The 67464-nt window shown below is 45.1% G+C and overlaps 1 protein-coding gene across 2 annotated transcripts; it reads left to right on the top strand.

Annotated features, from left to right (window-relative positions):
* The first annotated feature begins 35921 nt into the window (after window positions 1-35921).
* Window positions 35922-65429, top strand: LOC143997913 (pentraxin fusion protein-like). 2 transcript variants are annotated; one of them, XM_077493735.1, is made up of 4 exons: window positions 35922-36014; window positions 45466-45536; window positions 54146-54431; window positions 62479-65429. In XM_077493735.1, the coding sequence occupies exons 2-4, from the start codon at window positions 45467-45469 to the stop codon at window positions 62636-62638; spliced, it is 516 nt and encodes a 171-aa protein (XP_077349861.1). In that variant the 5' UTR covers window positions 35922-36014; window position 45466; the 3' UTR covers window positions 62639-65429. The 2 variants fall into 2 exon arrangements, with proteins under 2 accessions (XP_077349861.1, XP_077349860.1); XM_077493734.1 differs by having other exon boundaries at window positions 45427-45536.
* Window positions 65430-67464: the final 2035 nt, after the last annotated feature.

The following is a 67464-nucleotide window of genomic DNA, read 5'->3' as shown; positions in this document are numbered from 1 at the left end:
GCGAGTTGCGTCCGAAGGTTGTCTACCTGCTGTGAAGCCTGATTGGTCAGGAATAATCAACGAGGGGAGAATGTCTAGAAGTCTAAGGGCTAGTATTTTAGCATATAATTTGATATCCGTATTCAAAAGGGATATTGGGTGAAAATTTGGGGGAGTATCTGGAGTTTTACCGGGCTTTGGGATGGTAACAACGTACGCTTTAAGTATTTCCGGAGGGAAGGAGGAGGTCAGAATTGCTTTGGAAAAAACGTCTCGTAGTGTAGGGGATAGAACTGTTTTAAATGTCTTTTAATAGTCATTTGGAAGACCGTCAGGACCAGGAGATTTGCCCAAAGGTAGTGTGTGAATGGCTGTTTGAATTTCTTTTTCTGATATAGGAGCATTAAGGGTCATCAATTGTGAGAGGGAAAGAGTCGGGAGTTTTAAATTTTGTAAAAAGGCCTGAATATCCTCATCTATTGGTTGGTATGTAGCTGGGTCATTTTCAATATTATAAAGGGAGGAGTAATATGTGGCAAAGGTATCGGCTATACCCCTGGGATCTAATATTTTAGTACCATCTGATGTATTTTTAATGAAGGGGATTCTAGCACGGGCTCTGTATTCTTTCAATTTATTAGCTAGTATTTTGCCGGCTCTATTGCCGGAGGCATAGTGGTTTAGTCTTAAAGCTTTTACATATTTATCATGACCATCCAGGAGCAGTCCCCTGAGTTCGTATCGGAGATTTGTCAACTTGTCCACCAGAGCAGCCCCAGGAGTAACCTTATTTTGAGCTTCAATTGTTTTAATCTCTTGAAGCAGAGAATCCAATTTAGCAGTCCTTTGCTTTTTTAGTTTTGAGCTGAGTTGTAGCAGTATACCTCTTATATAAGCCTTGTGGGCACACCACAAGGTCATAGGGTTTGAGACGGAGTTAATATTAAGACTAAAGAATTCCTGTAATGTGTTTGTCAGGGAGGTCACATAACTGGGTACTCGGAACAGACTAGAGTTGGCTCTCCAAACAAAGTCCCCAGAAGGGGTATCCTTCTCCGCCACCACAACTGAGACCGGTGCATGGTCTGACAATGAGATATTGTGGATGGCGGAGGAGGATGTTGCTCTTAACAGACTTCTATCAACTATGATCATGTCTATATGAGAATATGAGTTATGTCTAGCCGAATGGAATGAAAAGTCCCTTTCTCCTGGATGCTGGCATCTCCAAACGTCATAGAGTTCTTCAGAGTGGAGAATAGATTGGAGTGTGGGTAAAGGTCTCTTGGATTTGGTAGTGGTATCAATGGAGTAGTCCGCAGTGAGGTTGAAATCTCCACATAGTAATAGGGCACCTTGTTTAATTTCAGCAACTTTCTTCAGCAGCCTTTTTAAAAACCTTAACTGATGAGAGTTGGGGGCATAAAGACTGACTATCGTATAAGGTTTGTTGTTGATTTCTCCTATTACAATGACATATCGCCCAACTGGATCTACTGTAGAAGTTTTAAGTGAAAAGGTCACCGAGTCACTGATTGCGATAGCAACGCCCTTATGTTTATGAGCGACAGAGGCTTGAAAGACATGTGGGTACTTCTTATGTTTGAGTCTATGTTGGTCTTGCAGGGTAAGATAGGATTCCTGTATACACAAAACATCGGCCTTTAGTTTACTGGCTTCTCTCCAGAGAGCGGCTCTTTTGGCCGGATGGTTGAGCCCATGGGCGTTAAAGGAAACTATATTTACCATTTGTGTGAATCATAGGTGACAGATAGGAGTTGACATACCTAAAGTCAGTAGTGCATGCAGGCTTCATCCAATGTCCACTGGTAGAAGTGATCCTAGATGGTAGCGTAGGAACTGTGGGCAGTTCAACAAGGTCCATCCTGGGAATGAGAGGGGGAGGGAACAAGGCAAAAAAAAGAAGAAGAAAGGGGGAACAAAACCAATGTAAACGTAGAAAGAAAAAAGAGAAGAGTTCAGAACCATAACTTGTTTAGTAAAAAAAAAGAGGGTTCCTCACGGGATCCCGTGGCAGATATACTGCGCAGTATGCAACGGGGTGTGTAATCACTCAGTGGCTTATGTGCTTAGAGAGTCGGGTGTACATGTCTCTAGTAGATTTGTATAGGGGAGTATTCAAGTATTTCTTTTGGAGGAGGCAGCTTTATGTTTTCTAGACACAACCTGCCAGGTGTTATGGGCATCCAGTTTAGGTGTTGGAGATGTATGGGCCACAGACTGATCCGGCAGGATGTCCCAAGTGCGGAGTAGTGCTAAACCCTCTTCCAATGAGTTCACTACAGTTACGTGCTCATCTTTAGTTATATTCAGTTTAGCTGGATATCCCCAGCGATAAAAAATGGCGTGGTTACGCAGAGCCTTGGTGATGGGTAGCAAGGCCCTGCGTTTTTGCATAGTGTACTGGGACAAGTCCGCAAAAAGTTGAATGTTTGCATAGCGTTCAGGCGGTTGTTTATTTTTGCGGTGACAGACATGAAATTTTCCTTGAAATGATAGAAGTGTACCCACATGAGAATATCCCTGGGGATGTTGTCGGGTAAATGAGAAGGTTTTGGGATACGGTGTATCCGATCGATCACCAAGTCAGTCTCAGCTAAATCCGGTAGAAAGGATTTCATCATGTCCTGGGCATATTGTAGTAGTTGCCCCGCAGTAATTGCCTCAGGGACCCCTCTAAGTTTGAGGTTGTTACGGCGTGACCTATCTTTCAAGTCCATGACCTTTGACCTAAGCCAGGTCACCTCATCGGCCTGCTCGTTATGGGCATCTACTAGGGAGTTGTATGAGGTTGCAAATTCCCCCATTTTGTCCTCCACGTGGGTCACTCTCTCACCTAGTTCCCCCATGTCAGATCTGAAACTCCTCATACAGTCCATCAAGTCTGCGTGGTGGGAGCTGCGAAGGGACACGAGCATGTCCTTCAGCGTGGTGTCGGACACCGGCTGATTGGTAGTAGGGAAGGATTGGAGCGTTTCAGCCAGCTCCCTGGTATCATCTAGCCCGTCATGGTCTCCGCTCACTTTATCGCAATCTGTCGTCAGCCGTGGTTTTGATTTCGCCGGGCTGCGGGATAGTGGAGTGGAGACCTCCGGAGGTTCTTTGTGTGAGGCCTTCCGGGAGCTCGGGCTGGGCGTTGATGCTCCAGATCCGCTGGATGTGGCTGGCGAGACGTCGCCGGCACCATCTTTAAGTAGGCCGCGATCTTTCTGCGGAAAGAAATGTTGAAGTTTCTGCAATTGAGAGGCTCCTTTCCTCTTCTTAGCCATGGCGAAGGAGTGAGGGGTGTCTCCTGAAGGGATGGCGAGAGGCTGAGCTGGGATGATCCCCTTAAAACGCTGTTTTCCCCGACTCTAGCACGGAGCTAGTTGCCTACACGTCCATGCAGTAGGTCGGTAGCCACGCCCCCCCGCAATAAGCAATTATTGATTGGTTTGGTTTGTTTACAACGGCATCTTCTAGTTCCGCTAACTGGGTATGCCCGCGGCGATCGAGTCTGCGGGACCCCCGACCGGACTCACGGGGGTCCGACCGGCAGGGCGTCATTTAAAACTGGACGTACCTGTACGGCAATATGCCTGCCCGTGCCATTTTGCAGACGAAAATCGGCGTGCGCTGGTCGGGAAGTGGTTAATGAAGGTTAAAGTGAAAAAAAGTGAAATATTCCTTTAAATATCGTACCAGGGGTGTCTATAGTATGCCTGTGAAGTGGCACGTGTTTCACGTGTTTAGAACAGTCCCTGCACAAATTTACATTTAACAGAAAAAAAGTCATTTAAAACTGCTTGCGGTTTAAAAAGTAATATCTGGTTCTAGCAATATGGATGAAAATCATTGAGGAAAATGATATGGGTAGCCCCCCCTGCCCATTACCAGCCCCTTTGGGTCTTGTACAGATATTAAGGGGAACCCCGTACCCATATTAAAAAAAGGAAAGGCGTGGGGCTCCCAGGCCCTATATATTCAGAACAGCAGTATACAGGCGGTGCAAACAAGACAGAAACTGTGTAGGTTTGTTGTGTTAAATATAATCTGTTTGTAATTTTGAACTGGTATATTTTTAAAGTGTAGCTCCAGTCAAGAAAACTATTTTTAAGATTTTTGGAAAACATAGGGAAGGGTTATCACCTCTGTATAATTTTGTTTGCCATCCGTCTTTTTTCATCTCACTTCCTGTTGTCTCCTTCCATTTGCAAGTAGGAGACGTTTGTAAGTTGGATGTTTGAAAGTAGGGGCCTGCCCTATATGCTCTGCAGAAATTGGGGCCTAAGATGTTGGTGTTGCCACAACACTATAAGCCCTCAAAGTGACTCTTGGTGGGCGCTGGAGCGCCCTGCTGTGAACGATTATATCAAGAATTTGAATTACATACCATTGTTGAACAGTGGTAGAAAAATTGGGCCTTTGGTGGTTGTGGTGGTGGTGGTGCTGGTTCTGGTGCCACAACACTATAAGTCCTCACGGCTACTCTTGGTGGGCGCAGGAACGGGCCCTGCTGTGAAATATTATATCAAGAATTGTAATTACATGCCCCTGTTTAACAGGGGCTGAAAAATTGGGCCTTAGGCACTGCTTGCTGGTGCCACGACACTGCAACCTCTCCCAGATACTCTAGTTGGAGTGCAGGAATGAGCCCTGCTGCTAAGCATTGCATCAAAAATTGTAATTTCACGCCCCTGTTAAACAGGGGCTGAAAAATTGGGCCTTAGGCACTGGTGCTGGTGCCACGACACTGCAACCTCTCCCATATACTCTAGTTGGAGTGCAGGAATGAGCCCTGCTGCAAAGCATTGCATTAAAAATTGTAATTACATGCCCCTGTTAAACAGGGGCTGAAAAATTAAGCCTTAGGCACTGGTGCTGGTGCCACGACACTACAACCTCTACCATATACTCTAGTTGGAGTGCAGGAATGAGCCCTGCTGCAATGCATTGCATCAAAAATTGTAATTACCCACCCCTGTTAAACAGGGGCTGAAAAATTGGGCCTTAGGCACTGGTGCTGGTGCCCCGACACTGCAACCTCTCCCATATACTCTATTTGGAGTGCAGGAATGAGCCCTGCTGCAAAGCATTGCATAAAAATTTGTAATTAATAACTGTTAAACAGGGGCTGAAAAATTGGGCTGGTGGCATCACCCAGAACCAAAAATGTTCTTCCAAGATATAATTGAGGAGGAAGAGGATAGTCAGTCAACATAACAGGACAGTCACTCAGCATCAGCATAGGCAGTCTTGAAGGGATAAGACATTTCCAAAAAATTATTCGGTTACATCAGCTTCAGGTGCTTGGTAGCTGGTGGTGATCCAAGACTGATTCATCTTTATGAAGGTCAGTCGATCAACTGAGTGGGTGGACAGGCGCACCCTGTGATGGTTACAAAGCCACCAGCAGCACTGAAGGTGCATTCTGAAAAAATGCTGGATGCAGGACAGGACAGTAGCTCAATTGCATACTGTGCAAGCTCTGGCCAGTGATCCATCCTCAAGAACCAGTAAGCCAGAGGACTTTCGGTGGGAAAGGTGGCCAAGTCTGACCTTGCCCCTAGGTATTCCTGCGCCATGTAAATCAGACACTGGTGATGGTTGCTGGAACCGATCATACCTTGGGCTGCGGACTAAAAAATTGTCTGAATGCATCGGTCAGATGTCCACCTTCTACACCGCTCCTTCTGTGACTGACCAAAGCCTCAGCAACACGTTGTCCAGGACCAGGAGTTTGTAACCTCCCAGTCTCTGGGAACGCATTGCATAGACCTTTCTGCAAGGCCTCCCAGAGATGTCTCATCCTCTGCTGCCTCTGCGACAGCAAGATAAGGTCCGCAACCTTACCCTTGTACCGTGGATCAAGGAGAGTGGCCAGCCAGTAATGGTCCCTCTCCTTGATCTGAAGAATACAAGGATCTTTCCTCAGGCTTTGCAGGATCAGGGAGGCCATGCAGTGTAGGTTAGCTGAGGCATTCAGTCTGGAGTCCTCTGGGTCACTAAGGACAACATGATCCATAGTCACCTCCTCCCAGCCATGTACAAGTCCACGGGTTTCTTGGGACTGTAAATCATCCCTAAAAGCACTGGGGGGGTAAAAACACTGGGGGGGAGAGCACGGCAGGTAAAAGCACTGGGGGGTAAGAGCACTGGGGGATAAAAGCACTGGGGGGTAAAAGCACTGGGGGGTAAGAGCACTGGGGGGAGAGCACTGGGGGGTAAGAGCATTGGGGGAAGAGCACTGAGGGGAGAACACTGGGGGGTAAGAGCACTGGGGGAGAGCACTGGGGAGAGAGGGGGGGAAGAGCACTGAGGGGAGAGCACTGGGGGGGTAAGAGCACTGGGGGGTAAGAGCACTGGGGGAAAAGCACTGAGGGGAGAGCACTGAGGGGAGAGCACTGGGGGATAAGATAGGAGGATCGAGGGGGGCTGCATATAGAGGAAATTATCTTTCTATATTCTTCCATGCAGCCGCTGAATGCTTGATTCTCCTCCTCTCTCACATCTGCAAGAGTTCAGTGGCTGCATGGAGGAATATAGAAAGATCATTTCCTCTATATGCAGCCCCCCCGGCGATCCTCCTATCCAGGCACACAGAGCGGGCTGTACAGGCGGCATCTCCTCTTATATGGATCACACAGTGCGGGCTGGCTGTGTGTTCGGCCACCACGATGTAACACAGTGCCACCCCCCCCCCCGACCTGCTCGTGTGATAGTAGATAGAACCAACGCTCTGCCTATCACACAAGCAGGTCGGGGGGGCGGGACTGTGTTACATCGCGGCGGCCGAACACACAGCCAGCCCGCACTGTGTGATCCATATAGGAGGAGAGTGGGGAGCAATGCAGCCAAAACCAAAAGCGGCCCCAGGAAATCTCCCGGTATCCTGGTAGGCCAGGGTGGTTGTAGTGAGTCTGGTTAGATCAGACCAGACTGGGCTTCTCAGGTCAACCTGTGCCCATTATAGACACAGGGTAACTTACACATAAGAGGGGCCAGGGGAGCTGAACCACGAGTTTCCTGACCCGTCTAAATTAAGCTGGGATCCACGGACCCCCCGTCCAAAGTGACTTCCGTCACACAGTCAATTTCTTTTTTTTGGTAAACAATGGATGTCAGTCCTATATCATAGAGTGACACATATGTGAAAGTCTGGGCTGCACACCCCAATTAAAGTCTTTGAAAAAAAGTGAAACATTCCCCACTGGGCTTTTTAGCAGCAAATAGGAGTCAAAGATATTTTATTTCAAAAAATGGTTAGACACAGAACATATATAAAAAATGTGTTAAATAAAATATGAGCTCTGGTATATACAAGGCGAGACAAAGTAGGCTAGGAAAGGTTATATATCCAGGGTGATACATTGTTACACTTGGAATTACACCATCCGATGTATGGAAATGCCCCAATGCATTTTGACCTCAAAGGTTATGGTCTTCTTCAGGGGAGTCTCACTTTTCTATAAATACATCAAGAGGACAGTTTTCAATATTCTAATTGTCATATAATTTGATATCCAATACAGTCTCATTTATTACATATACATTGTTTCGTGTTGGATTTATGTAATCACAGTATATGTACCCTTTCCCCGAGGAAGACTCACTTAACCAGAGACTTCTTTAAAACCAGATAATCCCCTCAGGTGTGATCCCGGACCCACCGAGAGCCTGTCCATGCCCTCAACCCAAGGGGGCGACCCTGATCTGTGAGGCTTACAAGTGGCCACTTGTTTAATTGGCCCCCAAACGGCGAATCAAATGGGCAGGAGCACCTGAAAATTATAATATTACATAATCAGCATACCAAAGAGGGGGGGAGAATCTTAATGAAAGGAGTCCCCCTCCATGGATTGACGAGGTTGTTTCAATGTTAACTTAGTATATAATCTAAGTTTTTTTCTCCATAGAGGGGTTGGGAAGTTTATAATCAATCCCTATATAAGAGAAACCATGTCACCATGTCACTCACAATCATCTTAGTATTTGGCATACAACAGATGATCTGGGTATGTTATAAACAACGGATGTTAGCGGACATGAAAACTGATATAAAACGTTACATTTAAAAAAAAAATAAAGTGACCGAAACTGCACAAAAAAACGGAATGCCCGTGTGAATGAACCCTAACATGTTTGTTATTTAAAAAAACAAAAAAACGAACAAACATACAATGGGTATTAGTGATGGACGAACTTCCGACGGGACGTTTCGCGAACGCGGACCACAAACGCGGACGATAGTTCGCGAACCGGAACGTTCGCGGCGGGCCCCATTGACTTCAATGGGAGGCGAACTTCACAAACCTACAGGTCAAATTTGCAGCCACAAAATCATTAATAGCTGTGCAAACATAGTCCCACCACATGGCCAATGACATAACACATGTATGAGGTGAATCTGGGATCGACAACTACAAGCATTCTTTTTTTATATGGGAAATTGTTGTGACAATTCAGGACTGTGGAGCGCATGAAGGCAATGGAGGAGAGGGAAGGTCAGGGTAGGCAAAGAGGGTGCAGGAGATGATCACAAGCAGCGTGACATACAGCAATGACACCTGCACCGTGATAGAGTCATCTGACACCAGCACCGTGATAGAGAGCACTGACATCAGCAGCGCGACATACAGCAATGACACCTGCACCGTGATAGAGTCATCTGACAACAGCACCGTGATAGAGAGCACTGACATCAGCAGCGTGACATAAAGCACTAACACCAGCACTGTGATATACAGCACTGACAGCAGCACCGTGATAGAGAGCACTGACATCAGCAGCATGACATAAAGTACTAACACCAGCACCGTGATATACAGCACTGACAGCAGCACCGTGATAGAGATCACTGACATCAGCAGCGTGACATAAAGCACTAACACCAGCACCGTGATATACAGCACTGACAGCAGCACCGTGATAGAGAGTACTGACATCAGCACCATGATATACAGCACTGACACCTGCACCGTAAGCAGCCCCAGGAGGAAGTCAGCATAGCACTGGGATGGTGGGAGCCCCTCATAATGAGCATAGCACAGGGAGGGTGGGAGCCCCTCATAATGAGCATAGCACAGGGATGGTGGGAGCCCCTCATAATGAGCATAGCACAGGGATGGTGGGAGCCCCTCATAATGAGCATAGCACAGGGATGGTGGGAGCCCCTCATAATGAGCATAGCACAGGGATGGTGGGAGCCCCTCATAATAAGCAGCCCCAAGGGGGTTGTCAGCATAGCACAGGGATGGTGGGAGCCCCTCATAATAAGCAGCCCCAGGAGGAAGTCAGCACAGCACAGGGATGGTGGGAACCCCTCATAATAAGCAGCCCCAGGAGGAAGTCAGCACAGCACAGGGATGGTGGGAGCCCCTCATAATGAGCATAGCACAGGGATGGTGGGAGGACCTCAAAATATGCACAGCAGAGGTACAGCCCCAGGAGGAAGTCAGCACAGCACAGGGATGGTGGGAGCCCCTCATAATGAGCATAGCACAGGGATGGTGGGAGCCCCTCATAATAAGCAGCCCCAAGGGGGTTGTCAGCATAGCACAGGGATGGTGGGAGCCCCTCATAATAAGCAGCCCCAGGAGGAAGTCAGCACAGCACAGGGATGGTGGGAGCCCCTCATAATAAGCAGCCCCAGGAGGAAGTCAGCACAGCACAGGGATGGTGGGAGCCCCTCATAATGAGCATAGCACAGGGATGGTGGGAGGACCTCAAAATATGCACAGCAGAGGTACAGCCCCAGGAGGAAGTCAGCACAGGGATGGTGGGAGCCCCTCATAATATGCACAGCAGAGGTACAGCCCCAGGAGGATGTCAGCACAGCACAGGGATGGTGGGAGCCCCTCATAATAAGCAGCCCCAGTAGAAATATGACACCGCTCAACCTCTTCAAAGAGGAGGGTACGGGCATATAGTACGGTGTGCTTTTTTTGGACAAGGAAGTGAGCCAAATGAAGAAAGAAGGTCTCTGTGCTCGATTAAAAAAATAGTTTATAGACATATACATGGTCTACTGGTCACATGTGCTGAATTCCTCCGAGATCCATGCCTCATTCATTTTTAGAAATGTGAGGTAGTTAACACTGTCGTGAGCTAGGCGAGTACGCTTATCGGTCACGATCCCCCCTGCTGCGCTGAACGTCCTCTCGGAGAGGTCACTGGATGAGGGGCAAGCCAACAGTTTGATTGCAAATTGGGCAAGCTCTGGCCAGAGGTCAAGCCTGCCCACCCAGTAGTCCAGGAGTTCATCACTCCTCAGAGCATCCACATCGGCCGTTAACCTGATGTAGTCGGACACCTGGCGGTCTAGGCGTTCCCTGATGCTGGACCCGGATGACACCTGTCGATGGGTTGGCTGAAAGAATGACCTCATATCCGAAGTCACCAACACATCTTCAAACCAGCCTCTTCTTGCAGGTGCTGTTGGATTGGTACCCGCAACTCCTTCTCTGGGAGTGGGAATTGCTCCTCTGCCAGCGTACGCAAAGGCAGAATGCAGCATTTCTCGAAGCAAGGCCTGGAAGTGCTCCATTCTGCCAGCCCTCTGTGACGGCGGTAACATTTCCGCCATTTTGTGTTTGTACCGGGGGTCTAAGTACGTTGCCACCCAGTACTGGCCCTTGACCCTTATGCTTTTTATACGGGGGTCCCTATTAAAACACTGGAGCATGAAGGCCCCCATTTGCACTAAACTGGAAGCGGTGTGGTGGCCTGGCTCCTGCTCATTATCCAGGATAATGTCGTCCTCTTCATTCTCCTCTCCCCATCCACGCACAACAGGGATCCCAGAAAGGTTTAAAGCATGCTCTTCTTGCTCCTCCTCATCCGCCCCAGCACCATCCTCCTCTGACTCCTCTTCAGACTCCTGTTGTTGACTTGTCTCAGATAGAGTAGCCCCCCCTGGGAATTCATCCAGCATTGCGACTTCCTCATCTTCCCGCTCCTGCTCCTCCACAGCTTGATCAATGACACAACGCAATGCACGCTCCATACCGAAGGCATAAGGTCCCATGTCACTGATGGCGCCATGGCTGCGACTGACCAGTTTGGTGATCTCCTCAAATGGGTGCAGAAGTCTGCATGCATCGCGCATGAGCAGCTACTGGCTCGGTGAAAAAAAAAACAGCTCCCCAGAACCTGTTCTGCCGCAGAGTTCATACAGGTAGACGTTAACTGCACGTTTCTGCTGGAGCAGCCTATCAAGCATATAGAAGGTTGAGTTCCATCGTGTCAGGCAATCGCAAATAAGACGTCTGACCGGCAGATTGTGTCGCCGCTGAATGTCAGCAAGGCGAGCCATGGCCATGTAAGATCTTCTGAAATGGGCCGAGATTTTCCTTGCCTGCCTCAAGATGTCCTGGACCCCAGGGTATTTGACAAGGAATCGCTGCACGACGAAGTTTAAGACGTGTGCCATGCATGGCACGTGCGTGATTTTGCCCTGTTTCAATGCGCTAAGCAGATTGGCACCGTTGTCACACACCACTTTACCAACTGTCAAATTGAGCGGTGTTAGCCACTGATCTGCCTGTGAACGCAAAGCTGAAAGGAGTGCCGGGCCAGTGTGACTCTTGGCTTCCAGGCACAACAGACGCAGCACGGCATGGCAACGTCTCACCTGGCATGTCGAATAGGTTCTGGGGAGCTTGGGCGGTGCAGCGGAAGAGACGCTAGCAGCGGAAAAGGAGGAGTCAGCTGAGGAGGAGAGGGAGGAGTAGGAGGAGGAGAAGAAGAGTCAGGCCTGCATGCAATCTGTGTCGGTAAAACCAAATCTACACGGGTGCCACGGGTTACATGCTTGACGGCCGTCAGAAGGTTCACCCAGTGGGCAGTAAAAGTGATATACCTTCTCTGCCCGTGTTTGCTAGACCACGTGTCTGTGGTCAGATGTATCTTGGCACCGACACTGTGTGCCAGAGATACATTCACTTGCCGCTGAACATGGCCATATAGCTCTGGGATGCCCTTCTCTGAGAAATACTTCCTTCCTGGGACCTTCCATTGTGGTGTTCCAATGGCCACAAATTTGCGAAAGGCCTCCGAGTCCACCAGTTTATATGGCAGTAGTTGGCGGGCTATGAGATCTGACAAGCCAGCCGTCAACCGTTGGGTAAGAGGGTTATCCGGCATCATCATTTTTTTACGCTCGAACATTAGGCCCACGGAAGCCTGCCTTTTTGCAGAAAAACGTGAGCTTGGCGTGATGGAAGGTGGAGTGGAGGACAATTGTGAGGAGAGAGGAGAAGGAGAAGTAGAAGACGAGGCTGGACAGCGAGAGCCTGCAGTGTGGCTTTGTGTGTTCCGTTGCTCCCACTCAGCTCGGTGATGGCTGCCCATGTGCCTTCTTAAGGCGGTCGTCCCTAGGTGAGTGTTGGGCTTACCGCGACTAATGCGTTGACTGCAAAGATTGCAGATGGCAACGCTATTGTCAGCAGCGGACACGTTAAAAAAAGCCCACACTGCGGAGCCATGTGCCGGTATCGTGGGAGCGCGAGATGTGACCGTACATGGTCGATGACTCGCTCCTGATACATTTGCATCCTGCTTTGTCCCTCCTGTGCAATGTAAGTTATTCCTGCTTCTCCTCCCTATCTGCTGGTCCATATCTCCCTCTGAACTCCCCTCCTCTTCCTCTCTTGTGGGCACCCACATGACATCACTAGACACGTCATCATCAACGTCACCTTCCCCACCGCTATAAGTAGAGATCTCGGAGTAGGCAGCAACACCGGGGACCAACCTCCTCCTTGGGCTGATCTGGGTACTGTCGTCAGACTGCTGAGTAGCGGATGTTGCTACCTCCTCTTCCTGATCCAATACCAAGAGTGGCTGCGCATCAGAAATGTCCTCTTGATATGGATCGGAAAATAATTCCTATGGCTCAAGCGGAAGGTATGTGGTGGTGGTGGTGGTGGTGTTGTTGGTGGTAGTGTCTTTGGGGGTGCACATAGCAGAGAGTGAAGAAGAGGGTGCAGATCGAGAGGATGAGGAGGGTGCAGAAAAGTAAGGCTGAGCGAGCCATTCAACCAAGTCTGGTGCGTCCTTTAAAGTAATTGAACGCACCTTCTGCAACTTCCCACTTTGGCTCAAGCCTGTTGCTCCTGCCCTACCCCTACCACCCGTGCGGAAGGGCCTGCCTCTTCCACTGCCTGTCATTTTTTAAATGACCCTGTGACAAAACTCTCAGTCCCTATACCGATGGACTGCTGCAGTATAGGGCAGCGGTCAGCAGTAGTGCACCTCAACCCTATGTATTGTGGACCAATACCAGTCCTTATAGAATAGCAGACTGTACCTCACTCAACCCTATGTACTGTAGCACCCTACACCTTACCAGTCCTTATAAGGAGCTTTGTGGACCAAGTAGGTTGTGTGTGAGTGATTAGCAGACTGTACATCAGTCCCTATACCGATAAAGGACTGCTGCAGTATAGGGCAGCGGTCAGCAGTAGTGCACCTCAACCCTATGTATTGTGGACCGATACCAGTCCTTATAGAATAGCAGACTGTACCTCACTCATCCCTATGTACTGTAGCACCCTAGACAGACCAAGTTACCAGTCCTTATAAGGAGCTTTGTGGACCAAGTAGGTTGTGTGTGAGTGATTAGCAGACTGTACGTCAGTCCCTATACCAATGAAGGATTGCTGCAGTATAGGGCAGCAGTCAGCAGTAGTGCACCTCAACTCTATGTATTGTGGACCGATACCAGTCCTTATAGAATAGCAGACTGTACCTCACTTAACCCTATGTACTGTAGCACCCTATACCTTACCAGTCCTTATAAGGACTTTTGTGGACCAAGTAGGTTGTGTGTGAGTGATTAGCAGACTGTACGTCAGTCCCTATACCGATGAAGGACTGCTGCAGTATAGGGCAGCGGTCAGCAGTAGTGCACCTCAACCCTATGTATTGTGGACCGATACCAGTCCTTATAGAATAGCAGACTGTACCTCACTCAACCCTATGTACTGTAGCACCCTAGACAGACCAAGTTACCAGTCCTGATAAAGAGCTTTGTGGAACAAGTGAGTTGTGAATGATTAGCAGACTGCATGAATGAATGAATGAAATACTTGTATAGCGCACAATGCGAACCGAATCGCCTCTAGGCGCAGAAGGGCAGCAGTCAAGTATAATATTCTTTCTATATTTGGAAGAAAGAATATTATACGTGTACAAGCCTATTACCATACCACTGATACCAGTCCTGAAAAGAACCTTTGTGGAACTAATAGTAACAGCTACTGATTAAACTGACCCTCACTGCCTCACACACTGCTTCCTGCCTGTCCCTATATAAACTGACAAAACAGAGGCTACTGGAACAATAACTGGAATAGCACTTTTGTGGACCTGATAGTAAAAGCTAATGATGATGACTAAACTGACTGTCCCTACAGCAGACACAGCGTCCTGTCCCTTTCTCTAAACTGACAAAAGACACTCAGGCTGCTGCAACAATCACTAGCACAGCAAACCTATATACACCTAACACCTATACCAGTCCTGAAAAGAACTTTTGTGTACGAAATAGCTAGCGATTTGGGTCACTGTAATCTCTCCCTGCTCCACACAGCAACCTCTCCCTATAGTGACAGAAGAAAGAATGTAAAATGGCCGCCGGATCGGTGTATTTATAAGTTAGGGGGAATGTCCAAGTGTCCATGTGCTGTAATGTCTCAATTGGCTGTCCTGTACCCCATGATGAATGTGTCATCATAGGTCAAAGTTCTTTTACACAGTAAACGCGAAAGTCCGCCGGGCGAACGGCGCCAATAGTCCGCCGAATGGGCGGACCGCGAACAGCCGAAATTCGCCGCGAAACGACCGCCGGGCGAACCGTCCGCCAATCACTACGCACTATCCTATGTATCCATGTTATATGTGAACAGGCACATACCTGTACAGGCGTTGTTTGACTTACTTTTTAATTAAAGTGGTCAAGCAAATCTGGTAAGCAGATTTTATTTGCATCTCACGATTGAGTGTCGGTGTCCTTTTGGTGGAGGTATATGCAAGTTCTTTGGATCGATCACAGTTTGCAAGATTTTGCACAGAGTTTTGAGATTATCTATCAGAAAAGTTGGAGTAGCACATTTAAGAGACTTTTTTGATTGAATTAATTTATGAAGAATTAATTTCCATCTGTATTGGATCACGAGTGGGAATATAATAATATTTGTTATGTATTACTGATCAATTATTGTGGCAGTGGTGTTACACGTATTGGTTATTAACTGTTGCTAAGTTAGTGTTTTTCTCATTAATTAATTAAGGCAATTAAGAGCGCCCCTAAATCTGTTACTTTTCCACTATTGAGGAGGTTCCTTTTCCCACCTCTTATATATAGGGTGCAGCTTTCTATTTTATTTTTTATATTTTTCTAACAAATTTCTTTATAGATTTGATATATTTTTTTAATATATTTTTTTGTACATGGCACGGAGTTTTCACAATTAAGTTTTAATTGTTTTTCACATTATCAAAAGATAAATGATTCAACTTTATATAACCCATCAAAACCACACCATATCAAAGTACAATTTAAGAGAAAACCACCTTGATTAATTATTTATTATTTCTCAATTAGTGCATATTTAATCTAGGTAAAGTAAGCAAGCAGAATAAACTATTGTGTTGATTTAGAAAGGGGCTTGTTGTATATTTAGACGGTCCAACTGATATGTTCTCTGCTTGTGACATATTTATCATGCTAGCTTGCAATAAATAATTTCATTAAAACTAAAAGTTTCTAGGCCTTATGAAAGTGATTGAGCCTTACTAAAATAATGTCAAGCATATACCTATGATTAACTGCTTAACCACTTTAGGACCGCCGCATGTAACTATACGTCGGCAGAATTGCACGGACGGGCACAAGCACGTACCCGTACCTGCCTGCCTTCCAGCGGGTGGGGGGTCCTATCGGACCCCCTCCCGCTGGCTTCAGGAGCGATCCGGGATGAGGGGATGGCCGTTGGTTTCTGGCCATCCCCTCTCGATCGCTCCTGGTGAATGAGAAGCTTCCCCTGCCTGTGTAGTGTAAACACAGGCAGGAGGAAGTGATGCCACTCTCCTCGGGGCGGTCTTTTTGACTGGAATGCGAGGAGACATAGTAAGTGTGCACCAACACTACACTGACATGTAGGTACACATAGGCACACTGTCACCCCCCCATCCCGCCCCCCGATCACCCCCCTCTTCCAGTCACAGTGTCACTGATTGCAGTGATCATTTATTTACTGATCACTGCATTTAGTGTCAGTTGTAACTGTAAAAACTGTCAGGGCAGTTAGTGTTAGGTCCAGGGTAGCCCCCTACCCCCCCTAATAAAGGTTTAACCCCCTGATTGCCCCTAGAGTTAACCCTTTCACCCCCTTTTGCCAGTGTCACTAAGCGATCATTTTTCTGATCGCTGCATTAGTGCCACTGGTGCCGCTAGGTAGCTAGTTATTTTTTAGGTTCACCGCCAGGTTTTTATAGCGTTAAGTACCCCCATATACTATCTAATAAAGGTTTTAACCCCCTGATTGCCCCTAGAGTTAACCCTTTCACCAGCGATCACCATATAAGTGTCACTGGTGACGCTGGTTAGCCAGTTAGTTATTTAGGTTCCCCGTCAGGTTTTTATATAGTGTCAGGGACCCCCATATACTACCTAATAAAGGTTTTAACCCCCTGATTGCCCCTAGTTAACCCTTTCACCAGTGATCAGCCTATAAGTGTTACGGGTGACTCTGGTTAGTTAGTTTGCTTTTTATAGCAACAGGGCACCCACCATTTATTACCCAATAAAGGTTTAACCCCCTAATCACCCCACGGGTGATATCAATTAGGTTTTAGGGTCAGATAGGGTCTGCCCCAGGCAGCGCTAGGTTAGTGCCAGTACCACTAACACCCACGCGCAAAGCATACACCTCCTGTAGTGATATAGAATCTGAACAGATCAATATCTGATCTGATCAGATCTATACTAGCGTCCCCAGCAGTTTAGGGTTCCAAAAAAAAGCATTGTTAGCGGGATCAGCCCAGATACCTGCTAGCACCTGCGTTTTGTCCCTCCACCCAGCCCACCCAAGTGCAGTATAGATCGATCACTGTCACTTACAAAACACTAAACACATAACTGCAGCATTCGCAGAGTCAGGCCTGATCCCTGCGATCGCTAATGCCCCGTACACACGAGCGGACTTTTCGACATCCAAAGTCCGACGGACTGAGTCCGTCAGACTATTCGATCGTGTGTGGGCTGCAACGGACTTTAGCTTCGCTAAAGTCTGACGGACTTTAGAAATGAAGCATGCTTCAAATTTTCCCGACGGAACTCCGCCGGACCCGGTCCCCTTCGAAAAATTCGCTCGTGTGTGTGCTACTCCGACGGACTAAAACTGACGCTAGGGCAGCTATTGGCTACTGTCTATGAACTTCCTACGTCGAATCCAGTCGTACGTCATCACGTTCGACTCCGTCGGAGTTTGGTGTGATGGTGTGTGGTCAAGTCCGTTCGGTCGAAAAGTCCGCCAGAACTCCGTCGGAACTCCGTCGGAACTCCGGTGGAACTCCTTTGGAGGTCTGTCAGACTTAATCCCTCTCGTGTGTACGGGGCATAACAGTTTTTTTTGGTAGCGTTTTATATTTAAATCCTGAAGGCAGTGCTTGGTTTTCAGGGTCCCGTACGTGGCTAGGCTCCCAAAAAATGTCACTTATGCCCATAGCATGTGTGAGCAATATATCATTTAGTGACAACTTTGTGCAAAAAAAAAAAAGTTTGTAATATTCCCGCAACCTGTGGCAAAATATAAAATATTCCATGGACTCAACATGCCTCTCAGTAAATAGCTTGGGGTGTCTACTTTATTTTTTTTTTTAATTTTCAGTGTTTTTCCTTTTATATTGTAAAAAATAAAAATCACAGAGGCAATTAAATACCATAAAAAGAAAGCTCTATTTGTGGGAAGAAAAGAATGCAAATTTCATTTGGGTACAACATTTCATGACCGAGTAATTACCAGTTAAAGCAGTGCAGTGCGAAATTGTAAAAAGACCTCTGGTCCTTAGGCTGACAATTGGTCCGGGGCTTAAGTGGTTAAAGACCGGGCCTATTTTCCAGACTTGGTGTTTACAGGTTAAAATAATTTTTTTTGGCTAAAAAATTACTTAGAACCCTCAAACATTATGTATTTTTTTCCAGACACCATAGAGAATAAAATTGCAATACTTTATGTCACACTGTATTTGCGCAGCGGTCTTACCAGTGCAATTGTTTGGGAAAAAATACACTTTTTTTGAATAAAAAAAATAAGACAATAGTAAAATTAGCCCAATTTTTTCATGGGAAAACAAAGAAGATACCAAATAGGTATCAACAGGTCAGACTTTTAAGGCATGGAAGCAAATAGGAAAGTATAAAAAAATATTTATTTTATTGAAAAATACAATATCATAACAGTGTTCAAAACAATATAAAAATCATATGAAATTATATAATTTGTACATTGAGCCCTGGTGTGTCAGGTCTACGCGTTTTGCCGTAAAGGCTTCCTCGGGACACGGAAAAAGGTTCAAAGATTTAGCAAGAAAGAGAAACAATAAATCTCACTATCTGAAATGAGATACTGTATATCAGAGCTAAAATTCAAACAACGCATATATACAGTACATAGACTTTGCATTGTATGTCACATTTAAAAAGCATGTGCTCATCAATACAGAATGCAGGGAGGCAAGCATAATCAAAAACGATGAACAAAAAGAGAGAAGATGTAAAAATACCTTTAAATGGGCTGCACCTCAAGTACAAATGTCATAGCAACCAAGACAGATCCACTGTATGTTTATCTATTTTTCAAGTGTTCATGTATGTTTTTATTTGGCTAGCGTGTGCTCTCTATTCATAGCGATTGTAGGGTTTGGATGCTTTTCAGTCTTGATGTGAGACTGTTTCTTTTTCCTCTGTGTAATTATATATGTGCGGGCAGTGTGGTGTTTATGGTTTCTTTGTGAACGAACAAGTCTGCGAATATCTATTCGCCTGTGGGGCGCATGCGCCACTAATCATCTGGCTACTGCGATATTCGCAGCAATCGTGGCCCCCTTTGGGCTTTATGTGGCGCCGTTATGTGTCAGCATTGTATTGTGCTGCCATGCGCAGAGGGTGCCTTGTCTGTTATAGGCATCTCATGCCTCTGCGCATGCATAAGTTAGATCCACAATGCCCAGAATGCAGCTTGGATAGTATGATGTGGCGATGGGTGCACGTTTGATGGCTTAGCGAATTCCTTTGGGGGTTTTTTATTGATTAGTGAGCATCATATGATACAGCTGTGCTCATACTATAAATTACCCACACATTCAGGCCCAAGGTGTGCACAGCTTTGGACTGTCTCCCAGGGTATGTCTTCATTGTCTCCACAAAAATGTAAGTACTTTTATTTGCACATTAGACCTACTTTATTTGGGCAGTTTACATGGTGGTTATTATTACTTTTGTCTCTCTCTCACCATTGCAGACGTTTACCTTTAGTTTCTATATGCTGTTTGGCCATACTATGTGTCACCAGCATCTACTAAGTTACAAGTGGATAGGATTATGTCCTTTATTGGCTGTCCCCATTGATGGTAATTAGGGATGAGCTTGGTGTTTGAGTTGAACGCATGTTTGACTCGAACATCGGCTGTTCGCCCATTTGGCGAAGCCAGAACTCTGTGGGGCGTTTGCGCCAAATTCGTGTGGCGCTCACGGCCCACAATGCACTGCACAGTGCATTGCTGGCTCACGATTGGCCAAGCATGCACTGTCACCCCGCATGCTTGACAATCACAGCACCGGCAGAGCCATAATAGGCAGGATGCCTGTGGCAATTATAGCTCAGGCTGTTTAGTACACACCCCACACTATATAAGGCCGTCAGCATGGCGGCCTTGCGTAGTGTTCTGGCATCTGCAGGAGTTAGTGGGTGTTGTGTGCCTTCAGCGCAGTATACACCTTTATCTACCCTTTATTGCTGTTCTCTAATAGAGCCATCTGCCGGAGTTAGTGGGTGTTGTGTTCTTCCAGCGCAGTATACACCTGTATCTACCTTTATTGCTGTTCTCTAATTGAGCCATCTGCAGGAGTTAGTGGGTGTTGTGTGCTTTTAGCGCAGTATACAGCTGTATCTACCCTTTATTGCTGTTCTCTAATAGAGCCATCTGCAGGAGTTAGTTGGTGCTGTGTGCCTCCAGCGCAGTATACACCTGTATCTACCTTTATTGCTGATGTTCTATAGTAAAGGCATCTGCAGAAGTTAGTGGGTGTTGCGTGCTTCCAGCACAGCACAATATACACCTGTATCTACCCTTTATTGCTGGTGTTCTCTAATACAGCCATCTGCAGGAGTTAGTTGGTGTTGTGTGTCTTGAAATGGATATTTTATAGATAGGCAACTCCTAGCCTCATATTGATTGGTGGTTCCAAATTAATAATAACTACTGCAGTAGGGAACAGACACAAAAGGTACGCTCTGCATCTTTACAAATAACTGTTCTCCTTTTATTATGACGCATTTGAAGCTTTTTATACACATGATTACGTAGGTATCACATTAATATTACAATTGGACGTTTATGGTAACAAGGGGCGTTACATAGGCAGGTCAATTCTAATCAGGACTCGAAAGAATGCAAAACATGTATTGAAAACATTATTAGTGCCGTGTGCACAGTGAGGGCAGTGTGCAATACATACAAAATAGAATACAATTATATACATAACTTACAAATTTACATTACAGTCTCCTCTCTTTTGATCAATATTTTGATCACTAACCATACCTGCTATCACCTTTAACCTGGAACCTCCACATGCTTAGGTGGAAGTAGTCCTGGCCAAAGAGGCAAAAACTCCATTGTGGAGAAAATAATAGCTGAGCAGCTTTTTTTCATTACAAAATGACTTTCCATTGTGAAAAACAAATGATTGATAAGACATATTTACAGAGTACTGGCTGTACACTCCTGTGCTCAGAATGGCCTTCTAGCTTAATTGTTGGCATGCTGACTTATCAGCATATGTAAACACAGACAATTCTACATAAAATGGAAAAGGTACAATTGAAAAATATGACTTCAACATGGCTAAACTTTCAAATATATATATATCCCTTACAATTAAAGTAATTGAATCAAAAAGTACCCTAGACTGTGATCGCAAGAGGGAAACAAATCAAACACAGAGATTTCTTTAATTTAGTCATTTTTTGCAGTGTCTGGTGTGGATCCAGGTGACTTTTCCTTCAAGTTTTGCAAAACTGTACATGAAATAGATGCTGTATTGAGGCTCCAAACATTTCCTTATATATAAATGTCTCTTAACAATCCACAAGTCACCTGGCTTTAGTTTTAGATCCTTCCAAACTGTTAGGATCTGGAATTGGGGAGAAAACACTCAAATGAGTTTGTCAAAAACTTTAAAAGATCAGCAACATTCTCTGTGAGATCCAAATGGAGGACTTCAGCTGCTGAGACAAAATATAAGCAAGTGAGTAACACACTCCCAAACCAAATCCCATAGGGAGAGAGTCCAACATCCCCTTAGGGGCTTGATAAAATATAATAAAACATTCAGGCAAAAGTTTTTGAGTTTCTTACTCTACTTTGTCCGCTACGTTGTAGACAGCAGGGGGTGTAAAAATAAAACCTCAAAACTTCTAGTAAGAACTTTCCTATAAAAATGATTTCCTCTGTTACTCTCTGTAGATTCTGCACTCTGTACTTACAAACTACCTCTGACAACACTTTTTTACTGTGGCCTTTGCAGTAGCATTTGCCACTGGACATCCAGAAAACATGTCCATACAAACAAAATACATACTCATAAGATCCTGACTTGGGCATCTGGATATATCTTTTTGTTATCTCTGGAAGGGATGTTCAGCTTTTGGTAACACCTTTTGGTAACAGGTAAAACAAGAAGTGGTATGTTATAAAAAAACAACTGTGGTGAACCCTGGCTCTATCCCACGCGCATTTACTAAGGCAGCCATAACTGCTTGTGACTGATGACACGGTCCATGTGTCAAGCTGGAGAGAAAAGAGTGTCTGGCAGACATAAATTATCACCTTTTCCAAAGTCTTGTTTCGTAAGAAGTTGCCCTCTGTGGACCACTTGTGCTTCTCGTTCTGGGGTCCTTAAAGTTGAATTATTAATCCCAGCTATACTTTTTATACTTTTCAAAAAGACAACTTTTTCCTGGCACTATTATAATAAATGATAACAATACCCTGCAGTCATGCAGTATTTCCATAAATCTGAAATATTCTTCTGTTTATACCCACGGCACTTACAAGGAAAAGGGGCACATCATTTCACAATCCACACATTCTGCTTTGGACTTCAAAAATAAAAATACATATAAACAAAGGGACCAACAATATGTATGATGACCAGAAAGCACTCGGCCATCAAAAACTATAAAACAACTGGCAGCAAGTGGCATCTATCCTAACAGTGTGTGTGGACTTGATGTGATGGGTCTGTTATATTTAAATTTTATTTATTATTACTCTTACATCATGGACCGCACATCAAGTTATTATCAGACCTCCATCCATCTTGGCTTTGTTAAACATTATGGCAGCTGTATTCAAATTAACCACCTCATCTTAATCTTTTTTTTTCTTTCCACTCAATAAATGTGAAATTTCAAAATTGTCATCTTAATCTAAACTAATCCCATTTTTACCAATTTCCCAATTAACCTGGATTTCATTTCCAACCAAAGGTTGTCTAAAACAGTTTCAATATATCTATATTTATTAATAAAATTGTTAAACTCATATTAGAAATTAATACTCATATGTTAGTTTCAATATCACACACTAATATATATGCACAGATGAATGTCCTTAAAAGGGGACATAATACTTAATTTTACTCAATTTCCCTTTTTTAAATGCACTAGTTTCCACTATCAAAGGATATTCAATTTGTGTAAGACACTGTTGAATGTACCCTTCATTTTACTTCATTGTTTGGAAAACAGTTTAAAAAATAATTGTGATCACATTGTTTATCATTAGATTCGTTAACATTTTGTTATAAATGTTTTGTCTAAAAAACTGAAATTGGCATTGTGTCCTTCCAGCTTATCACCAACCTCTCATCCCAGCTACATTCTTTCATGAGAGCACAAAGGAGGGGGTCACATCTGTGTACATGACACACACAAGCGATAGAACTAAAGGTTCCAGCATTCACAAACATACACCAATATCTCTCTAAAATTGCTTACATTTTTCCCATTTATACACAACATGCATATCATTCTCTCACTTTCTTTTAACTTTTTTTTAATACTTCCTTGCTTAAACTTCTGCTTTCCTTATTTTGTTCTGATATCCTTTGCATTCAATGTATTGTAATACCATACTTCACATACTGTACCTTCTATGATCAAATGGGCAGCCATAGTGCTCGTCCCATTTTCCCTCTCTGAAAACATATAAAGTATTCGGTTTTAACTCTCATTACTGTTTCTTGACTTTACTAGTTGTAGTGCCTGACCCCAAATGCATCCCACAACTTAACATCAAAATGTCCCTTTCTTTCTCGTGTTAACTGTCACCCTTGATCCATCTTGCTCACATAGATAGCTGTTTCTCTATCTGTTCCTTAGTCCCTGTGGACTCTGGTGGTAACCCAGTTTCCCATTGTGGATCCCTGTCCACTTTAACCATTAATCTAGGGGCTCAGTATAGGCGGAACCGCACCTTCAGTTCATATATAGCGCTCTTCTTGAGCTGGGCATTTTTGAGGGTCTCTTACCCTTCATTCCCTTACTTAAATTAATGCCTATAATGACTGGACAGTCTTCTCTACATGTGCATATACCCTCTTGCCTCTAAACTACTTTATCTAGCAGATGTACTACATATACCTGTGAACAGCACTATTCTTCCCTTCCTTATCTCTAACACTCTGGTGGACAGTAGATAGTGACAACATAACATATAACCCCCAATCAATACAGTTAGATTAAGGGGAGTAAAATAGGTACCCTTTGTCCCAAAAATGCCTTACCGATCAAGGAAGTCTGATAACTCAAATGTAAACAAAAGGCTTACCTCAGCAGCCTGATTATCAGAAACTTCCAGATCATCTCAAGCTCCTCGTTTCGGATACTCAGGGTCAACTGGAAACCCCTCCTCGGCAAAGCTCACCACCTGAAATGGATATTTTATAGATAGGCAACTCCTATCCTCATATTGATTAGTGGTTCCAAATTAATAATAACTACTGCAGTAGGGAACAGACACAAAAGATACGCTCAGTATCTTTACAAAAAATTGTTCTCCTTTATTATGACGCATTTGAAGGTTTTTATACACATGATTACGTAGGCATCACATTAATATTACAATTGTAGGTTTATGGTAACAAGGGGCGTTACATAGGCAGGCTAATTCTAATCAGGACTCGAAAGAATGCAAAACATATATTGAAAACATTATTAGTACCGTGTGCACAGTGAGGGCATTGTGCAATACATACAAAATAGAATACAATTATCTACAGAACTTACAAATTTCCATTACAGCCTCCAGCGCAGTATACACCTGTATCTACACTTTATTGCTGTTCTCTAATAGAGCCATCTGCAGGAGTTAGTGGGTGTTGTGTGCCTCCAGCACAGCACAGTATACACCTGTATCTACCCTTTATTGCTGGTTTTCTATAATAAAGGCATCTGCAGGAGTTAGTGGGTGTTTTGTGCCCGCAGCACAGCACAGTATACACCTGTATCTAACCTTTAATTTCTGGTGTTATATAATAAAGGCATCTGCAGGAGTTAGTGGGTGTTGTGTCCCTCCAGCACAGCACAATATACACCTGTATCTACCTTTATTGCTGTTCTCTAATAGAGCCATCTGCAGGAGTTAGTGGGTGTTGTGTGCCTCCAGCGCAGTATACACCTGTATCTACCTTTATTGCTGTTCTCAAATAGAGCCATCTGCAGGAGTTAGTGGGTGTTGTGTACCTCCAGCACAGCACAGTATACACCTGTATCTACCCTTTCTTTCTGGTGTTCTCTCATACAGGTATCTGCAGTAGTTAGTGGGTGTTGTGTACCTCCAGCACAGTATACACCTGTATCTACCCTTTATTGCTGGTGTTCTATCATACAGGCATCTTCAGGAGATAGTGGGTGTTTTTTTGCGCCTCCAGCACAATATACACTACCCAATTGCTGGTTTTCCCATCTCCCTGCAGGTCATTACCATGTCTGGAAGGCCGACAAGGAGAGGCAGACAGGCACAAGCCAATAAAAGAGGGCAAGCAGGCTCTGTGTCTACAGACAACAGTGCTGGTCATGGATGCGGTACATCATCATCAGCACGTGGCCATGGGACACGCTTGTCCTTATTTTCGGCAGCTGGACGTGTTGAGCTGCATCATGCCGAAGACTTGGTAGAGTGGATGACCAAGCCCTCTTCATCCTCCTCATCCTCTCTCACCCAGGCTCAGGGTACTAGCAAAGCAGCTGCCAACGCATCCTCTTCCCTTGTCTCAATGTCATCATCAGTCACTCCTTCCCTAGACCCACCATGTCCTCCTGAGGAGTCCCCTGAACTGTTTGAGCACAGTGTTGGGTACATGCTCCAGGATGCCCAGTGTTTTGAAGGCTCTGATGATGATACTTAGCTAGAGGAAGGCAGTAGCATGAGCACAGAGAGAGGGGATGCTCAAGAAGGACAGCAATCTGGCAGTCATGTTCCACAAGCTGCAGCATATTGCCAGGTTTGCTCCAGTGATGAAGAGGGAGGGGATTATGAGGTTACTGACTCCACGTGGGTGCCTGGTAGGAGAGAGGAGGAGGAGGAGGCACATGTCCAATGAGGCAGGATGCCCTCTGGGGGCCAGCTTAGGGGCAGCACACCGACTGAATCACACCACAGAGCTCCGTCTGTGCAGGGAGCTGCCTCTGCGCGTTATTCCAAAAGTTCTTTGGTGTGGGTCTTTTTTGAGACGAGTGCATCAGATCGCACCGCTGCTATTTGCAGCATATGTCTCAAGCGTATCTCGCATGGCCAAAACATCAGCCGCTTGGGCACCACATGCTTGACCAGACATATGTTGACCTGCCATGCATCTTGTTGGCAAGTGTACCTTAAAGACCCACACCAAAGAACAAAGTGGACCTCTCCTTGCTCCTCATCAGCTGGGATCTCCAACCCCACTAGACCTTCAGTCCTCTCTGAAACCTGCACTGAGAGGAATGAAGATGTAGAATTAGGTGTGTCACAGCCAAGTGCTTGCGGGCACTCTGCTAGCAGTACACCCACATCCGATTGTAGCAGGCAAAGTTCCCTGCCCCAGCTGCTGGACCGTAGAAAGAAGTTCACTCCCAGCCATCCACATGCCCAGCAGTTGAATGCTAGCTTGGCTAAATTGCTAGCACTTCAACTGCTGCCTTTTCAGTTGGTAGACTCGGCCCCCTTCCGTGAGTTTGTGCAATGTGCGGTACCTCAGTGGCAGGTCCCCAAGCGGCACTTTTTCTCACGGAAGGCGATTCCGGCTCTCTACCAGCATGTGGAAGGCAATGTCCTTGCAACGCTGGACAGGGCGGTCAGCAGTAAGGTGCATATTACTGCTGACTCCTGGTCCAGCAGGCATGGACAGGGATGTTACCTGTCTTTCACGGCCCATTGGGTCCCTCTTCTGGCAGCTGGGAAGAATGCAGGACAAGGTGCAGTAGTGTTGGAGGTTGTGCCGCCACCACGCCTCCAAAATGCTACTACTGTTTGTGACACACCTCTCTCCTGCACCCCCTCCTCTTCTTCTTCCTCCATGGCCTCTTCCAGTGCTCTGTCCTCGGAACCAGCGGTGCTCCATAGGCGTTCAAGGATCTACGCAAGTACGCAGGCAAAAATATGCCATGCCATGCTTGCGCTGGTTTGTTTGGGGGACAGGAGCCACACTGGGGCCGATATTTTGTCAGCTCTACAGGGGCAGGCCGAGAGGTGGTTGACGCCACGCCAGCTTAAGCCAGGAATGGTGCTTTGTGACAATGGCACCAACCTCCTTTCCGCCCTCCGACAGTGACAACTGACCCATGTGCCCTGTGTGGCTCACATCCTTAACCTGGTGGTGCAGCGGTTCTTGGGCAGGTACCCGGGCTTACAGGATGTCCTGAAGCAGGCCAGGAAAGTCTGTGTGCATTTTTGCCAATCATTTAATGCCAGTGCTCGGCTGGCTGAGCTCCAAAAGGAGTTGAACCTGCCCAAGAACCGCCTTATATGTGACATGCTCAACGTTGGCCATGCTGCAGCAGCTGCACATGCCGCAGAGGGCCATCAATGAGTACCTGTGCGACTACAGCACCAGGACAGGGTCAGGGGAGCTCGGGTTTTTCTCACCATGCCAGTGGGGCATTATTAGGGATGCATGCACTGTCCTGTCACTATTTGAGGAAGCCACAAGGATGGTGAGCAGTGACAGTGCATGCATCAGTGCCACTGTATCTCTTGTCCACCTGTTGGAGCATACGCTGCGTGGAATAATGGACAAGGCACTTGAGGCAGAACAGAGGCAGGAAGAGGAGGACTTTCTTGCCTCTCAAGGCCCCCTTTATCCAGACAGTGTTCCTGCTGTCCCACCCATCACACCAGAAGAGGAGGAGGAGGAGGAGGAGGAGGATGATTGTGTCAGCATGGAGGTGGAGGCTGGCACTCAGCATCAGCAGCAGCAGTCTTGTAGGGATGATTTACAGTCCCAAGAAACCTGTGGACTTCTACGTGGCTGGGAGGAGGTGGCTGCGGATCATGTTGTCCTTAGTGACCCAGAGGAATCCGGACCGAATGCCTCAGCTAACCTACGCTGCATGGCTGACCACTCTCCTTGATCCATGGTACAAGGGTAAGGTCGCAGACTTTATCTTGCCGTCTAGTATATGGTAGAGGTTGCAGTGTATAGGCCCAATTTTTCAGCCCTTGTTTAACAGGGGCATGTAATACAATTTTTGGTGCAATGCTTTGCAGCAGGGCTCATTCCTGCACTCCAACTAGAGTATCTAGGAGAGGTTGCAGTGTTGTGGCACCAGCAAACAGTGCCTAAGGCCCAATTTTTCTGCCCCTGTTTAACAGGGGCATGTAATAACAATTCTTGATATAATATTTCACAGCAGGGCCCGTTCCTGTGCCCACCGAGAGTAACTGTGAGGACTTATAGTGTTGTGGCACCAGCACCACAACCACCAAAGGCCCAATTTTTCTACCACTGTTCAACAATGGCATGTAATTACAATTCTTGATATAATTGTTCACAGCAGGGCGCTCCAGCGCCCACCAAGAGTCACTTTGAGGGCTTACAGTGTTGTGGCAAAACCAACACCTTGTTCCGCTATTTCTGCAGAGCATATAGGGCAGGCCCCTACTTTCAAACATCCAACTTACAAACGTCTCCTACTTGCAAACGGAAGGAGACAACAGGAAGTGAGATGAAAAAAGATGGACAGCAAAAAAAAATTATACAGGGGTGATAACCCTTCCCTATGTTTTCCTAAAAGCTTAAAAATAGATGTTTTGACTGGAGCTACACATTCAAAATGTACCAGTTCAAAATTACAAACAGATTCTACTTAACACAACAAACCTACACAGTCCCTGTCTTGTATACTCCTGTTCTGAGTATATATGGCCTGGGGGCCCCACTCCTTTCCTTTTTTTAATATGGGTATGGGGTTCCCCTTAATATCCGTACAAGACCCACAGGGGCTGGTAATGGGCAGGGGGACTACCTATGCCATTTTTCTCAATGATTTTCATCCATATTGACGGAACCAGATATTACATTAAAACCGCAAGCAGTATTAAATGACTTTTTTTCTGTTAAATGTCATTTTGTGCAGGGACTGTTCTAAACACAGGAAACACGTGGCACGTCACATGCATACTATATACACGCCCCTCCCCCCTCCCCGGCACGATATTTAAAGGAATATTTCACCTTTTTTTTCACTTTAATCGTCATTAAAATCAGTGCTCCTGAAAAAACTGAAGTTTTTAAAAACATTTTAGGCAATGACCCATGTCCCCTGAAACAGGAGTCAGGTCCCCAAACCCTTTTTAGGACAATATCTTACATATTAGCCATTAAAATTAGCACTTTTTATTTTGCATGTTTGAGTCTCATAGACTTCAATGGGGTTCTAAAGTTCGCACAAATTTTCGGTCCGTTCGAAAGTTCTGGTGCGAACCGAACCGGGGGTTGTTCGGCTCATCCCTAATGGTAATATACTGACTGAGACTTCTTTCCTGCCCCTGCTATAAGCAACTATCAATTTTTGTTTGGTAGGTACTCTGTTTATACAATCAATCTGTACTATTATGTATATATAATACACTGAAATTAGATAGCGGTTATTATTGTTTTTTTTTCTTTTTCTTTTATGTTAGTACTCATCAGACTGTGCCACTTGCTTTCCACTCTATCACAGCGTGGTTGACCGCTCCATATATTTGGATCTGTCTTGGTTGCTATGACATTTGTACTTGAGGCGCAGCCCATTTGAAGGTATTTGTCCATCTTCTCTCTTTCTTTATCGTTTTTGATTATGCTTGCCTCCCTGCATTCTGTATTGATGAGCACATGCTTTTTAAATGTGACATACAATGCAAAGTCTATGTATATATGCGTTGTTTGAATTTTAACTCCGATATGTCTCATTTCAGATAGTGAGATTTATTGTTGCTCTCTCTTGCTACATCTTTGAACCTTTTTCCGTGTCCCGAGGAAGCCTTTACGGCGAAACGCGTAGACTTGATGCACAAGGGCTCAATGTACAAATTACATAATTGCATATCATTTTTTATATTGTTTTGAACACCGTTATGATATTGTATTTTTCAATAAAATACATTTTTTTCTACTTTCCTATTTGCTTCCATGCCTTAAAAGTCCGACCTGTTGATATCTATTTGGTATCTTCTTTGTTTTTCCTCTGTTCCCCCTGCTCTTCTGCCCTACCACTGTAACCCCCTGCTCATTTGTCCCACCAATACACCTCCTTTCACATCTGCCCTACTGATCTATCCCCCCCGCTCATCTGTCCCATCACTGTAACCCCCTTCTCATCTGCCCCTAAACTGAACCCCCTGCTCATCTGCCCCATCACTGTACCCCCCTGCTCTTATGTCCCACTGCTGAAGCCCCTTCTCATCTCTTCCGCCACTGTACCTCCTGCACATCTGCCCCACCAGTGCACCCTACTGCTCTTCTGTCCCACCTCTGAACCACTCCTGCTCATCTGTTCCACTGCTGTACCCTCTTCTCATCTATGATATGCAGAGTGGTGAAAGGAAGCAGAGACGAGGCAAAGCTACCTATCCTGGCACACTCATCCTGCTGATCTGCCTCTCGCATCCAGCCCATGTGATGTATGTGATGTATGAGATGTATGGGATGTATGGGAGGTATGGGATGTATGGGAAGTATAGGATGTATGAGGTGTCACAAAAAAGCATCTGGAATGGATGTGCAATGATGAGCTCAGGTCAGGAGTATATCTGAAAGCAGTGGGCCTGTGTGCAGGATCATAAGTTGGGCCCCTACAGCTGAGAAAAAGTTTCTGTGCCGCAGCAAAGTTGAGTGTGTTTTTCATTGCGCTGAATACTGGCTGTGGCTTAAAGGGACACAGAGTGCCGGTGTTCAGTAGTAAGTGATGCAAAAGTTCAGGAATAATTTTAACAAAGTTTCCAGACGCTCAACAGTAATTCCACAAACTGTCACCGGATTGCAGCTACAGCAAAGTTAGAGAATCAAACAATGTCTCCCATCTCTCACAATGTGTGGGGGCGCAGTGCCTCCCCCTCAGTGCAGGTGTGGTGTGGGGAATTCTGAAATCAGAATGCATTAGTCTCACTGACACTTCCCTGCGCTACTCTGCTGATAGGGAAGGAGTCGAGTGACAGCAAAAGAGGCTTTGCATGCCGCTTGCAGCAGCAGTGCTGGGGGTTGCCTACCCCTGATGTAGTGTAAAGCTGGAAATCTTTGGCAAGTATATAGTGAGGGATTCTACCAATGTAATGGGGAATTTACAATGACCACCAATGTGAGGGGTGATTCACACTGACCATCAATGTGAGGGGAAATTTGCACTGGCCACCATGTAACGGGGGATTTTACGCCACCCTCCAATAGAAAAAAGGGATTTCTACACTGACACCAATGTAATTAGAGCATTTACACCAACCACCAGTGTAAGGGGGAATATACAATGACCTCCATGTAAGGGGGAATTTGTACTGACACCCATTGTTAAGGAGATTTGTACTGACCACCAAATTAAGGTGACGCTTCTACAGCATCCACCAATGTTAGGGGGGATTTACACTGACTACCAATGTAAAGGGGGATTTACACTGACCACCAGTGTAAGGACAATTCTTCATGTTATGAATAATTTACACTGACAACCAATGTAATGTGGGATTTTACATCAACAACCGATAAAGGGGGATTCCTACACTGGCCACCAATGTAAGGGGGATTTACACTCACCACCAATTTAAAGGAGGCTTCTACATGAACCACCAATATAAGGGAGGATTCAAACCTGACCACATATGCAAGTTTGGATTGTTTTAAGGATTACCAATATAAAGAGGAGTTTCTACACTGGCCACCAATGTAATGGGGATTTACACTGACCACTAATGTAATAGGAGCATTCACATTAACCACCAATGTTAAGAGGGATTGACACTGACCATCAATGTAAGGGGGGCCCTCTCACTGGTCACTAGTGTGAATTAAATTATTGTACACCAAGCCCCAATGTAATGAGAAGATTTACACTGAGCACCAATGTAACTGAGACATTTAGCTTGCGTTCACCACAGAAACTTGCTGCCCTTTAGCAGATACACAACAGTGGCATAAATTGTTAATTACACCCTCATGCATTGGCTGAGATGTGCGTATTCACATGCACCAAAAGTCAGTTGTGGGGCCTTAGCAGCTGCCTCATACTTGCCAACTATCCCAGTTTAAATTCCCATATCCCTTGAAGTTTTAGTCTTGTGCTGTGTCCTGATATCTCAGTGTGAAGTTCGGTTACTAATGCTGCTTAGCTCTGCCCTATTGTGTACAGATGACTCACCTGCAGACCCTGTTTTACATGTAAATAGCTGTGGACCAGCGGCATTGATACGTAAATGGTAGCTGCATTCATATCCAGGTCATATCCACCAACACTTCTGCTGAATGCCAACCCCAGAGAAAGGCCTCGACTCCCTAGGCACAACTAGACATATGCACTGGCAAAAAATTAGTTCATTTTCGTTTTCGTTTCATTAGTTTTTTTGCTTTATTCAGAAATTCGGAAAATCGGTATTTGGAAATTAAATTTCGGGAATTTTCACATTTAGATTTTTCAAATTTTCAGATTTCTGAATTTTTGGATTTACGGATTTCCGAATTTTTCGAATTCCGAATTTTTGGATTTTTGGAACTCCGAATTTCCGAATTTTTGGATTTTCAGAATTCGGGAATTCAAAGATTTGAAAGTTCAAAAATTTTAAAATCTGAAAAAAAGAGAGAAAAATCAGTTTAATTAATAACTAACTATTAAATTAATGAGTACGAATTTATCCGAAGTTACGAATTATCTGAAATAATGAATGTCGCATCTAAACAAATGGAATGGAACTAATTAATAATAAATAATAATCATAAAAAGGTTTTATTATTAGATAGTTACGTTCCAGACAAATTTAAAAGGGAATTCCAATACCTATAAATTAATAGTTAGTTATTATTTATGATTAAACAGATTTTATTTCTGATTTTCAAATTTTTGAATTTCCAAATTTCCGAAAAATCGGAAATCCAAAAATCTGAAATTCCGAAATTCGAAAGTTCGGAAATTCGAAAATTCAGAAATCCGAAAAATTGAAATTCAGAAATTGAAAAATTCAGAAATTTTGGAAATTCATATTGTAGCAAATTTTGAAATTTGGAAATTCTGAGATTTTGGAAATTGAAAAATTCAGAGATTTCGGAATTAACAAATTCGTCACAATTCGTTAAAAAACTAATTCGAAACTAAACAAATTGCACATGTCTAGGCACAACTGTGTGGTAGTGTGTGTGTTTATGACCCAATGGGTAAGAGCAACACAGCAATAACACAATATATTGTATATTTACCATTACCTGGGTATCCGCTACTCCACCAGCTGTAATGAGTAATAGTCTTACACGCCTTGTAACTTAACCACACAGTTTACTGGACACAGTTTACTGGTTTATTAGACATAGTGATAATTATGATATACAGAGTGAGAATAACATCAATCAAGGTGTGCATGTGTGAACCCAAAACTTTGATGGTCACTTGTTTTGAATATGCAGACAGGCGACAAGTGGGACTTATGCTCAATATGGTAAAACCTTGACACTGAGCACTTTCCCACCCACGCCTCAAAGCATACATGCACCAAATTAATAATGCAACATCAGGTGTAACACAATAAGGTAATACAATACAGATATTTATTTCGCCTACTCAAGGGCTCCCTCTAGGTTGCAACACACTTCTCAATATTGTTAAAGTGGGTTATAATGCTATATAACCACAGGTAAAAGTCTCTTGTCGTCTTCTTTCTTCAGCTAGCTTATTAGACTGCATTATTTATAATCCAGATAGCGAAACAACTAATTGTAGGTTGTACAGTGAGTAATACTTTGATAGTTGTACACTTGTGGAAAAAGGCAATTAGTATAACTCCTCCTTAGCGGTGGATGTATTGTAACATTAACTTATAGCACATGGACAGCAGTATGTTTAGGGTTGTTGTCCTGCTGGAAGGTGAACCTCCTCCCCAGTCTCAAGTCTTTTGTAGACTCTAACAGGTTTTCTTCTAAGATTGTCCTGTATTTGTCTCCATTCATCTTCCCATCAACTCTGACCAGCTTCCCTGTCCCTGCTGAAAAAAAGCATCCCCACCACATGATGCTGCCACCACCATGTTTCACGGTGTGTTTAGGGTGATGTGCAGTGTTAGTTTTCCTCCACACATAGCATTTTGCTTTTAGGCCAAAAATTTTAATTTTAGTCTTATCTGACCAGTGCACCTTCTTCCACATGTTTGCTGTGTCCCCCACATGGCTTCTCACAAACTGCAAATGGGACTTCTTGTGGCTGTCTTTCAACAATGTCTTTCTTCTTGCCACTCTTACATAAAGGTCAGATTTGTGGAGTGCACGACTAATAGTTGTCCTGTGGACAGATTCTCCCACCTGAGCTGTGGATCTCTGCAACTCCTCCAGAGTTACCATGGGCCTCTTGGCTGATTCTCTGATGAATGTTCTCCTTGCCCGGCCGGTCAGTTTAGGTGGATGGCCATGCCTTGGTAGGTTTGCAGTTGTGCCATACTCTTTCAATTTTCGGATGATGGATTAATCCGAGCTCCGTGAGATGTTCAAAGCTTGGGATATTTTTTATATAACCTAACCCTGCTTTATGCTTCTCCACAACTTTATCCCTGACCCGTCTGATGTGTTCCTTGGCCTTCATGATGCTGTTTGTTCACTAAGTGAAGTAACTGATCAATACAAACTATTGTTATCAGCTATGTATTAATTTGTCTAGTCCCTATGGATTAGTTAGTCTATTAATACTCTGAGCACATGCTATCATTAATATCACAATACCACAAAGTTAGCTATGAAACCAAATACATGGTCTAAGCTCAATCAAATCTCATTTATTTCCCAAGTAAATAATAAAAGCTTACATAAGGTATCCATAGAAATTACAAGAGTACATAGCATACAATCAGAATACAATGCAAGCAATACTTAGCAGGTCCTCGTGGCTGAGCCTCATGGTGGAGTGAGAGACAGCTCTCTTTGATGAATCCCTTTTTGATAAACACACCTCAGCCACACCACACCCCATTGCCCACCCCTTTGCTTGTGGACGAATCAGCGTCTCTGGGGCATCTCCTCCCCCAGGTTAAATATCTCTGACAGTCCTGATAATTGGCCTCTGGGGGGCAGTGTTTTTCCATGAATTGCAACTGCTCCGACTGAGTTCACATCTTGTGATTCGATCTCGGATGCCATTCCCACTCATTAGGCCCACCTTTTGTCCTCACAGACAGACCGAAGCCATCATTGTCCTAAATCTATTTGAAGCTTTGTGCACACCAGGTGGACTGAAGAGACTTCCTTTTGCTATGCAGATTCTATTTGGTGCCACATTCCTCTATACCTTTTAATCGTGTGGGACTGCAAGTATCAACACGGCTGAGCTTGGTTGTACAAACAGATGTGTAGAACATTAGATATATAACACTAATTCATGTTCAATTCCAACACTAAGGTTTTCTAACAAACCTCTGAGAGCTTCACAGAACAGCTGTATTTATACTGAGATTAAATTACACACAGGTTGACTCTATTTACTAATCAGGTGACTTCTGAAGGCAATTGGTTCCACTAGATTTTAGTTAGGGGTATCAGAGTAAAGGGGTCTGAATACAAATACACGCCCCACTTTTCAGCTATTTATTTGTAAAAATAAAAACATTTATCATTTTCCTTCCACTTCACAATTATGAGCCACTTTGTGTTTGTCTATCACATAAAATCCCAATAAAATACATTTATGTTTTTGGTTGTAACATGACAAAATGTGGAGAATTTCAAGCGGTGTGAATACTTTTCCAATACACTGCATTGTCTGCACATATATAACATCGTTGTTATCATTTATTGACAGTTCTGTTGAACTGGTTGACAAAATGAACTTTGCATATCCAAAAATTCAATTACAGTCGGCTGACTTTACACAGCCCCTCCCCCCTCCCCAGGATAATTAGGGATTGGATGGATTTTTAGGGATAAGTCAGACCAGGTTCCCCGCCCTCATTGAGGAGGGGATTTGGTGTGGGAGGAAATGTGTAAAGCAAACACCCATATAAATACAGAGGGGAGGCTATGAAAATTTCAGAAGCTTCAAGACTCTGTACAGGTAAGAACTTCATATGTAGAAATACCTGTTGGCGGGGGAGGGGGAGGGGATGAGGGCAACTGCTTAGGTTGCAAAGCACAAGGGGATACAAAGACATCCCAAAGGTATCAGAGAAATGAAAGTGTATCTAATGACAATTGTTTTAGTCAAATAGGATAAAGGAATAGTTAGGCTCCATTCACACCTATGCAAGTTCTACAGTACGCATGCGTTTTTTGTGCAACTTTTGTGTCTTGTTTAGGGGCAGCCCATTCATATCAATAGGCTGCCCTAAGGCTGGGTTCACACTGATGCGAATTGAATGTGGGTTTCCCCGCATCCAATTCGCATGACAGGCGAGTGCGACTGGCTATCAATGGAGCCGCTCCACATTGGAAAAGGGTCCCATGCATCTTTAGCTCAGTTTCAGGTGCGAATTCAGGCAAAAATTTGGACCTGATGCGCACCTGAATCGGTAAATAGACACGCACTGGACCCCCTGCTGTGACCCCCACCCGCATCAGTGTGAACCCAGCCTTAATGTGAAAATCGCACAAAAGTGCATATTCTTTTTTTAAAGTTGCACTGCACTAAAACACATGGCACTATGCAAGCATGCATTTTGGCGTGTGCACGGTTGCATGCCTGCAAAAGAGATGCACTTTTTTGCATGTTGTCTTTGTCGACATTGATGGGGGGCACTATGCCATTCTCCCCTAGGCAAGAAAGAGGGACATGCTGTGATGCAGCATTAAAAAGGAATAAGGAATCATTTTGTGGGGGAGAGAGGGAGGATCAGGGCCAAAACCGGGGGGCAGGAGGGACATGTGCCCGGAGTGCCACATTAAGACAGAAACATTGACAGTGGTATCGCTTTTCCTGTGGCCGGCCCATCTGAAGAGATGCCAGGAATGCCAGTGCAGAGACAGCTTAACCAATCAAACAGAGAGCTGGTAGCAAAGGAAGATTTCCACCTAGGGTTGCCACCTGTCCAGGATTCACCCGGACAGTTCAGGTTTGTAATAATGCGTCCGGGTTTCAGACTGCCTGAAACCTGGACACATTATTCAGACTGGACTATGGCTTCCCAGCAGGGTTGCTGGCTGCAGTTGTCTAAGCTGAGAGTATCTGTTACACTCTCTTTCATGCTGCCCAAAGCCAACACTAACAACCCCCTCATACACACAAACACATACGGAAGAAGAGAGAGGGCTTGATCTGCACCTCTTCCTCCTGCCCCTACCTCTCTGTGTCTGCCCACACTCAAATCCCCAGGGCTGTGCCTCAGAAAAGTAGAGTGGGGACTGGAAATTTGAAGTCCAGCAGGTGTTGAGAACAAGTGCCCCCCTGGTCCCCCACTAAGCACCAGGACCCCCATTTCCCCCCCTGTGCCCAGTTCCCCTTGTTCCCCCACTAAGCACCTGTGCACCCCTTTGTCCCCCCACTGAGCAACAGTGCCTCCTTCCTGTCCCCACTGAGCACCAGTACCCTCTTTCTCTCCTCACTGAACATCAGTGCCCCCCTTCCCTCTTCACTGGGCACCTTTGCTCCTATTGACTCCCCACTGAGCACCAGTGCCCTCTTTCTCTCCTCGCTTAGCACCAGTGCCCCCTTGTCTTCCAACTGAGCTCTAGGGCTCCTCTGGTCTCACCGCTTGTCCCCACCCACTCAGCACCACTGCCTACCTCTTTCCCCCAATCACCAGTGCCCCCTTCTCTCCCCACTGATCACCAGTGCCCCCATTCTCTCCCCACTGATCACCAGTGCTCCCTTGTTCCACTCCTGAGCACCAGTGCCCTCTTTTGTGCCCCTACTGAACACCTGCGCCCCCTGCTCACTCCCTTGAGCACCAGTGCCCCCTTTTGTCTCCCCACTCAGCACCAGTGCCTCCTTTGTTTTCCCACTGATCACCAGTGCCCCCTTGTCTCCCCACTGAGCACCAGTGCCCTCTCTTGTTCCCCCACTGAGCACCAGTGCTGTTTGCCCCCCCTCTGAGCACCAGTGCCCCCTTGTCTCCCCAGGGAGCACCAGTAACCCTATTTTGTCCCCCCCACTGAGCACCAGTGCCCCCTGCTCTCCCCACTGAGTACAAGTGCCCCTTCTCTCCCCACTTAGCACCAATGCCCCCTTTTGTCCCCCCACTGAGCAGCAATGCCTCCTTTCTCTCTCCACTGAGCACCAGCGCCCCCCTTGTTCCCCCACTGAGCACCAGTGCTTTTTTTGTCCTCCCAACTGAGCACCACTGCCATTCCTTTGTCCCCACATGGAGCACCACTGCTCCCCTTGTCCCCCCTCTGAGCACCAGTGCCTATCTTGTCCCCCCACTGAGCACCGGTGCTCCCTTGTCCTCCCACTGAGCACTGGTAACCCTCCTTTTCTCCCCACTGAGAACCAGAAGAACCAGATCCCCCATCTCCCCCCACTGATCACCATTTCCCCTCCTTTTTCATCCATTGAGCACCAGTGCCCCCTATTACCCCCCCCCCCCCCCACTAACCAGCAGTGCCCCCTTTCTCTCCCCACTGACCAGCAGTGCCTCCTATCTCTCCATACTGACCACCAGTGCTCTCCCTTAAAAAATAAAATAATAAAAAGTAAAAAACTGACACCATCCATTGCTCTACTGACACCAAACTCATCTAGCTTTGCCACTGGAAAGGAGAAACCAGGAGAAAAAGTTGTCTTTTGGGTGAAAGTCCAATTTAACCACTTGAGTTTGAGCCTGTAATACCTCTTCATTAAGCCCCGTACACACGAGCAGACTTTTCAACATCCAAAGTCCGACGGACTGAGTCCGTCAGACTATTCGATCGTGTGTGGGCTGCAACGGACTTTTGACTCGCCAAAGTCCGAAGGACTTTAGAATATGGAACATGCTTCAAATTTTTCCGAAGGAACTCCACTGGACCCGGTCCCTTCGAAAAATTCGCTCGTGTGTATGTTATTCCGATGGACTAAAACCGACGCTAGGGCAGCTATTGGCTACTGGCTATGAACGTCCTTATTCGAATCCAGTCGTACGTCATCACGTTCGAATCCGTCGGAGTTTAGTGTGATTGTGTGTGGCCAAGTCCGCTCAGCCGAAAAGTCCGTCAGAACTCCGTCGGAACTCCTTCGGAAGTCTGTCGGACATAAGTCCTCTCGTGTGTACGGGGCTTTAGGGATGAGCTGGATTGCCCTGCGTTCGGCTTTAGCAAGGTTCGGCAAACTTCAAAGAAGTTCAGATACCGAACCCGAACCCCATAGAAATGAATGAAAACGGAATCAGTGAAACAAAAACAAAGCCCATGCACAATGTAAAAAAACATTTTTTAAAAATCCACTTTGTCGTGTGCAATGATTTTTTTAACTACTACTACAAAAAAAAAAAATTCAAATGAGAAATGTGCATGAAAAAAAAATTTGGAAAAAAACATATTTTTTTTTTTTTACTCACCTTTTTATGCCTGTTGCTATGTGGTCCCTCAAAATCTGCCCCCTTCAGTGCCTGGGCTCCTGACGTCACTTCCCTTGGTGCAGAAAGGGAGATCACCTCTCCCCCTCCCTCTAGGCAATCATTTGGGACAGCATTCGCTTCTGCACGCAAGCTCGGCGGGACGGGGTGTGTTTAAAACTTTTTTTTTGTCTTTTTTTTTATTTTATTTTTGTTGGAAAAACAACTTTATTGAAAAGTATATGCATGGTACATAAATCAAATATGTAAAGACCTCTGCGCTACTAAAAGTGACAAGCGCTTAAATAAACGGAATTGCTGCAAAATCAAATAGCGATCACCAATCACATACAATAAAACGAATTTGTGCAAATTTTGCAGCTAATGCTCAAAACCTCTTACCACTTTGAATAAATAATGAGCTCTGTAAACAATTAATTCAACAGAATACAGTGAGTTAATATAAAGTGCTCAGAATAAAAAAGTGCTGACAATCCATAAAGTGCTATAATGTGCTAATAGTCCATAAAGTGAAAAAATAAATTTAAAGTGCTAAAGAAGTGCAAAAGTCGCTAATGTCAATAAAATATTCCAAGAATGACATCCAAATGAGTGCGCATCCTCTTATTAACGAGATTCCCACTGTTGTGCGATGGTAGAAATTCCACTGGTACGCTTACCGTGCTCACAGTGCTCTTACCTTAAGACACCTTTCACACTGGGGCATTTTTCAGGCGTTTTTCAGGTGCTTTAGCCTTAAAAAAAGCGCTTGAAAGAAGCCTCATCTGCAGTCCCAATGTGAAAGCCCAAGTGCTTTAAGAGCCCTTTCACAATGTCAGCGCCCGAAAAATGCTGGTAAAGCGCCGCCTAAACTAGCAGCGCTTTACCAGCATTTTTCGAGCGTTATTGGGGCACTTTTAACCCCTGCTAGTGGCCAAATAAAGAGTTAAAAGCGCCCACAAAACGCTGCTGTCAGTAGCGTTTTTCAGGCGTTTTTCAGGCGTTTTACAGGCGCTTCCCATTGATTTCAATGGGAAGAGGCGCTTTAGGAGCGTTGTACTCCCCGCTCCAAAAGCGCTGCAAAGAAGCTGCTTGCAGGACTTTTTTTGACGCCCTGCCAGCACAGCGCCTCAGTGTGAAAGCACTTGGGCTTTTACATTGGGATTGCAGTTGCAGCTTCTTTCAGGCGCTTTTTTTAACGCTAAAGCGCCGGAAAAACGCCCCAGTGTGAAAGGGATCTCGGTGTGAAAGCACTTGGGCTTTTACATTGGGATTGCAGTTGTGGCTTCTTTCAGGCGCTTTTTTTAACGCTAAAGCGCATGAAAATTCCTGAAAAACGCCCCAGTGTGAAAGGGGTCTAAAGGCAATTAAATGGAGCCTTAAATGAGTGCTTTGGTCATCTATATAGGCTTATGGATCCATATAACTGTGTCAACTGCAGAGATGAGCTTCCAGTGTGATGTAGGAGGAATACTCATATAGGTAAACAGTATCCGCGTGAAAAAAAATATATATAAAACTCCAATAGTGTATTACCCCAATAAATAAAAATTAATTTAATAGGCTTAAAAATGGCTGCTTACATTTAGCATAAAAAATATTGTCCAGACATATCATACATTGGCGTTCGCCGCTACCACCTATGTTACTTCCGGTATTGCAATGTTTACTTCCGGTCAAAGGTAACGACTTCCGGGTTCACTGCGATTGCTTCCGACGCGTGCTTACGTCCTACGCGTTACGTCACGTACCTCGTGACTTCATCAGGGAAGCTGATTGGACGGAGTCCTCATCCCTTTATATGTAATGGACAGGAAGTGCTAAAACCGCCATCTTGCTAAAGGTCAGCAAGCAAGATGAAAAACGCGACCAAGTTACTACAAAATATTCATAAAAAGGAATCTTAATGGTAGAATCCAAATATAAATATATAAATATCAGCTTTTTCTTTGTCTGCTGTGTTTGCTGAGTTTTTGATGTGATCTTCCAATAAAGAAAGGTAGTTTTTCTAAAGAGTGCGGCAGTCCAGAGTCTATTTTCGCTGTCGGCAATTGCCAGCACCTGTGGCTTCCGGGCCAAGAGAACAGTTCACATTCTGTATGTGTGCTCCTGGAGCAGTGGGACTTTTTCTTCTGTAGCAAGAGGAGTCTAGGCTCAGGGAAGTCATCACAAGTACTTGAAGCATATCCCTTTATGCAAACATGAGGAGTTAGAGATTTGGGGCATAGGGACCCAGAAATGCCCATACGACGGATACATACCCATCAAGATAACCTTTGATACTTTCCTGGCTGGAAAAACCAGAGACTTTTGACACGTTGGAGGTTGTCTGCCCCTGACCGCCTGGGGTAGGCCAAAATTATTTGTTAATAGGAACCAACAACAATCTTGTGAGGGGACTACTCACTCCACTGTCCGTGGAGGGCACTCCAGTAGGGAAGATCCACCCTCAGCTATGACAGGCCTTTTAGCAAGTGTTGCAGGAGAAGAAGGCCCCGCCATGGAAGGAGTAGGAAGACTGTGGCGATTGGATTGCAGCCAGGCCAGAGGGCCTGCTTGAAGGCCACTGTTAAGCTATCATGGGACCAGCCGGGCCCGTATGTGGCGGTGGAAGTCGATTCAGCAGAAGATGTGGGAATATAATTGGTATTGAGAAGCAGGAGGCGAATCCCTACAGTGTGAGGAATAGGGATGGGCTTTATGTTCGGCTAGTTCACCAAACCGCAAACATTTTGGGTGTTCGCGGCAAATTTGAAAGCCGCGGAACACCCTTTAAAAGTCTATGGGAGAAATTAAATGTGCTAATTTTAAAGGCTTATATGCATGGTATTGTCATAAAAAGTGTTTGTGGGCCCGGGTCCTGCCCCAGGAGACATGTATCAATGCAAAAAAAAGTTTTAAAAATGTCAGTTTTTCCAGGAGCAGTGATTTTATTAATGCTTAAAGTGAAACAATAAAAGTGAAATATTCCTTTAAATTTCGTACCTGAGGGGTGTCTATAGTATGCCTGTAAAGTAAGCATGTTTCCCATATTTAGAACAGTCTGACAGCAAAATTACATTTCTAAAGGAAAAAAGTCATTTAAAACTACTCGCGTCTATAATGAATAATGAATTGTCGGTTCGACAATACACATAAAAATTCATTGATAAAAACAGCATGGAATTTTCACACAGGGGAACCCCAAACCAAAATGTAAAAAATAAAATGCGTGGGGGTCCCCCTAAATTCCATACCAGGCCCTTCAGGTCTGGTATGGATATTAAAGGAAACCCCACGCCAAAAAAAAAAGGCATGGGGGTCCCCCTCAAAATCCATACCAGACCCATGATTTTAAGGGGATTTTTTTTTAATGGCGTGGGGTCCCCCCAAAAATCCATACCAGACCTTTATCCGAGCACACAACCAGGCATGCCACAGGAAAAGAGGGGGGGACAAGAGAGAGGCCCCCCTCCCTCCTGAACTGTAGCAGGCCATATGCCCTCATCTTTGGGAGGGTGCTTTGGGATAGTGGCCCCCCAAAGCCCCTTGTCCCCATGTTGATGGGGAGAAGGGCCTCATCCCCACAGCCCTTGGCCAGTGGTTGTGGGGGTCTGCGGGCGGCAGGGCTTATTGGAATCTGGAAGCCCCCTTTAACAAGGGGACCCCCAGATCCCACCCCCTGTGTGTGTGGGGAGGGGCGCTGTGCTGCTTGAGACACTGTGCACAATAGAGTGGATTGCTGGAAACAAACCCTGGAGTTGTTTTTATGCTATACTATACACTGGCTTGTCTGAGTGTTATCTATGATACATCTAATGCAAGAGCATACCAGGAAATTATTGTATTTATAAACTGCCTCAATCCCCAACATCCAGGTATATTACGGACTGGTCCTTACTTTATTCCTTTTGCTGTCACATGGGTGTTGTCCCCATCATTTTTCTACAGGACTTTATCTTTGGCAATTTATATGGAATGATCACGGACTGTTTCTGTTTGTTTTTCAGCCGTTACGCTTCTTTTTCAGGTGCCATTATTTTCCATCCAGGCTGTCTCTTCCATTATCAGCAGTTATTTACTTTATCGGGGTTCCCCTTATATATTAGCCCTTGTACACACGGTCAGAGAATCCGTCGGAATGTGTCCTATCGGACCGTGTCGTCGGATAATCCGACTGTGTGTGGTATGCATCGGACTGATTCTGTCTGAATATCCGTCGGACCCAATTTTCCAACATGTTGGAAATATTTCCCGACCAACTGGGCCGATCAGACATACTCCGATCATGTGTAGAGAATTTTGATAGGACAAAGTGCCACGCATGCTCAGATCAAATTCCTACATCAAAGCTATTGGCTACTAGCCTGAATGTAGTCCCATCGTAACGAAATAACGTCATCACGTTCTGAAAGATCGGATTTTTCGCCAACTTTGTCCGACCGTGTGTATGCAACAGTTTCGGACAAGATCCGACGGACAAAATCCGACGGGCAGAATCCGACGGATTTGGTTGTGGAAATCTCCGACCGTGTGTACAGGGGCTAAGTCAGTTTCCTCTCGAGGCACAGTCTCTCCCCCTCCCCCCTTCCACTTCCCCTTTCCCCCTTCCCCCTTCCCTTTCCATCCATACCATGGGCTCAAGCTTCCCAGGGACCCTTATATGGATGCTCATGCCTTATTTTTTACAATTGTGTTTCATTCCATACGTCATTGGTGTGACATGTGCACCCATATACAGATTCTTGGTGTCCGGACAATTATTTGTTTTTCATTTTTGTGTGTTTTGTCTATGTCCTGTGCTGTTTGTAGCCACACCCAGAGGTGACTTGATGCTGGTGTCTCTGGCTGTTTGTCAAGTTTTTTTTACAGTATCCACATTATTTTCTCCTATTAAGTTGTGATTTGGCCATCATTCAGGAGATGAAGGTGGACCTGAACATTGGGGAAACTGGTGATTGGTGGGGGGGTTATGTCTGCAGCCTGTGCAGCGATTGGCCAGCTAGGTAAGATAAACCTTGTCCCAGGAGAGCATCTGTCAGTCCTGGGCACAATCACACCAACCCCACTGGTTCACCATGTCCGATAACCTGCAGACCATTGGCTCGCTGAAGATCTTCTGCCCCAGAGGGTTTGATGGGGACACTCTTAAGGTGAGACTATGGGCGGGCAATGCAGGGGTCTGAGGAGGAAAGAGAGGTGGTCCTATGTAATGATGGGGGGGGCAAGTATGGGGAATGGGTAATGATGGGGTAGAATGGGGAAGAATGTCCTGTGTAATGTTAAGGGTAGTATAGGGAAGGGGGTCCTGTGTAATGATGGGGTAGTGAGGGGGTGCTGTGTACTGATGGGGGTAGTATGAGCGAGGGGGTGCTGTATAATGATGGGGGTAGTATGAGGGAGGGGGTGCTGTGTAATGATGGGGGAAGTAAGGGGGAGGGGGTCCTGTCTAATTATGGGGGTAGTATGGGGAAGGGGTCCTGTGTAATGATGGGGTAGAGTGGGGAGGAATGTCCTGTGTAATGTTGAGGGTAGTATAGGGAAGGGGGTCCTGTGTAATGATGGGGGTAGTGAGGGGGTGCTGTGTACTGATGGGGGTAGTATGAGGGAGGGGGTGCTGTGTAATGATGGGGGTAGTAAGGGGGGGGGTCCTGTCTAATTATGGGGGTAGTATGGGGAAGGGGTCCTGTGTAATGATGGGGTAGTATGGGGAGGGGGTCCTGTGTAATAGGAGAGTAAAATTGCACGGGGAGGGCAAGAAAATGTTTGCCCAGGGTCCAATCAATGTTAAAGACGGCCCTGTATAGAAGCATTAGAGATACCACCTGTATATATGATGCTCAGTTCCCGCTCAACTTGTTTGAATGTCCCTAGAATATGAAGCCTTTACTGACTGGGGACGGAGGAGAAAGACATTCCTGGAGTTATTTTCTAAAGACTGTTTTTATTATAATCATTCAATTAACCTATTGATTGATTCATTGTAGACAAATATATTTCTGTATTATTTTACTGTTTTAGAATGATAACTGACTCTGTGTGTCCTGATGTCTCCTCCAGAATGAAGACTTTGGTGGCTTTTCTATTCCTGGGCTCTTTGGGTTTGGCTTGGTGCAATCCTGAACCTGGAGGTAAGTAAGGAATGATATAAATCCAGAAAATAACTGTGGTGCACTAGATGGGGTGGGGGGGGGGGGGTTGTTGGGTGGTCTAAATTCTTTCTCAAGGCAGAAGCTAGTAAATAAAAATAACTCCTGGAAGATTTCTGTTAACGGCCCTAAATATGTTTTACAAGGTGATCATTTACAATCACTTTAAAGAGGAACTGCAGTCTGCTGACATAATTTGTAATAAAAACATCTTTGCCATTCTGGAGCTTCCCTCCAACCATTTTGCATATTATTTTATATATACTGGGAAATATGCTGCAGAAATCTCCCTCTACTGAGTCTGGCTGCAGCCATTTTAACTGTGGGCAGCTGAAGCTGCTGCCTGTTCACTTCCTGGATTTACACAGACACACAGAGGCACACCTCCAGCTCTCATTGGCACTCTTATGACTCCCCCCCCCCCCTTCCTGGCAAACTCTCACAAGAGCGAGAGAGAGAGAGAGAGCTGTGCATGATGTCATAAGCCTAGGCTAATGACCAGACAAAAAACAGGAAGTGGGCTGTATAAGGTAGACTTGTGCACAATGGAAAATTTTGTTTAGTTTCGGTTCGTTGTCATTCGTAAAATACATAATTTCGTTCTGTTACATTCATTATGTTACGTTAATATGTTTTCAGTTAATTCGTTATTATTCGTAGAGTGTTGAATTCATTCGTTCATATTCGTTGAAATTCGCTATATATGTATGTATAGACATTCGTGATAATGATTCGTAGTTTGGAAAGCCGTTTGTTTATTGAATCTTTTAACACACACAATGACAACGTCTCTTCTCCTCGGCTCAAATTCAATACAACACCCTTCTAACTCAGTTCTCAGGAATGCACTTTGCCAGTAATCCATCCTCCGGCACAAAATTAATTAGCTGATTGGACTATAAGATTTACTTTGAGCTGACCTTTTGTTTCATTAGATCTTTAACCACTTGAGACCCGCACTACGTCTATTGACGTCATGGGGTTTCGCTGGTTATATCTAAATGATGCCCGAGTCCACAGACATCATTCAGATATTGCCGTTTTCAGCCGGCGATTCCCTGCACCATAAGAACGATCATAGCAGCTGTTCCGCCGCTTGATCGTTCTTACGGGCGGCGGGAGGGGACACCCCCCCTCCCGCCGCCCTCCGGTGCGTCTACTGACTCACCGTTTCCATCGGTGAGTCGGTCACAGGATCCGCCGGCCCCAGCATGTGATCATAGAGATTTCCGGTGGACTAGATTGTCCCCGGAGTCTCTATGATCGTTCGGAGGCCGGGCGCGATGTTATGACGTCACGCCCGACCTCGGTATTCAAATTAACGGCGCCGATCTGGCTAGGAAGCCATGATTGTTTTTTTTTTTTTTTTTTTTTTTTTTTTTTTTTATTCTTCCCAGCCTAGAGGTGAGATATGGGGTCTTATTGACCCCATATTTCACTGTAAATAGGTCCGATCGTGCCATATTCCTATTACAAGGGATGTTTACATTCCTTGTAATAGGAATAAAAGTTATTTTTTTTTTTTTAAAGTGTAAAACAAAAAAAAAAAAATAATAATTTTAAGCGCTCCTGTCCCCGTGAGCTCGCACACAGAAGCGAACGCATACGTAAGTCCCGCCCACATATGAAAACGGTGTTCAAACCACACATGTGAGGTATCGCCGCGAACGTTAGAGCGAGAGCAATAATTCTAGCCCTAGACCTCCTCTGTAACCCAAAACATGTAACCAGTAAAAAAATTTAAACGTCGCCTATGGGGATTTTTAAATACCAACGTTTGGTGCCATTCCACGAGCGCGTACAATTTTGAAGCGTGACATGTTGGGTATCTATTTACTCGGCGTATCCTCCTCTTTCACATTATGCAAAAAAATTGGGCTAACTTTACTGTTTTTTTTGCGCTTTTTTTTAAGCATGAAACTTTTTTTTTCTGAAAAAAAACGCGTTCGAAAAATTGCTGCGCAAATACCGTGTGAGATAAAAAGTTGCAATGACCGCCATTGTATTCTCTAGGGTCTTTGCTAAAAAAACATATATAATGTTTGGGGGTTCTATGTAATTTTCTAGCAAAAAAATTTAGGAATTTTACATGTAGGAGAGAAATGTCAGAATTGGCCTGGGTCTGAAGTGGTTAAAGAATTACCGAATTTATTCAAATTCAATCGAATTCATTCGTTATATTTCTTTCCTATTCGTTGTTATTCGTTATTTTTTTATTCGGATGCATTCGAATGTCCGAAAAATGCAAAATTCGGCCGAATTTCGATTCGTTACGAAACGAATTGCACAAGCCTAGTATAAGGTATTTACTGGCAGAAAACAAATGTTTTACCATCCAAAGTTAAAACAACACAGGCAGAGGATTTAATAGATGGAAAGGTGAAAAAATGACTGAAGGTCCGCTTTAAGCTGTCAAAAAAATTCCAGTCTGACGGTGTTTATAAAACGCTTGCTCAGAGGCTACAGAAAGATACAATGTAACATATTGTTACTTTTGTATCATTCTGTTCATTTATCTGCAGATCAAAGGGATAAACGTCTATCTGCAGATGTGTAGCCAAGTCCAGAGCCCCCTTTGGTCTAATGAGAACCTCCAGAATTAGGGATAGCTGACATCCTTCTATGTAGAGTGCATTACGAAGCATGGCGTGTGTAATCCAAGGTAGATTCATGGACGCCAGAAACTTCTTGAGTACTAATAAGCTGTGGATCTGCTGAACAGGGGTACTAATGAGTTGGTGGTCTGTTCAGTGGGGGGTTCTACTGAGCCCCTTTAAAATAAAGGGATTTATTGTCTCTTAAACAGAACTGTGGGAGAGAGGGTTTAGGGCCAGGACACCCTTTAGTAGTTTCAATGTAAATTGGTAGACTCCGAGACTTCTATAGGTAGACAGCCATGCAGGGAAAGGTACCGAGCTGGACACCACATCTGCATGTGTAGACTCGCTGTTTCCTTTGGCAACAATCTTGAACAGTTCGTAACAAAAGGTTACAATGAACTCTTTCACTTCCTCTACAATCACCTCTTGTAGAACTTCACTCAACTGAGCTCCCAGTCTCTCTCACTAGACCCGCTGATCCAATGGCACTGGATCTCCTGAGGTCTTCTAATCTTCTGAGTATCTTCCTCAAGCGTCACCCCCGCGTCCCTTCTGGGTCCCTAGCTTGGCACTCACAGATACTCCTCAAGTGTCACCCCACTGGCTCGCTCGGTCCCTGGCTTGGCACACAAGGCTGCTCTGCAAGTCTCGCCTCCACTGGCTGGGTCCCTGGCCCTGGATACTCAGACTGCCTAGCAGCCAGATGTCTCTGGGATAGGCTTCAGGCTCTGGTCTAACAGCACACCACACGTCCACCCAGACAGCCATCCAGGTGGCACAGAATCACCTGACCTAACCCAAATAAATAGGCTCTCCCAGCAGGCTAAGGGACCCAAGAAAATCCCTGCCCATTGGCTGAGACACCCCATCTATTCCTAATCTCTTGTCTTATCTAATGCCACCAGATACCCGGCCATCTAGTGACAGAAGCGAGAAGTGCAGCAATTCCAGAATTAGGGTGTAATCAATTGATCTCCTATCAATTGGCCAAGGTAACTGTACCTGGCAGATAAATTTACTAGCAACCCTGCATAAACATCAGGGTTCTACAGATGAAGTCAGTTTAACCGCTGAAGGACCGCCCCACGTACATATACTGTGGCAGAGCGGCCCTTAAGCGCAAAATCACGTACTTGTACATGATTTCAGCTTCAGGGTCTGGGGCGCCAGCGACCCGCTCTCACTGTGATTGGACACAGCTGGAGCCAATCAGCAGGTACAGCAGGCCGGATGTCTGCCAGGGACCTGCTGATCATTCCCAAGGCAAAACAGGATGGTGGTCTGCCAATGTAAACAAAGCAGATCGCTGTTCTGTGACAGGAGAAGACAGAGATCTGTGTTTCTGCTAAGCAAGAACGCAGATCTCTGCCTTCCCACAGTACAAACACCTCCCCACATTTGGAAAGCACTCCCTAGGGACACATTTAACCCTTTGATCGACCCCCATGTTAACCCCTCCCCTGCCACACAGTACAGTGGCAGTTCCTATTTTTAGCACTGATCACTGTATTAGTGTCACTGGTCCCCAAAAAAGTGTCAAAAGTGTCACTTGGTGTCTAATTTGTCTGCCGCAATCTCGCAGTCCCACTATAAGTTGCTGATTGCCGCCATTACTAAGGAAAATAAATCTATAAAAATTCCATAAAAATATCCCATAGTTTGTAGACGTGATAACTTTTGCTCAAACCAATCAATATACGCTTATTGGGATTTTTTTTACCAAAAATATGTAGCAGAATACATATTGGCCTAAATTATTAAGAAATACATTTTTTTATAGGATATGTTTTAGACCTCTTTGACATTGGGGAATTTTTCAGGCGTTTTTCAGGCACTTTAGAGTTAAAAAAAAGCGCCTGTAAAGTGCTTGAAAGAAGCCTCATCTGCAATCCCAATGTGAAAGCCCCGAGTGCTTTAAGAGCCCTTTCACACTGCCAGTGCCTGAAAAACGCTGGTAAAGCGCCGCTTAAACTAGTGGTGCTTTACCAGAATTTTTTGAGCGCTAGTGGGGCGCTTTTAACCCCCTGCTAGTTGCCAAATAAAGAGTTAAAAGCGCCCACATAGCACCGCTTTGCAGGCATTTTGCAGGCGCTTTGCAGGCGCTTTGCAGGCGCTTTCCATTATTTTCAATGGGAAGGGGCGCTTTAGGAGCCGTGTATTCATCGCTTCAAGAGCGCTGTTATAGCATAAAGTAAAAAATCTTTTTTTTTTTCAAGATTGAAATTGTTTATAGCACAGAAAATAAAAAGCGTAGTGGTGATCAAATACCACCAATAGAAAGCTCTATTTGTGGGAAATAAAAGACGTACATTTTATTTGGGTACGGCGTCGCAGAACCGTGCAATTGTCAGTTAAATTATTGCAGTGCCGCAAAAAAAAAAAAAACGGCCTGGTCGTGAAGGGGGTAAAACCTTCCAGAGCTGAAGTACGTATAGTGTTTGTCAAGGGTGAAGGTTGTTTACCTTAATGCATATGCATGAAGGTAAAAAATCTTCAGTGGGCGGCTCCCCCTTAGCCCCCCCCCAATATTATCTTAGCGTGATCTTGAACCAGTGATGTGCACAAGAACCAAGGCTCTCCTAGGTCTCTCCCTCCTGATTGGCTGAGATGCCAATGTTAATTACAGCCAGTGAGGTGGGAGTGGGGGTTGGGCTGAGCCATGCTCTATGTATCTTATAGATGCAGAGAGCCGGCTCAGGAGCGAGCACACACGAGTGTCGCCACAGCAAGCGGCTTGCTATTGGGGGCACTGGGTCAGGGGGAAGGGCCCAGAGCTCTGGGGGTAGAAGGTGAGAGAAGGGGCCGCTCTGTGCAAAACCACTGCACAGAGCATGTAAGTATGACATGTTTGTAAAGGAAAAAAATAAAATAACAATCACTTTAAAGCCGACCTTCAGTCATTTTTTTCATCTTTCCATCTATTAAATCTTCTGCCCTTGTTGTTGTTTAAACTTTGGATAGTAAAACGTTTTCTTTCTGCCAGTAAATACCTTATACAGCCCACTTCCTGTTTCTTGTCTGGTCATTAGCCTGGGCTTATGATATTATGCACAGCTCTCTCTCTTACTCTAGTGAGAGTTTGCCAGGAAGGGAGAGGGGGGAGAGTCATAAGAGGGCCAATGAGAGCTGCAGAGCTGGAGGTGTGCCTCTGTTTAAATCCAGGAAGTGAACAGGCAGCAGCTTCATCTGCCCACAGTTAAAATGGCTGCAGCCAGACTCGGGGAGGGAGATTTCTGAAGCATATTTGGCAAGTACAGAATCACAGTATATATAAAGTAATATGCAAAGTGGTTGGAGGGAAGCTTCAGAATGGAAAAGATGTTTTTATTACAAATGATGTGAGCAGACTGCAGCTCTTCTTTAAGCAACTTGAGAATTTGATTTTGCATCACTTGTCTGTTAGACGGTTGTCCCAGAACAGGAAGTTAATGGAAATCTCTCTATCAGAGCCCTGGATAGCATTAAGGCTTCATGTAGACTGGCATAAACAATGCTGCTGTTAGAGGTGTCTGGCATTTCCTGTTTTCTCTTTTTTACACCTCTGAAAGTAGTTCTGAGTTGTCCAATGCATGTATGCACACTGTGTCATTTACTAAGATGAATGCGCTGCGCCGGTTCATACCTTAATTGGTGCGCCAGATCAATTATTAAGTGAGCGTATGAACCGGCGCACACATAAGTGCAACAGATGATAATATGCCATTGATAATAGCGCACGCCCTATCATTAACAGTCCATTCACACAGGGGCAACGCGACTTCCAGCGCGACTTTGGGAGGCAACTTGGACACGACTTGAGTATGAATCACAGCGCGACTTCAACACGACTTTAAGTTGCCCCAGGCCAGGCAACTTTAATTTTAAATAAAAAACCGGCATGGGTTCCCCTCCAAGAGTTCCCCCTCAAAATCCATACCAGGTTCTTCAGCCCCCCCAAAGCACCCTGTCCCCATGTTGATGAGGACAAGGGCCTCATGCCCACAACCCTTGCCCGATGGTTATGGGGGTCTGTGGGCGTGGGGGCTTATCGGAATCTGGAAGCCCCCTTTAACAAGGGGACCTCCAGATCCCGGCCCCTCCTGTGTGAAATGGTAAGGGGGTACAAAAGTACCCCTACCATTTCACAAAAAAAGTGTCTCTTATCATTTTTGACAGTTTTTCACAATTCCTTTATTAAAGTCTTCTTTCATCTTCTTCGGGTCTTCTTTCTTTCTTCATCCTTCAGTTTCTTCCTCCATCTTCTTCTTCCTCTGCTTCTTCCTCCGCTCTTCTGCTTCTTGCTCTGGTGTTCTCGTCCGGCATCTCCCTCCACGGCATCTCTTCTTCCTTGCTTCCTACTTGGGCCACTCCGCATCAATGGGAGGCTCCCACTATGGAACGCTTCTCTTCTTCTGACACTTCTTATATAATGGAGTGCGGGGCCACCCGGTGACCCTGCCCCCTATGACGCACGGTTCCGTGATATAAGTGCCAGAAGAAGACCAGCACCGCACAGCGGGAGCCTCCCATTGAGCGGAGCGGCCGAGAACGAATCGGGAAGAAGAGATGCCGCGGAGGAAGATGCCATACTAGAACACCGGAGCAAGAAGCAGAGGATCGGATGAAGAAGCAGAGGAAGAAGAAGATGGAAAGAAGAAGACTTTAATAAAGGAATTGTCAAAAACTGGCTCTTGTCATTTTTAACATTTTTGACACTTTTTTTGTGAAATGGTAGGGGTACTTTTGTACCCCCTTACCATTTCACACGGGGGGGGGGGGCGGGATCTGGGGGTCCCCTTGTTAATTAGTAGTTAGTTAGTTAGATTTTGATAAACCCCCTGCCCACAGACCCCCACAACCACCGGGCAAGGGTTGTGGGGATGAGGCCCTTCTCCCCATCAACATGGGGACAAGGTGCTTTGGGGGGCCACCCACAAAGCACCCTCCCAATGTTGAGGGCATGTGGCCTGATACAGTTCAGGAGGGCCCGCTCTCTCGTCCCCCCCTCTTCTTCTGCAGCCTACCAGGTTGCGTGCTCTGACAAGGGACTGGTATGGATTGTGAGGTGGACCCCCACGCCTTTTTTTTTTTGGGGCGCGGGGTTCCCCTTAAAATCCATACCAGATCTGAAGGGCCTGGTATGGAATTTCAGGGGATCCCCATTTTTTTTTTCTTCTTAATGCTAACATGACCTGTGTGCAAATAACCTTAAAAAAAAAACATAAAAGTGAAACAGCGTAAAAAAAAAAAGTCAAGTTGAGAAATGCGCCCGTTCAGCTTATGCAAATGCATTTATGTTGCTTGACATTTACTAAGATTTTACTGTCGCCGTGAACCAAAGTATTTGAATGTGCGCAAATGGCGCTTGCGCATGCGCAATGCATAAATTGACCTTGCGCAGTTCTAAGTGTATTCGCAGGCGCAGCAAGCTTGTTCAGAGAAAGTTACTTTCTCATTCTATTTTGGGCATATTTGTTACTTGGGCAGTTAAAACTATACTTCCTCACATCACCCACATAATATTGGCACTTCCAGCTTCCTGCTGTCAGAGTGCATTTTATTCTGCCTAATCTTCTCCCAAAGGCTCCGATTGCCGCCTTCCCGTCCGTCTCCCTGGGCGGGGGGTGGATGGCATTAGTTTGCAATCCCCCCTGAAAAATTTGGCACCAGCCACCACTGCTTTAGAAGAATGGAAAAACATTATGGGTTAAGTGTATAAAAAAGTGAGCAATATCTGCACTGCTCCAACAAATCTTTCCGTATTCTGTATAATTATCTTCTATGTTTGTAAGCGCCATCTAGTGACCATAATGCGTTTTTGTTCCTGTTCCTGAGACATTTAGAAAAAAATATATACATAACAGCCACTAGATGGCGCTTGATAACATAGGAGATAATTATATCACACAGAATATATACTTTTTGAGGAGCTGTGCAGATATTTTTCACATTCGTTCAGCCAACGGACCCCAAAATGTATAATTATTAAGGTCTCCTGTTTTTCTTTTTCAGCCTTTAATATCGCCAGAACTGGGGAAGCCTCACAGAGCTCTGATTTTCAAGACTCTAAGCCTGTAGGTTACGCTTACAAGGCCATTGATAGTGTGAAAGATACAAACTGGTATAATGGCTTCTGTACCCACACAAATAAGGAACCGTCGCCCTGGTGGAGGCTAGACATGAAACGGAGATACAAAGTAAATACCGTTGTAGTCACTGGACGGTCGGATATGGATATGCAACGGATGATGGGTGCCGAGGTCCGAATTGGAAATTCTCCAGTCAATAACAACCCAGTGTGAGTACCACGGGGCCAACAAACTGTAATGCCGCGTACACACGACCGGACTTAGGTCCGACAGACTTTCAACGGAGTTCTGACGGAGTTCTGACGGACTTTCCGAATGAACGGACTTGGCCACACACAATCACACCAAAGTCCGACGGATTCGAACGTGATGACATACGACCGGACTAGAATAAGGAAGTTCATAGCCAGTAGCCAATAGCTGCCCTCGCATCGTTTTTTGTCCGTCGGACTAGCACACACACGAGCGGATTTCTCGGTAGGAACTGGGTCCGGCGGAGTTCTTTCGGAAAAATTTGAAACATGTTCTATTTCTAAAGTCTGTCAGACTTTTGCAAATCAAAAGTCCGCTGCAGCCCACACACGATCGAATAGTCTGCCGGAATCATTCCGTCAGACTTTTGATGTTGAAAAGTCTGGTCGTGTGTACGCGGCATTAGAATTCAATGACAGGTGTATCTGACCTTCTATGACTTACCTGATACTGATTTCTTCTCCTTTGGTCTGATATCTTCTGCTAAATTCATCTTTCAGAGGCATAAACTGTTGCATTTTCTTGTGCAGGAACCCGAATACCTGTGGAAATAGGAAGGAATACGGCGCTAGTTTGTAAACCCTAACAGCAGCAGCTCAATAATGTGAGATATACACAAAAACGAAACACAATACAGGAAAAAGCTGCGCAAACAAAAATTAAGCGATAAATCAACCTAATGCCAAAACATAAGAATGTACATGACCAAGAACTAGGTGAAAATTTAAAAGTTCAAATAAGAAAAATCCAATGAATCCAAGTGAAGAGTGAGTAAAAATCCTTGATAAACAGACACCACTTGATGTGATCCACCACCTCACAAATAACATGCTTAGCAAGCTTGGATAAGCCTGTATGATGGATTGACATCCGGACACCAAAGTCAGCACCAAAGGTAAACCAGGAATCTCAGCAGGTACACGGAGCACATACCAATCAAGGGCTCATGGGGATGGAAGAAAGCCAACCATAGCGTGAGTCCGTATAGATAAATGTATTTAAATTTTAAAAATGTGCACTTAAAAGAAATAAGTGGACGACATCAGTTATAGACGAAACGTACGCTGGGAGGTTGATGAGCTGAGGTCATCGCGACCTGGATACGAATGGGTGTATGCAAGCCAGCTGGCGAGCTGTTTTTAATGGATGTTTTTCCACTTATTTCTTGTAAGTGCACATTTTTTATACTTAAATAAATTTATCTATACGGATTCACACTATGGTTGTCTTTCTTCCATCCCTATGAGCCCTTGATTAGTATGTGCTCCATGTACCTGCTGAGATTCCTGGTTTACCTTTCGGTGCTGACTACAGAGAGGTGACGCTGCTGGTTTGGTGTCTGGATATCAATCCATCATACAGGGTTATCCAAGCTTGCCCTCTGGTAAGCGCGTTATTCGTGTGGTGGTGGATCACATCAAGTGGTGTCTGTTTATCAAGCATTTTTACTCACTCTTCACTTGGATTCATTGGATTTTTCTTATTTGAACTTTTCAATTTTCACCTAGTTCTTGATCACACATTATTATGTACATTCTTATGTTTTGGCATTAGGTTGATTTATCACTTAATTTTAGTTTGCTTGTGCAGCTTATTCCTGTATTGTGTGACCCGAATACCTGTGTCTGCTGTGGGTACAATAGGAAACCGGTCCTCTCAACACTCCTATGTAGTTTCTTTTATCTATCGCACTGATGTATAGACTTCATTACGAATCGAAATTGGAACTAAATTTTCGTTATTCGGAGATTCGGAGGTATATGAATCTCTGAATCACAATAGCAACGAAATTTCAACAAATCTCAAATAAATTTTAAGGAAACTAAATATGGAATTCATTTGTTTAATTGAGATGTTTGAAGCATCATAATAACGCAACACCGTAATGTGATGATCCAAATAATTTGGATACATTTTGTTTTTATGTTTCATTATTTAAAAAAAAAATGCACTACACATGAAATGGAAACATATTGCAATAAATACAGGAAGGTATAAAAGCAGTGGCGGCTGGTGCTCAATATTTTTGGGGTGGGAGACGGACAGGAAGGCAGTAATCTGACCCCCCCTCCCACGGGAGATGAACGGGAAGGTGTGGTGATCACCCCCCTAGGAGACGGATGGGAAGGTGGCGGTAAGAGGTCTCCTTACCTTAGAAGGCAGATGACAAGGATCCAGGGTAGGGCTGCTGCTCCTCGCTCCAGCTACTCCTCGCTCTGGGTCGTTGCTTCTCCTCCCGGCCGAACAGGAAGTGGGCCCTGAGACCTGATTGGTTGGGAGTTCTAAGACTCCTTGTATGTCCATAAGGGACGCACATCCGCCACCCCTGTTCATGCATCCGGCCCCCTAATCTACAGCACCTTGCAAAAGTATTCACCCACCCCCCCATGGCATTTTTCGCGTTTGGTTGCCTCACAACCTGGAATTAACATGGATTGTTTTAGGATTTACATAATTTAATTTACAGCTGTTTTTTTTATTGTGAAGCAAACAACAAATAGGACAAGATAGCAGAATAAGTCAATGTGCATAACTATTCACCCCCCTAAAGTCAATACTTTGTAAAGCCACCTTTTGTGGCTATCACAGCTCCAGGTCGCTTTGGATAAGTCTCTATGAGTGTTGCCACATCTCACCACTGGGATTTTTGCCCATTCCTCCTCCTTGCAAAACTGCTCCAGCTCCTTCAAGGTGGAATGGTTTGCACTTGTGAACAGCAATCTTTAAGTCTGACCACAGATTTTCTATTGGATTGAGGTCTGGGCTTTGACTAGGCCATTCCAACACATTTACCTGTTTCCCCTTAAACCACTCAAGTGTTGCTTTAGCAGTGTGTCTGGGGTTATTGTGAACCTCCGGCCTAACCTCAAATCACACACAGAGTGCTACAGGTTTTGCTCAAGAATATGAATGTTTTTAGCACCATCCATCTTTCCCTCAACTCTGACCTAGTCCTGCTGAAAAACATCCCCACAGCATGATGCTGCCACCACCATGTTTCACAGTGGGGATGGTGTTCTTTGGGTGATGTGTTGGGTTTGCGCCAGACATAGAATTTTCTTTGATGGTCAAAAAGTTCAATTTTAGTCTCATCAGACCAGAGAACCTTCCTCCATACATTTTGGGAGTCTTCCACGTGCCTTTTCGCAAACTCAAAACGTGCCATTTTGTTTTTTGCTGAGAGTGATGGCTTTCTTCTGGCCACTCTGGCATAAAACCTAACTCTATGGAGCGTGCGGCTTATTGTTGTCCTAGGTACAGACAGTGGCGGCCCGTCCATAGGGGGGACTTGGGTGCCCCCCCCCCAAGCTGTTCTAAAAAAAAAATTTAAATGTCACTTTAAGCCCATGTACACACGGTCGGACATTCCGACGGAAAATGTCCGATCGGACCATGTTGTCGGATAATCCGACCGTGTGTGGGCTTCATCTGACAAAGTTTGAGAGCTGGATATAAAATATTCCGACAACATGATCCGATCGGACTTTGTCCGATTGTTTGTAGAGAATTCTGATTAGACAAAGTGCCACGCATGCTCAGATCAAATTCCTAGACCAAAGCTATTGGCTACTAGCCTGAACATAGTCCCGTCGTAACTAAATAACATCATCACGTTCCGAACGATCGTTTTTTCCGACAACTTTGTCCAACTGTGTGTATGCAACACCAGTTTCGGACAACATCCGTTGGACAAAATCTGATGGATTTTGTTGTCGGAATGTCCAACCGTGTGTACAAGGGCTAAGAGTGACCAGGCGCCGGACATGCGGCGGTCTATGGGAAGCTTCCCAGCCTGCAATCAGCTGATTGCAGGCTGGGAAGCTGATTTGCCCATGTACAGGGCGTGTGCAGGGTGCAAACGATCCCCCCTAAACAATCCCCACTCTACAGTGATTTGTCTTCATCCTCTAGTGCATTCCTATTAGTAGGGAATGGAGGATGGTGGGCGGTGCTTTTTGATTCACCACCTCCAGTTTTCCAGCTCACTGCGCAAGTGTGCTGTACACAGTAAGGGGGTCCATTACCGGTATCTCACAGAACAGGACTGGAGCTTATTCACCTCCCTGGGGATCGGTGACCCTTCACAGCATGGGACTGAATTCCCTTGGAGCAGCCAGCAGCAGCGGGTGTCACTCACAATCACTGTGAGTGTATATAAAACAAAGACAATTCCATAGCTCAACTCACCAACCAGTCTGCTGAACAACCAAATTAACCTGTCTAACCATCTGTTAAAACCCCTGCTTTTAACAGATGGTTAGACAGGTTAATTTGGTTGGTCAGCAGACTGGTTGGTGAGTTGAGCTATGGAATTGTCTTTGTTTTATATGTATATGCCCTCCATGGGCTCCTCACTGTGAAGGCCAGTTATAGGTATGGGCAGTGGCCAGTTTTTTTGTCACTGTGAGTGTATGGAACGGCCAGCAGCAGCGGATGTCACGGATCACAGTAAGTGTGTGTGGAATGGCCAGCCTCTGCTCTCTACATAGAGGACAGATAAGACTGTGAGAGTAAAGGATTGGGGAACAAGTGCACAGTATCTGCGTTTGATGGCACAGTAGCTGCGTTTGATGGCACAGTGGCTGCGTTTGATGGGCACAGTGTCTGTGTTTGATGGGCACAGTAGCTGCGTTTGATGGGCACAGTGGCTGTGTTTGATGGGCACAGTGGCTGTGTTTGATGGGCACAGTGGCTGTGTTTGATGGGCACAGTGGCTGTGTTTGATGCAGAGTGGATGCGTTTCATGGTGGCTGCGTTGATGGCACAGTGGCTGCGTTTGATGGCACAGTGGCTGCGTTTGATGGCACAGTGGCTGCGTTTGATGGCACAGTGGCTGCGTTTGATGGCACAGTGGCTGCGTTTGATGGTAGCTGCGTTGATGGCACAATGGATGCGTTTGATGGCACAGTGGATGTGTTTGATGGTGTCTGCGTTTGATGGCACAGTGGATGCATTTGATGGCACAGTGGATGCGTTTGATGGCACAGTGGCTGCGTTTGATGGCACAGTGGCTGCGTTTGATGGCACAGTGGCTGCGCTTGATGGCACAGTGGCTGCGCTTGATGGGCACAGTGGCTGCGCTTGATGGGCACAGTGGCTGCGCTTGATGGGCACAGTGGCTGCGCTTGATGGGCACATTGGCTGCGTTTGATGGGCACAGTGGCTGCGCTTGATGGGCACAGTGGCTGCGCTTGATGGGCACAGTGGCTGCGCTTGATGGCACACTTGATGCATTTGATGGCATAGTGGCTGTGTTTGATGGCACAGTGGCTGCATTTGATGGCACAGTGGCTGCATTTGATGGCACAGTGGCTGCATTTGATGGCACAGTGGCTGCATTTGATGGCACAGTGACTGCATTTGATGGGCACAGTGACTGCATTTGATGGGCACAGTGGATACGTTTGATGGGCACAGTGGATACGTTTGATGGGCACAGTGGATACGTTTGATGGGCACAGTGGCTGCGCTTGATGGCACAGTGGCTGCAATTGATGTTTTTTTTTCAGTTTGTTTGCCCCCACCCAAATTTTGAGCACCAGCCGCCACTGTGTACAGATACTCAAGTCTGTGCTGTGGAACTCTGCAGCTCCTCCAGGGTTATCTTAGGTCTCTATGCTGCCTCTCTGATTAATGCCCTCCTTGTCCGCTCCGTGAGTTTTGGTGTGCGGCCGTCTCTTGGCAGGTTTGCTGTTGTGCCATGTTCTTGCCACTTGGTTATGATAGATTTGATGGTGCTCCTAGGGATCATCAAAGATTTTGAATTTTTTTTATAACCTAACCCTGACTTGTACTTCTCAGCAACATTGTCCCTTACTTGTTTGGAGAGTTCCTTGGTCTTCATGGCAGTGTTTGGTTAGTGGTGCCTCTTGCTTAAGTGTTGCAGCCTCTGGGGCCTTTCAAAAAGGTGTGTATATGTAGTGACAGATCATGTGACACTTAGATTGCACACGGGGGGACATCATTTCACTAATTATGTGACTTTTGAAGGTAATTGGCTGCACCAGAGCTTTTTATGGGCTTTATAACAAAGGGGGTGAATACATACGCACATGCCAATTATCAGTGTTTTATTTCTGAAAAATAGTTTTATGTACATATTTTTCTAATTTTACTTCACCAACTTAGACTATTGTGTTCTGATCCATCACATATAATTCAGATTAAACATTTTTTAACTAAAGGCTGTAATGTAACAAAATAGGTAAAATGCCAAGGGGGGGGGGGTTATTACTTTGCAAAGCACTGTACATGCAGGGCACCAGATGCATGGATTCCAATTGGGGGGGGGGGGTTTGAAGCACGTGATTAATTAGAGCCGGAGGCTCTAATAGGCTTCAAAATAGGGTGGGCTCACCCAGTTGAGTGACTTTATCAAATGAAAATTCGCTATTGTCACACAAATCAGGAAGCAGGTCTGAGACTCGTTTCCCGATTTGGCCAAAAGGAGAAGCTACGCTGGCCATGGGAGGAGGAGGAGGGAGGAGACACGAGTAGAGGAGACACAGGGGAAGCTGGTAGCCTGGGGTAAGTGTTGTGGCTGGGTGACCAGCCGGGGGGAAGGTGCAGGTGACCCAACAGGGTCAAAAAATACCACCAGCCACCATTCGGCATATAAGGAGTTGACTGAGTTCAATTACTTCTTCGGTTTCAGCTCGGCTTGTTTTGCCTAAATCTGGCACATTTGCAGTTACTGCAGAGGATACAGATCGTCACTCTACACCAGGAGAAGAGACACAGGCATGGCCACACAGTGGGAGGCAAGAGGCGACCACGGCCTGCATCAGCCCTGTCTGAACCACGGCCACCGTCCACCTCCGGCCACAGGGCCCGGTCCCCAACAGGCTGCTCCTGCCAGGACAAAACAGATTACAGCGCACACATTTAAGAATGACATTTATCCTGCAAGGCTAGTTAAAAACACCTGAACATATTAAAAAAAAATACGGGGGATTTGGTCACACTATATGGTCATATAGTGCTAAGCCCACTTACTGCAACAAAGTACCCCGAATTAGTGGGTCCTACCTTAGTAATTGAATGAAAGATCCTGCGTCTCAACCATGGGAGCCAAACTCCTCTATGTGGGAGAACTGAAGGGATTCCTCTTATGCACTGGTGACCACTAATAAAGAGGTAATGAAGGAGGGGAGGGGTGCTCCAGCCCAAAAAAAAATGGTCAGGTCTATTACAATATAAAAAAACATATTTGGGGGGACAAGCAGCCTGGCGGCCCCGGCAACTGCCTGGTGGACATGTAGTTTTGACAGCCACACCAAGATTTGGGAAGGGGGGGTTAACTTTAGGCACTTCCTGCACGTAGCCAGACATTGATGAAAAGAGTAAGGAACAACAGAGACTAAAATATCAGTCTTCTCAGAAATGTTGTAAGTGATAGTATTTCTGAGAGTCGCTCTTACAAAATTTTTATTGCTTCTTTTTCTGAGCATTAACAAAGAAGACAGAAAGAAGGCACCTAGCAGATAGGCCGACTCAGAAGTCCACCAAAAAAATAAAAAAATATGTAAAATCTATAGCACAAAAAGGGGAATGTGGAAGCAAAAGAGAGAAACAAAAAATGCAGGAGGAGAACTAGAGACTAAAGAAAAGGAGGGGGTATGGAGGAAAGGAAAGAGGGGGGAACACAGAGAAGCAGAAAAGGCAATATCAAGATGGTCAAATCCAATGGATCTATGATATCCCACCCAAGGAGACCAACCCTACTTTGATATACTTTTGTATGAGTATCTTTAAAAATAGCTCTAAGCTTCTCATTGATCATAGTGCCTGCAATGCAAACCCAAAAGATAGAGATTGCCCCCAGGATTTAGCAATTCTCTGCCTTGTGGATAAAAACATGTATTTCTGGCCACATTTATTGTTCTTTGAATAAGTTTTTAATGATTGACGTTTGTTTACTATGAACCCATTTTGTAAATCTCTAATAGGAGAGCAAGTGCCATATTCTGTATCATTGTGTTGGTCCTTATTTGTCTTCCACAGGTGCGGTACGGTCACCCAAATTACTGATCCTATATCAACTTTCTCCTGTAATGGGATGGAGGGTCGATACGTCAGTGTGGTGATCCCGGGGCGCAGCGAATTCCTGCTCATTTGTGAGGTGGAGGTCTACGGTGACCCCATGTGTGAGGTCTGCTATTAGGTAAACCTCAGAAGAAAATGGCACAAGGAATACTGAAGTTGATCATCAAATGTAATATCCAGGAAATAACATGTCCATAAAGTGGAACTACACTGCACAACCAAAAACACAATTTAATTCATTTTTTATATTCAAAGCAAACTACCCCCATCCATCCATGTCTTCATTGCTTTATTTTGTTAAGAAATCAGTTTGAAACCCCCCCCCCCCCTCCTAGTTTTGGCCATCTTGAGTAAGGGCAGATGATTCATGTAGCATTTACTTCCTGGAATCCATCAGCCGTTAGTTTAGGCATGCAGGCAGGAGGGCGTTCTTAGCTGAAAAAGCCCATCCTCTTCTCCCAAAGACTACTGGGATGTATGACATCATTTGCCTAGGCATGAAAACTAGGAAGTAACTGAATAAATGTAAAAAGAAAGTTTAAAACAAATGAATATGATATACTTTCCTATTTATTTACTAATGCTAGCAGCATAAGGATTACAAATAGTCAATGTTGATTGAGAGAGTGAAGTTCTGCTTTAAGGCCCCAGAAAAATATGACACATCTATGTTTTCCCATCTGACTGGAGGAGGACGTTTTCCATACCTTATGCCGCGTACACACGACCAGACTTATGGCCGACAGACTTTTGAAGGAGTTCTGATGGAGTTCTGACAGAGTTCTGACGGACTTTCCGAATGAGCGGACTTGGCCACACACAATCACACCAAACTCCGACGGATTCGAACGTGATGATGTATGACTGGACTCGAATAAGGAAGTTCATAGCCAGTAGCCAATAGCTGCCCTAGCGTCGGTTTTTGTCCGTCGGAATAGCATACACACGAGCGAATTTCTCGGTAGGAACTGGGTCCGGCAGAGTTCTGGCGGAAAAATTTGAAGCATGTTCCATTTCTAAAGTCTGTCAGACTTTTACGAATCAAAAGTCCGTTGCAGCCCACACACGATCGAATAGTCTGCCGGAATCATTCCGTCAGACTTTGGATGTTGAAAAGTCCGGTCGTGTGTACGGGGCTTTATAGTCTTGACTCACTCAAGAAACTCTTCAGAAACACCAGTCTATATATTTTTATTTTAAGTGAAATTTAGGGATCTATTTATAAATCTTTTCACCCAAAATTCACACAACTTTCAACCAGGATTCACATATTTCCGCAACTGACAGTGGCGGCTGGTGAAGTTTTAGGATGGGGGCCCCACACCCCGCCCTTTTTATTTGACCCCTCCAACTTCTCATAAGCCCCACCCCTTATAGAATCCACTCACTCCGCCCCCTGTATTCCACTTGCTTCCACACATAGTGTCAGGACTTTACAGCTCAGTATCACAGGACAGAGTATACAGCCCCAGAATCACAGGATCAGAGTATATAGAACATCATCACAGAGCAGGGTATATAGATCATCATCATAGATAGGACTGACAGCACTGCCCATACCACCCCCCCGCACAGGTCTTGGTGGCACACTGACAGTACCCCTACAACCCCCTGCAGCGTAGGCCTCGTGACACCAACAGCACCCCCGCGTAGCGCAGGTGACTGAAAGCAAAACACCCCCACAGGCAGTTCAGCATTTACCGGGCTGTTGGGTCCAATCCCCCAGAGGAGTTCGATCCTCCAGCTTCCTCCCCTGTGTGTCTCTTCTTCCACCAATAGGATAACCTGGTGCTTTGGCCAATCGGGCAACAGGTCTCACTGACCTGCCTCCTGATTGTCGGGGGGCCACTGTGGTGTAAAAAAATAGGGAAAATTCATTTGCTATGGTCACATAACAGGGTGGGATCAGGGCGCACTCTCTGCACCCCGAGCTCACCCATTTTTGAAGCCTTTTAGAGCCTCTGGCTCTAACCAGGTGCTTAAAAAAACACCCCCTCCCACCCCCCATAGGACTCCATGCGTCTGGAATCCTGAAAGTTATCGGTTGCATGGATAAGGGGGCTGCGGCAGGGATAGGGAGGGCACCGTGCGCCCACATATTTCACAGGCCACCACTGCCAACTGAACTTAATTTACTCCTGGGTGAAATTTGTCCCATGTGAATTTTTTTTCTTTGTAAATAGACCCCCTAAACAAGAGTATTTAAAGCCAAATCTTCATTTTCAGTTATGGATGGAATGTGGAAGGGTTTGAACAGCACAGTGGTGTAGTGGTTAGCACTCTCACCTAGCAGTAAGAAGGGTCGCTGGTTCAAATCCCAACCACGACACTACCTGCCTGGAGTTTGCATGTTCTCCCTGTGCCTGCGTGGGTTTCCTCCGGGTACTCCGGTTTCCTCCCACACTCCAAAGACATGCAGGCAGGTTAATTGGCTTCTGTCCAAAATTGGCCCTAGTATGTGAATGGGGACCTTGGATTGTGGGCTCCTTGAGGGTAGGGACCAATGTGAGTGTGCAGGGATAGGGATAATTGTAGACACTCACCAAGGTTGAACTGGATGGACTGGTGTCTTTATTCAACCTTCCTAACTATGAAAACTATGAAAACTATGAAAACCACTGTCTGGTGTTATTGATGCCTGTGTCTGCTTCATATAGCACAGCTAAGTCAATGACCTCTCTCCAACGCTTTTAGGCCAGATGGTCTGTGGTACCAGTTCTGAGACTCCTCCAGCCTTTCGCCTGTGTTACCCTGATATCCCTCCAGCTGTTTGCCTTTGTTATCAAATTTAGCCTTGTTGACTGCAGTATTTTCCATTTATTGGGCGGTGTGGGGTCTTATCTGAAACATAAGTGAATGTATTGGAACTTGCTTAAAAATGTTAAATAAATAAAATGTGTTTGCAGTGAGCAGTGACTTGTATTTATTTATAGGATTTATTGTGTGCAACTGTTGGAAACACAAACCTAATTCTAAAGTTTGTTGTCTTAATCATATGAGCTGTCAATCTAGTTCTATGGCTAAAGTGTATTGTTTAAACAAATGGATGTGGTTCCTTTTGCTAAAATTTCTGGCTGTTTCCTAGAGCTTGCAGTCTATTTCCACTGTCGGCATAATCTGCTCAGTACTGTGTGAAGAGGTAATTGGGGCTTGTATTATTACTCATCCGAGAAAGCTTCAGATTTTAAACACTGATTGTTCTACTTACTCTGCTACCAAAATAGAGGAATGTACCCCACAGATGGACTGCCAGTGACCCCACTTAAAACAGGCCCCCTCGTACTGTACTGTTTACATGGCACCAGTGGCAGCCGGTGGTATATTTTTTTGGGGGGGAAGGGTGGCAAACAGTGCACAGACCCCCCCCAGGTCGGTTGGTCACCCGCGACAATTACCCCGGGCAGCACTTCCATCCTCCACATCATGGTGGTGTCCTCGCCATACATCTACTCCTTAGCAGCATCTGTGAGTCTCCTCCTTGGCATCACGGTAGCGTCTTCGCCATGCGTCTCCTCCCTCCACCGTCCTCGGCCAATAGGGTAGCTTCTCCTTTTAAAAACAGAAAATAGATCCCGCACCTCCTAATTTCTAAACTAGGTTCCTAAGCTGCTACCCCTTAACTAGGTGAAAAAACACCAGTGCTGAATTTGGAGAGGTTGGTAGGGGGCGCTAATTGGTCTAACAAACCAACAAATTGGTCTAACAAAAAAAATTTATAATTTTTTTTTTTTTTGGCTACCAGCCTGCCTGGTTTTACAACTATGTTAGATATCTGGTAAACTATAATTGACTTATAAAGTCCTAGCTTCTCCTTTTGGCCAATCGGGAAACGGGACCCAGGACCCACTTCCTGATTGGTCGTGAGGCAGAATCAGTGTGACAATAGCGAATATTAATTCGCTATTCATTCGCTATTCTCACACAACTGGGTGGGCTTCGGGCGCAGTACTACCCTTTTTTGAAGCCTGTTAGAGCTTCTGGCTCTAACCACGTGCTTAAAAAAAAAAAATCCCCATTGGAATCCATGCATTCGGTGTCCTGCAGGTAGATTAGGGGGCCTGGTGCACGGATGGAGGGGGGGGGCGGTATCATTGTGTGCGACACGGTGGTCAAATAATTGGAAAGCTCCAGATCGCATGCAGCGAATGGGATCTTTCTGATGCCCACCAGTAACTGTGCCGGGAGCACAGGACACAAGCTCTGGGCACAGCTCTATCGGCGTTATTGCATGCAAATATGTGGCTACTCTGTGCCCTTGGCGCAAAGAGGCTAAAGTATCATGCAATTGTGAAAAGAAATATCTGTTTTAAACCCATATTAACCACTTCCGCCCCGGAAGAATTGACCCTCTTCCTTACTGGGCCATTTTTTGCAATATGGCACAGCGTCATTTTAACTGACAATTGCGCAGATCGTGCAACATTGTAACCAAACAAAATTGACGTCCTTTTTTTCCTTCAAATAGAGCTTTCTTTTGGTGGTATTTGATCATTTCTGTGTTTTTTTATTTTTTGCGCTATAAACAAAAGAAGACAGACTATTTAAACAAAAAGCAATATTTTTTACTATTTGCTATAATAAATATCCCCAAAAAATATAAAAAAACAAATTTCTTCCTCAGTTTAGGCTGATATGTATTCTTCTACTTATTTTTGGTAGCAAAAAATTGCAATAAGCGTATATTGAATGGTTTGCGCAAAAGTTATAGCATCTACAAAATAGGGGATAGATGGCATTTTTAATTCTTATTATTTTTTTTACTAGTAATGGCGGCGATCTGCGATTTTTATCAGGACTGCGACATTGGGGCGGACAGATCGGACACTTTTGACACTATTTTGGGACCGTTGACATATATAGAGCGTTCGGTGCTATAAATAGCCACTGATTATTGTATAAATGTCATTGGCAGGGAAGGGATTAACACTAGGGGGCGATCAAGGG

The sequence above is a fragment of the Lithobates pipiens genome, unplaced genomic scaffold (genome assembly GCF_037356315.1).
Source record: "Lithobates pipiens isolate NorthernLeopardFrog02 unplaced genomic scaffold, aLitPip1_a1.2 Scaffold_19, whole genome shotgun sequence".
Taxonomy (NCBI): domain Eukaryota; kingdom Metazoa; phylum Chordata; class Amphibia; order Anura; family Ranidae; genus Lithobates; species Lithobates pipiens.
The sequence above is the reverse complement of the archived record's forward strand: the minus strand, read 5'-3'. Positions and strand labels throughout refer to the sequence as shown.

Bases quoted from the DNA above. Each gene is read 5' to 3' on its own strand.
- LOC143997913 (XM_077493734.1), top strand. From the start codon at position 45,428: ATGATAACTGACTCTGTGTGTCCTGATGTCTCCTCCAGAATGAAGACT. The intron at 45,537-54,145 runs GTAAGTAAGGAA...TTTCTTTTTCAG, and splicing joins GTGCAATCCTGAACCTGGAG to CCTTTAATATCGCCAGAACT. The intron at 54,432-62,478 runs GTGAGTACCACG...TGTCTTCCACAG, and splicing joins CCAGTCAATAACAACCCAGT to GTGCGGTACGGTCACCCAAA.